We start from the raw sequence: 72,089 nt of genomic DNA, 5'->3' as shown, positions 1-72,089 counted from the left end.
AGATGTATTGTGTTGGCTAGGATGCCCCCCACCCAATAATAGGAAAGACGGTGGGCCCATTTAGATGTATTGTGTTGGGAAGGATGCTCCCCACACTATCCTGGGAAAGAAGGTGGGCCCGTGTAGATGTATTGTGTTGGGAAGGATGCTCCCCACCCAATCATGGGAAAGAAGGTGGGCCCGTGTAGATGTATTGTGTTGGGAAGGATGCTCCCCACCCAATCATGAGAAGGGGGTGGATTAATTTATATGTATTGTGTTTACTAAGATGTTCCCCAGTCTACCATGGGAAAAAACGATGGACAACTTTATATGTACTGTATCTGCTAAGATGTCCCTCCCCAACATGGGAAAGAAGGTGGATCAGCCCGGATATCTACAGTTAAAAATGTCATTTTACACCCAGCGTCGTGACCCGTACTTTCAAGATAGGAAAAAGAGTGTACCTAGTTATTTACACGTTATCCCACAAGTGCGTTCCTCCAAGAAGAGAAGTCACACTCCGAGGGCATCTTGTGGACACTTTCCGAAGACTGCTCATCTAGGTTCCTCCACCAAGTCAATATGAGCTTCTCAATGTGATTCCTGTTATTTTTAGGTAAGATATCGTGTCAAAGTTGATGTTTTCTTACACTGAAAATATATTTCCCATTGATACTTTACTCTCCTCACACTTCTGGTACTTCTTTTCTGTCAACTTTGAAGACTGTGTTCTACAGTAAATAGGAAGCCAGCTTCCAGCTTTGATAGTAGAGTATGTTTCAGTGAAGCGTTGTGCTTGTTTATTTACATGCTACAACGCAGATGAACCAAGTTGAAACGTGTGGTAGATGAGTTTCAAGGCTAGTGGGACCAAAAATATTTTCGCATATTGAAGACTACACTGAACAATAATAGCTGTTATGTGAGAACAAAAAGATATTCTATCGAAAATAGTATGAAACTAAATATTTTAGACTATGTACAGTAATCTGGTATAATCTTCTATGAGTGTATAGTTTTAAATATTTTTCAAAACGATGCCTAACAAAACATTTTGCGAATCTTATTACATTGTCCTTCCAAAATAAAGTTTGTGTCTGCCAATCAAACATTTCTAATACTCTGAATTCAACCAATTAATGTGGCAGACAAACAGAAATATCTTTTCTCCTTCGTTTCTTCTTATAGTTTCCATTAACACTTGAACCAGTAATTTCAAGTTATCTCAGATAATTATGCTGCAGTATATTTGGTAGAATTCTGTAAATCAAAACAAACCATTAACTATGAATACAACTATGTACACAAAACTCAACATTTTACATGACAAATAATGATGTAATAATATCTGAAATCAATATTTAAATATAATCAGGACTAGTAACTTTATATCGAGTACAAAATATCTGAATAAAAATATTAGTAAATAATTTGTTGAAAAATATATTGTAAAATAAACATTTTTCCAAATATATCATCAAATAAAATTAAATTATATTATGTGTGTGTTATTTCTGTAGCAAAGCCATATCTGGCTATCTGTTGTGTTAACTGAGAATAATTTTAACCTTGATTTTAATGTTGTAACTCTGTACAATAAGTGCTGTACCATATGGGGAATGAATTATATTAAAATATATAAAGCATAATACTTGTTATATAATGGTAACCAAATGCTAGGATTAAATGTGTTCAAATTATCTGTATGTAACTGGAACCTAAAGTTGGTAAACATCTCAGATAGAATACGAAACAGAATTTTTCAAACAATCCGTTTTAAAGTTCTCTTTATCTCTTTGTGTTTAGTGTTTCAACAAATGACTTTAATGTCCTTAAACATAAAATTAATTGTTCATCAGACAAAATTCTATATTGATTTATTTTGTTGTTATTAATCAAACTTTTGAACCTATATTCCTTATACCAACAACTACAAGTAGTAATGATTGAGTATTTCAGTCATGTTAAGAACCACTCAACAATAACATACCGTTACGTCACATGTTGATGTGTGAATCACAGTGTTATTAATTCATAACAAGTTGGTGTAGCTTTTCATTCTCAACATAAACAGGAGACAGATGAACGGACACCACGGTTCACAGTATGTTGTATAAAACTTAGTATATAACGTTCTCTGTCCAATCTGGATTGGATTTCCTTTTTTCTTTGTAACTTAACACTGAATGGATGTCACAAAATTATAAATTACAAAGTATTTCTGAGTAAAACTGTTCATACAGACTTAGAATTATTTCTTGCTTACAGTTTAATATTTAATATAAAGGTGTGCACTCTACATCTGAAAGTTACTCACAAGTCGTGGTCGTTGTTCAGGTGAAATTCTGTAATATCATAAAAAGGTAAGATAAAAAGATTGCAGTAAGTAAACCACTAAGAAAATTGTACGAAATACATGAGTATGCGAAGAAATGAAAATTAGTTAACAACTACAATCGTAGGATTTGGGTTCAAAAATCAATAGGTAGGTTGTCTACTGGAGAAACTCGTCAGAGTTCACATTTAAACAAACATGAAAGTCTGGATTGGTTTTAATTCTTGATGTATACTGAATGAATGATTCATAATTATAAAGTCTAAAGTATTTATGAATAAAACTGTTAGTATACATTTATAATTATGTTTTACTTAAAGATTAAAATATGATATGTGGGTGTGCACTCAACATGTGAAAGGTGCTTACAAGTTGGTGTTGGATAAAAAAAAAAACAGTTAAGTTAAAAATAGGATAAAAAATACAGATCAATATGGTGATAAGTAACCGCTTTTTATAACTCACAAATTATGTTTGAGTTCCAGATTAAGTTTAATCCCATATCATACACAAGGGAATTCTTCTGACTAAAGACATCCAAATTTATCTTTGTTCATGAGTTGTCCATATTTTCACCCAAGAAAACTGCATGGCCTGATGCACTGACAAAGCCGAACGCCATCTAGTAGTAAGAACTAATAAAATATGGGATTGTTCATGAAAACACAGAGAAATGTTCGGTGACTCATGGTTTTCGTTTACACGCCAACATAGTGAAGAAACAGGACACGAACTATAAAATATAAATATTCTTTGTAGGGATGACACTGATCTGGAATTGGTACTTAAAGAAACCATGCACATCAAACAACTTTAACCAACACCAAATATCATGTTGTCTTCATTCAAATCGTTCCATTTAAAACATGTAGATTTTTTTTATTTTTAGTGATTAACTTTCTATATATTTTAGATTTGATTAAATTATTGTTATTTCAGCAATGTATTTTAGTTATTTAGGTAGAAATAATGTATTATTTTTGTTTTGCTTTAAATAGTGAATGTGGAATATGTAAGATATTTTACGCTACATATTAACAATTGAAGCATTATATAACATTCAGGATATATATTTTAGGTAAATCCAATATAAACAATTAAGTTATATTTTCTAATCTCACAATGACATAATAATAAAGTGTGTTACTATTTATCAAATGTCTCTATAAAGAAAAAACTATACAAAATACTCACTTTAGCATTCTAAATTCGGATAATTTTAAAAGTAACTACGATACGAATAACAAGCGTTTGTTTTTCCATATTAATGAATATTAAGTACTCTTCGTATAACAAGAGCCCGACTTTCACTGGGAATAAACCTGAAGATTTGATTATATCTTTTTTTATTGATATAATTTATAAATACAGTTATAAGAAATGGAGTTTAAAGCTTATTTTTTCAATAAACGGTACCACATTTAACAGATAATAAAATATAGTGTATATTAGAACAGCCCGAAAACCTTTCCCATGCAGTACGTGTCGTAAAAAAGATTCTCTCTTTTTTTATAGAAAATGTTCAATTTTTCTAAACTTTTCAACACGACGTTATTGAAAACAGACCAGTATTTGCTAACATTAATTACTAGGCTTCTCACTGGTTGTGGAGTAAAGTTAATGTTACTTTTTAATTGTCTAACTTTTGTTTCTTATTTTAAGAATTTAATTCAGATGTATAAAATGTTTCCATGGAAATATACAATTAAAATATTTATAGAAAACTTTATACCTACAAACTGTACTGGACGGAGTACCCATGAACAGCAGTGTTAGAAACTTTCTTCCATAAGATTTTGTTTTTTCTTCGCACAGTTCGGTTCTCAATTTAATATCTTGTCTCCTTAGTTACTATACGTGGCCGCTCTTTCAGCCGTTGAGGTGTCATTATGTGACCTTCAATAAAACTATTCGTAAGTAAAGGAGTAGCCCAAGATTAGGCAGTGGTTGGTGATGACCAGTTCAGATGTTACACTGAGTTAGTTTGTCGGTAAATAATTTGACTTAAGTTTAAGTAATGATAATTTCCCACTGTTGTTCTTTTAGTTAGTTCAGGAGGCTTAAGAATTATAGCAAGATATTTGTGGTTATACATACATTGACATATTAGAGAAATGATTAATAAATATTCTGTCAGACAGTTTTCGAACTGTCCCCCACTCCGCTGGTACAGCGGTAAGTCTAGGATTTACAACGCTAAATTCAGGGATTCTATTTCCCTCAGCGGACTCAGCAGATAGCCCGATGTGGCTTTGCTATAAGAAAACACACACACAAACTTACGAACTGTGTAAGATACAGAAATAATAGTAACTGGACGGACCGTAAGGTTTAATATCCAGCACTGTCAAGGACTTGGAAGCGATGTGAAAATAACAGATTTATGGCCAGTAAAAACCACACCCACATTTTTCTGCTTTTCCCGTTCATATAAAATCAGACTTGAAATACTTACTTGGAGGACTACAACAAGGCGTTAGTTACCATGTACTCCCTCTGTAGGTGAGTATCGTCATGAGGACTGATGCAGAAGATAAGTGATTCCGAGTAAACGGAAAAGAAGCGCAGTAGCTTTGATGACTTTCCTATAAAAACAGTTATTTATTCTCTTCTGACATTTATTTTCCTTTGGAAAGCTGTTTACATTTCTTTCCAATAAAATCCCTAATACGTTTCGTGGACTTTTGTTTCTAGTGATTCTACGACTAATTTTTATTTTATAGATTTTGAAAACTCCGGTAAATCCTTTAAGCTCTATCTATTTATTTTAATATTTAATCTTGTATAACAGTCACAGCCTCATATAACTTTTACTGTTATGAGTTAATGTGTTTTTTAAGAATACACAGTTCTATAAATCACTCAACATCTGGGAAATCTGATGTTTTGAAGTACATTAAAAGGTTAAGCTATTGGTTAAAATAAAACAAAACAAACCTGAAACTGTTTACAGTTTTATTATCAATGTTCAGATGTGAAATATGTTGAGGAGTGGTAATTGAAGTAATCAATAAAACCTAAACAATGCCAAACAGGACAAACACCAGAACATTTTTGAATTTCTATGTTACTACTTTTAGAAAGATAGAATTACTTATAAAGTAAAAAATACAACAAATACTTCACTAAATATACTGATATTTTCCCATAGTTTTCTAGATACTCATATGCTTATTTTTCTTCAAATTTTAAAATAGTTTTTACCATCGCTGAGCTTGTTATTAAATCAGACAACCACTAATATCTACCTGACATGCGCAGTTTCTGAGGAATTGTCCATACGTAGCTTCGTCATCAACATTCGTACAACGTTGACTGAGAAGACAGTGTTACCCTAAAAAAATAACAATCAACATTTCTATTTAAATTCTCGTCCGTCTACATCTATGTACATACATATATATGTGTATATATAAATACAGTTATCATAGTAAATGGAGCGAGAAAGTGTATGAGAACCTACGTAAATTATTTATATATACATCAACTTGTAGTGATTTGAGTCGAGGAACCTAATGGTATATGATGAGATATACACCAGCAAATAGTACAAAATAGTAGACCAAGACTTGGCGGTTGGTAGCGATGACTACTTGACTTCCATCTGGTCTTTCTGCTACATTATGGCTGACTAGCGCAAATAGCCCTCGTGTAGCAGTGACTAAAGACAAATTGTAAGATTGTGTGATACTCTAGAGTAAGTGTGTTACATGAGTTTTGGTTTTCTATGTTTGTATAGTAAGTGTTCTGCTAAGAACAATTTAACAATAACAAACCGTTATGTCACATTCTGATACATAGTGTTATTAATTCATAACAAGTTAGTGTAGAATATCCTGTTTGTTGTTAACATTATTCATACCTGTTCTACTGTTATCTAAATAGTTAATGTTGTACTTTGACTTCATCCATAGCTTTTCACAGTCAACATGAGAAGTGAAGCCGTTATAAACAGGAGACAGATGAACTGATGGACAGACACCACTGTTCACAGTATATATAAAACAAGTAGTACATAATGTTCTCTGTCCAATCACATTCAGATATTGTCTACAGCTGCTTTCAAAGTCAGTCTTCACTGATTGGTGTTTAGATCGAATTCAGTAACATCATAAAAAGGTGAGATAAAAAGTCTGTAAAAAGTAAACCTCTTAGAAAATTGTACGAAAAACGAGGCTTGAGTATTTACTATGTCAAGAAATGAGAATTAGATAACAAATACAACAACAGAATTTGGGATTAGAAGTTAAAAAAACAATAGGTAAATTGTCTATTGTTAAAAATACGCCCATAGGCTCTGGGATTAAGGGTTAAAAGCAACAGATAAATTGTATACTGGGGAATCTTGTCAGACTTCACATATAAAGAAACATGAAAGTTTCGATTGGTTTCTCACATCTCACAAAATTATAAAGTCTATAGTATATGTGAGTAAAATTGTTCGTACAGATTCATAATTATTATTTAAAGTTGTATGTTGTACAGATGTACCAGTGAAGTAGTCAACTGGGCATGTATGATGTTCAGTTGTACAGGGTAATTTAGTGAACAAGTATCTATGTTGTTCAGTTGTACAGGGTAATTTAGTGAACCAGGTGTCTGTGTTGTTCAGTTGTACAGGGTAATTTAGTGAACCAGGTATCTATGTTGTTCAGTTGTACAGGGTAATTTAGTGAACCAGGTGTTGTTTAGTTGTACAGGGTAATTTAGTTATCTGTGTTGTTCAGTTGTACAGGGTAATTTAGTGAACCAGGTATCTATGTTGTTCAGTTGTACAGGGTAATTCAGTGAACCAGGTATCTACGTTGTTCAGTTGTACAGGGTAATTTAGTGAACAGTTTGTACAGGGTAATTTAGTGAACCAGGTATCTATGTTGTTCAGTTGTAGTGAACCAGGTATCTGTGTTGTTCAGTTGTACAGGGTAATTTAGTGAACCAGGTATCTATGTTGTTCAGTTGTACAGGGTAATTTAGTGAACAGGGTTGTTCAGTTGTACAGGGTAACCAGGTATCTATGTTGTTCAGTTGTACAGGGAAATTAGTGAACCAGACATGTATGTTGTTAAGTGGTATCAGTAAAGTAATCAACACGATATGTATATTTTACAGATGCTTAAGTACTCAATCAGACATGTATGTTGTTTAGATGTACCAGGGGGGAGACCTTCTCGTGGTTTATGACGCTTCCATACACGACACTGCAGATAGCAGTTTGCCCTTGTTTTGACAGTACAATAAGCATGTTTTGTTTCATCAATGGTTGAATAACTTTCCTTGTCTGTTTCTGTATTTAATTAATTCAAACACTAAATATTAAAAATGTGTTGGTAAAAGAGTAACATACGAGTACTTACCATGAAGAACTCGAGAGGACTGTATCGATACGACTCGTGTATCTGTATGAAATTTGGCAAACTTTCAGTACACATAATATATATTTGTGCTGACATTTAGTGAATCAATAAAGAGGTGCACTGAGTAGAACATGTTGTCTTCATTTGTTTGGTAAACATGTTACCTGCAAAGTAAAACTTACTTTGTATGTAATACTATTAAACAACATAACAAATTAACAATGACAGAATGGACAGACAAATATTACGACAGTGGTTTTGAAGCGTGTGTCGCGGACACCTGTGAACATCGATCAAGCAAGCTCCTTTCGGCTGTGATCTGTCCAGCAGTGTATTGTAAGTACAAACAATGCATTCCCGATGCTTAGTCACAGGGTTGAGTGCCCCAAGTAAAAATTTCAGTCTGCCCGCGAGGGCAGATCAGGATGTAAATTAGGCTTTTCTGCTAGCTATAGGTCAACTAAAATTGGGGGAAGACCTTATCGTGGTTTATGTTGTTTCTATACACGACACTGCAGATAGCAGTTTACCCTTGTTTTGACAGTAAAATAACCATGTTCTATTACACCAATGGTTGAATAACTTTCCGTATCTGTTTCTCCCGTATCCGTGTTTTCTCCCGTCCCTAAGACATGTGTCCGGCAACGGTCACTTGCAAACTCTCTCTTTCTTTACCTGAGGATGACCTAGGAAGGTCGAATCGTTTTTCTCTCCTCATTAAAAGTGTTAGTACGCATACCAGCCATTCTGATATACAATACATGTGTTAGTACCCGTATCAGCCATTCTGATACACAATACAAGTGTTACTACCCATACAAGCCATTATGATATCCAATACAAGTGTTAGCACCCATACCAGCCATTCTGGTACACAATACAAGTGTAAGCACCCATACCAGCCATTCTGATACACAATACAAGTGTTAGAACCCATACCAGACATTCTGATACACAATACAAGTGTTAGAACCCATACCAGACATTCTGATACACAATACAAGTGTTAGTACCCATACCAGCCATTCTGGTACACAATACAAATGTAAGCACCCATACCAGCCATTCTGATACACAATACAAGTGTTAGTACCCATACCAGACATTCTGATACACAATACAAGTGTTACTACCCATACAAGCCATTATGATATCCAATACAAGTGTTAGTACCCATACCAGCCATTCTGATACACAATACAAGTGTTAGTACCCATACCAGCCATTCTGATACACAGTACAAGTGTTAGTACCCATACCAGCCATTCTGATACACAATACAAGTGTTAGTACCCATACCAGCCATTCTAATATACATGTGTTAGTACCCATACCAGCCATTCTGATATGCAATACATGTGTTAGTACCCATACCAGCCATTCTGATATACAATACAAGTGTTAGAACCCATACCAGACATTCTGATATGCAATGCAAGTGTTAGTACCCATACCAGCCATTCTGGTACACAATACATGTGTTAGTACGAATACCAGCCATTCTGATAAACATTTTTATCTGAAGTGGGTTTCTCGTCATCAAGATTTTTTTTGCTTTAAATACTGAATCTGTAAAATATTGAAAACTTTATCTCTGTTCCCTTCTGTTGTATTATTTCTTCATCTTCAATATAGTTATACTATTAATCATCAACCTTGAAATTTGCTTTCTTGCAGAAACATTCTTCGAAACGTGAATCCAAAGTTTCTACACTTTAAAGAACCAAACCGATATGTTCAAAAGTCGTTAGATTATCAGATTTGTCTGAAGAGACTATTGCTTTGTTTTACATAGGGCTGAAGCTACACGAGAGCTATCAACGTTAGTCGTCCGAAATTTAGCAGTGAAAGAATAGAGGTACCTAGTCATCACCATCCACTAACCACTCTTTCACAAACGAATATTGAGACTGACCCTAACAATGTTCTCCCTCACCCCACACATATCATAAAGGGTGAGCATGTTTTGTGGAGTTGGAACAAGAATTTCAAACAAAGCATCAACAGAACATAAATTTTACTGAAACAGTTCAAAGTGTTCTGTACTAACCTTAGAATCGTTGATACCAGTGTTGATTACACCGATGTACTGAACAAGTGGAACTAATAGAACGAAGACAAATTGTTCAGTGTGAACATGTCCAAAATTTGAAGCTTAATTGACTGACTAACAACATTCATTCCTTGTTTCATCCTGACGACCAGGTTGTTAACCTATGTAAATAAAACATAAATAATCAGTGTAAATCAGTGCTAGCTAAAGGTCTTCAGTTCTCTCTTCCACCACGTAAACTCTATGTACCTAACATAGTTTACACTTTTAAATCACAATACAGATACCCAAAGGACCTTCTTACGAAAGATAAAATAACTCTTTATCGACTAACATTTTCATGACGAAAATAAAGAACTCTGCCTTTTCTACTTATGATTTTATCCCTAATGTTCGTCCTTACCGTTTAAGCCCTGAAGAAATATTTTAAAAGAACTGTCGTTAAATAAAAATATTTATGTTACATCGTCCGACAATAACATTGTTATTCTTAACTAAAATAATTACTTGATCAAAATGGTGGTTATTATTTACAACTCTACCACATTTAAATTCCTTATTAATACCTATTAATTCATTATCGTCGAACGTGACGAAACATTCCAAAGATACCTAAGAGATCTTAGAAAGAAAAACGTCGTAGACATTTGACTGATGATGAGACGACACCGGGTAAACCATCACAGTATATTAATTTGCTATTGTGGGTTATGTAGATATAATTATCCTAAATTTACTAAAATCACGAACTAAAAGCACAGTTAATTAATAATACAGCAACATGGTATAGGCTATCTATTAACCATTGCACCATTATCTTATACTGAAAAAATATATTTTAGTAAATCCAATATAAAGTATTAATTACGTTATATTTTCTAATTTAACTATTATCTAAAGGACATGGCGTGCATATTTGTATCTATGTAACCGAAATAACAAATACATTGTGTCACTATCTACTAAATGGCACCACACAAAAAAATCTATAAAAATTCCTACTTTGGTATTCTAAATTCAGACAATTATAAAAATAACTACGATACGTACAACAAACCTTTGTTTATCAAAGAACAGAATTTTAAAGTACTGTCCTCATAACAAGAATCCCACTTTCACTAGAACTAAATTTGAAGGTTTTATTATATCTTTATTGATGTAATATCTAAATATAGTTTTAAGGAAAGGAGTTAAAAACTGTTTTTTTAATTAAACGATAACACACTTAATAGACCAAAAATAATGTTTGCTTTGCACAATGAGAACAGTTTCCACTGCAGTAATTACTGTAAAACCCACCGCCATTTTGGGCTACTGTTTTAAAATAGTGACCCATTTTACACCCCACGGCTGGGAGGGCGAGCATGTTTAGCACGAAACCCGCGACCCTCGGATTTTCAGTACGACATTGTCTAAAACAGCCCAGTACTTGCTGACCCTAATTGCTAAGCCTCTCACAGGTTGCAGAGTAAAGTGAATGTTACTTGTCTGACTTTTGCTTCTTATTTCAAGAATTTAATTGAGATTTATAGAACCATCTTATGTAAATATACAATAAAAATATTCATACAAAACTTTAAACCAACAAATTGTACTGGTCGAAATACCCGTGGAATGTGAGGTGGGTAATTATTTGCTATAAAATTTTGTTATTTCTTCTCAAAGTCGGCTTTTATTTTAATGTCTGGTCTCCATAGTTACTATATGCAAATATTCAGTAATTTTGTGGTTCAACTTTATTGTTGTCTTTCTTCACAGTTTGTATTGGTTTCAAGTGTAACTATACTCTTGAATCAATTGTTATGAAATGACGTAAGCCAAAGAGAAGGAAATGATATAAAAATAAAATTGATAAGTGAGGGGAAGCAATGGGAAAACTCAGATATTCAAAGTTGAGTGATGAAAACGAAATGTTATCCTTTAAATTTTATAAAGAAATTGTGACTAGATTGTAAATAAAGGGTGTTTTTTTCGCGATCACGTGTGTGACGATTTGTCGGTGTGGATCTCAGAACAGCAAGTCTTAAATGTAACCAAGTTTTTTTGTCGTCTGTAGATTTATTTTGTACAAACAACTAACCTTTTATATATATTTATTCATATTCACTATATGCATGTATTATATAAAATATAAAAATAGAGAGAACCACAAATATTTTAAGATTATATTAAAGTAAACAGATTCTGCTAAGAAACAAGCATTTAATGTTTAAAGGTATACACGTTTACTAACAGTGATTAAAACAAACTGTTAGATTGTGTGATACTCGTGGTTTTTTAAACTATACTTCTTGGAGCCCTTGAAATTAACGTATTTCTCATTTACTTTCTATGTTTTAAGAAATACAACAAAAATGTAAACATTAATGAATAAATAGTAAAATGCATGTGTACATTATACAGTAACGTACGGTAGCCGAAATAGTGTAGTTTTATAGGCAAATACGAAGTTAGGCCTACTGCATTTGTGTTATTGTCTAAACCATTGGTTCTTAACCTTTTTCAGTGTTTGCACCCATTTCAAATCAGTAATCATTTCTCGCACACCCTGGAAACTTAACTAAAAATACAAAGTTGATGTAATCAAAAATTTTTTTAATCTTCATACATACAGCATTCAAAACTTCAGGGTACATAATGAAAATTAATTTCAACTTTAGGAGAAATATAAAGCATACTCTTATGTAAAAATATAGATTTGCTTTAATTATTCATGGGCATCCTCGCACCCCTTGGGAATCATCTTCGCACCCCCTAGGGGTGCGGTCACCCCTGGTCTAAACTAAGGTAAATTTAACACCGCATTCAAAACTTGACAACTTTAAAACAAGAGAACTAAGTTTTATGAGCAAGTGCACAAATAACACCTTCATACATATATGCTGCGAAATTCGACAGACATAAAAGAATGAACAGTAGCACTGAACACCTGCGATCTCAGATCCTACAATAATGGTTCCCAACCTTTTTTATGACCCGCACCTCTAAAAAATTTTAATATGTTCTCGCACCCCTCACAGTAATTATTTATTTAAGAATAAAGGTGAAGGTGGTCAAAACAAATTTTTATAATCAGTTTTAATGATATATAAACAAAAACGAAAAATTTGGAAAAGAAAAAAAATATTTCGCTGGTTCGCATCCCCGTTGCGCCAAACATGCTCACCCTTTCAGCCATGGGGGCGTTATATTATAACGATCATTCCCACTATTCGTTGGTAAAAAGGGTAGCCCAAGAGTTGGCGGTGAGTGATGACGACTAGCTGCCTTCCCTCTAGTCTTACACTACAAAATTAGGGACGGCTAGCACAGATAGCCCTCGGGTAGCTTTGTGCGAAATTCTAAAACAAACAAAGAAACATCATTACAATTTATGATAATGGTTGTCACAAATAAATGATTTATTTATATAAATTTTACAAACTCACAAATAATTTAGTCTCTCTTTGGTTCAGAATTGAATATTGTATCGATGATCCAGGTCCACAATTAGCGAATTAATTCTGACTTGATGTTGTTATACCTTGCTCAAGTTAACTTGCCCTTTATTCTTAGCTGTTTTTGCACCACTTACAAGGTAACTTTTACCGACGAAGATATTTAATGTCCTCTAAGAAATACTAACGTCATAAGTTAATTCACTTATGTTAAATGGATTGTAATGTTCGAAATCTATAAATATTCCTGGTACAATTCTGTGGTTTTACGACGTTGATCACATTACAGCTTACGAAGCTTATAGTGTACTGACTCTAGCGACCAAACAACATACTATTTTTTCCCGCGCTTTTGCGATAGCTTTTATAGCTCATAGTTTCTAGAAAGTTCGGTAGACAACAATTGTTGATTTATGCTCCACCAATCAACATACTATTTTTTCCCGCGTTTTTGCGATAGCTTTTATAGCTCATAGTTTCTAGAAAGTTCGGTAGACAACAATACTGTCAATCACTGATTATTACACACGTCATACATTGTTGATTTATGCTCGACCAAACAACATACTATTTTTTCCCGCGTCTTGTGATAGCTTTTATAGCTCGTTAGGCGAGCTTCTAGAAAAGTTCAGTAGGCAACAATACTGTCAATCACTGATTATTACACACGTCATACATTGTTGATTCTTATGCTCGAAAATCTTCTAAATATTTAGAAACAGTTGGGACATGCGCAATACACATTTACAAATGTACGTTACGTTTATTAAACTTAAATAAATGTATAATAGTAAATCCGTAACGCGATGGATAAATTTTAATGTCAGAGAAAAGGAGAGCTGGTGAGTAAAAGTGGCTCACAGAACTGTTATTGCAGTGGTTCTCAACCTTTTTGTATGTTTCAAGAAATCATTCTCTTCTTTAAGGTCGATTCTTGACAGTGTTTCGAACTCTTTGGCTGACATGTTGTAGATAACTAGTTTTTCTTCGTGGTCAATGTGGAGCCCAAGACGTTACCAAAGATGTGGGAAATGGCTTGTGTCCATAAAAACTTTAAACACAATACAATAATACTACGAAATACTTAACAACTATAGTTACCTAATAAACGGTAAGATTAATCTTTCACTGAATATCAAAATCAATACTCATGAATAAACTAACTTTCATTTAAACAAAACTATTTCTTAAATAAATTTGTCCCGACGAAAGTTTCGAAATTATTCAACTGAAACTTAGGTTTAACGTTGAAAATATGCCTCTTTTTAGAGTAAATTGGTAGACATCACGAAAAACCATGAGGTTTTAAAAGTCTCGTTGTAAAAAAGGGTTTCATATGCTCAATAATTACAGTGGTCAACACATTCAACAAACATTGATATTTTTTGTCACAGAATTCATTTGACTAACGTACAATAACGTTCTCCATTTTTAAACTGTTTTGACCACTTTTGTATTTACATGTTTTAACTCTCTGGTGTAGTATTTATCTATTATATACAAATGAAAATGTTGTTCTAAATGTCTGTTCATAGATCCTACACAGTCTCCTGTGTATATATGTTTCTACTTAACAACAAACAAATCAACTAACTACTCACAGGACCAATGGTTAACAATTTTGTTGGAAGAAAGTCTTCTTTATGAGCTAGAAACATCAAACAAGACCAGCACCAATGAAAATAGGTATAACAGATGAAAGATAAAGACCACTATCGACACATAGTTGTGCTGCGTATTGACACTGCTAGAACCCTGGTTTTGATACCTGTGGTGAGCAGAGCACACATATAGATCTTTATGCTTAAATATAAAACAAAAGATAAAAGTGAAACGCAATTGAATCCATTCTTGGAAATTTTGCTTCAGTTCATATTAAACAGTCAACGTACCAACAAAGTTTTGAATTCCTCAAAATCTATTATAAATAGGTAACCAGGAACAGGGCTCATAAACCGTGGAAGATAACGATATTTACTTTCTGATCTTATATTTCTCAGACAGCTCATAATCTAGAACTCTCAACTATTTTACATCAACATAGAATGAGGAATAGCAGGATAACATTTACGTAACTTTCAAAATAATGTAATTACATTTTTTTAAAGTAAATGTTTCTGTGAATATAAACCTAAAATTTGTGTCAGAAAGAATTTACCTAAAATAGTTATTGTTTATTTAAATACAAGGGTTTTATTTCCATAGTGTGCTTCGACTTTGGAAGCAGTATTTTTAACATAAGAAAACAGAGTACCTGCTAACATTTCATGGCTTTAACGTTTCACTTAACTAAAACTAGAATCTCCAATCATCTCTTAAATAACACTTTGACTTTATATTTGTATTTGATATGGCTGTTTAGTAGGCATTTAAATGTGCTATGCTGATAAAAAGAAAATAATGTGTACATTCGATACGACAGAAAAGTAATTTCTAACGCCAAGAATAACTAAGAAATAATTTAAATAAACGTACCCACTAAACTGTGGTGTTTCCATGTAAGATCGTTACTATTACTATTTGTAAAGCGATACTGTAGATCAAATGAAAAGAAATAATCTGTGTAAGTTTCAATGTGTATTATTGTACTTATTATAAATCATACTTTCACAATCTAAAACTGAATCATCTATTAAAACATACCTTTTCAGTACGTCACTATATTACTGAAAAAGACAAGGGTTCGATTCCCCTGGGTGGGCTCAGCAGATAGCCGATGTGGCTTTACTATAAGAAACACACACACACACGTGTGTTTTTTCAAAAGAATCTTTATTTGAGCTACAGATACAAAAAAAGACATTACACCAACATAGAATGAGGAATAGCAGAATTACGTAACTGTTTCTTTATTTAAATTTTACATAATTTTGTTTTAAACGTTTATTCAATTAGTGATTTTAACATCAAAATAAATTTTCCACACAAAGCTATGAACTTCAAGGAAGTAGTCATGGAAATTGTACTGTTCTCAAATAACATGAGCAAAAACTATTAATTTGGTTAATATTAGTACACATAAAGTTGAAAGTAGTAACTACTAAGTCTAATTCAAATTAAAAATATACTTCTTATGTTTTCCAAAATTTCAATCTCTTTATGATACGATGAACTGCATTTTTAATTGTAGTCATGTTTGGCCTTGGTTGTTCTTCCCGGATGATGCGTTCGTTGTCTATGAAGTGACCATTGGGTAGTGAGATTTTCAGTTGATTTATTGCGCCACTCAGAAGAACACGTGATGGTGTATCCTAGTTTTGACACAGATTGAAACAGAAGGCAATTATATATTGTCTTTACAAACTTATACTTTTTAAAACACGTGGACACCTTCCATCCAAGATGTTTAAATTGTTTGTCAGCCTTTGGTTTCACTTTTGGTAAAGTTTCCATCAAACTTTTCTTTGAGCTGTGAATCGTCATTAAATATCCACGATCAGTAAATTCCGTCTGAAACACTAATGTTTTATCAATGCAGCTGATGAAATCATCCTCACGCTCTTTTTGATCTTGAAGAAGCTTTGGTGATAAAAGAACTTCTGCTGGTTCAGTTTCATAACATGTAATTCCTTGTATGAATGTATTAATACTCTGATCGTCTTCAGGAATAATGAAATGTCTTTATATAATGAATAAAGAAAGGGAATATGGTCCCACATCCTTGAAACTGATATTTCTTATCTTCAGGAAGATACCAATGTTGTTCACGTGCTGGAGTGGTAAGTGAACTGCCTAGTTTACATTTGGAGAGCGTTTCAACTGGAATCCTGTGTCTGATTCCACCAATACTCAAACGTATAGTCTTTATTCCTTCAGGAAACATGGAAAAATATCAAGCTCTACTTATTTTACCTGAGATTTTTATTTCTCAAAATCTCATTATTTTACTTGCTATCGTTCATTAACTTGTCATGTAGTAACTATATTTCATAAATGTGTACATATTTTCATATCTAAGCATTACTTTTTAATTATTGCTACGTAATACATTGTTTTATCAATAAACGACAATAACTATCATTGAATAACTTTTCTTTCCACGTGTCCTCATTTCGTAACCAATCAACAAAATACTTGACAGAGTGACGTACGATGGCTTGAGGGGTGAGTTGGAACCTTCATCTTCTATTTAAATAAACGTCACTATACGTGTGCATCTGTTCATTAAACGTTTCCACATTTATTGATAAAAGAGCACCAAACTTGACATAGTGATTCAGTAAGACATGGGCTTCTCTTTTACCAACGAACAGTGAGATTGACCGTACCTTATAACGCCCCCACGGCTAAATGGGCGAGCATGTTTGGTGCGACGGGGATTCGATACCGCGACCCTCAGATTACGAGTCGAAATGCCTAAACCGACCTGGCCATGCAAGGTCACCAAGACTTAAGATAATTTGAATTAGGTTGGTGAAGAATCCCAGTGGTGGTGATACTATATTAACAATAATATGAGTAAATGAATAACGTTAATACGTAATATTAATAGTAATTCAGTGGCATGGTGATTTGACGAGCTGTGAAGTGTGATAGATACAAATACAATGAATTTGATACTTTATCATGATAGTAGTTTCATACTTTTGACTCAGAAGTTCCAAACTTATAAAAGGTAATTGTGCAAAGTCAAGTAACAAAATCTTTCATTATAACACCCATTTAATGTTGTGGAATTGTTTGGTATCCTAATAACTTTAAGTTTCAAGCAAAGTAGTTTAACTGTATAGTACTGATAATAGTGTCTCACAAATAATCAGTTAATATTAGATTCACACAAAACAATTTATGGAATAAATATACCCTCCAAGACCAACATATATTGTCTATAATATTTACAGAGCCATTTTTCTATAGTTTTATAATTTGAATTTTGTTAGTTTAGTACTTGTAATTAAACCATGAATTATGATGTTCTTGCTTCATGCCTGAGGTCTAACAAATAGCTTAATATTTAGTATTAAATATTTATACTGTTGATGTTCATCATTTTAATATTTTTGTATCATTGTGCATAAAACTTAATTATTGTATTAGTTTTAGTAGTATTAGTTGGAAGAGTTCCAGAAGTGAATAAAAATTTAATTTGTAAGAAGAGTATGGTATAAAGTATACATTATTTGATTAGAATAACCATTATAATTTAAGTTTATCAGTGTCTTATTTTGAGACCTATGATATTTATATGTATCAAAAGCTTGTTTATATACTTCAGGGGAACTGTATGGGTTTAAATGGGGAAACCTTGATAGTTATGCAAGTTATACCATTTTCTTTCACTAACGATACATAAGTAAAAACAGAAATGGAATATCAGTAATCATAGAAATGATGCATGTGTTAGTTTGTTATAACTTGAAAACAAATTAAATAAAAAATGCTGCATTGACTGAAAATGTGGGATGTGTTTTCCTTCCTCAGTGGGCCATACTTTTTCAGAGCACATGATCTGCCATTGCTCCTTTTGGTCTTCGCATCCAGGCGCAATTGGATGAATTGAGTCTGTCCTTGGATAACATTACAGAATCCATTGGTCAGCCCATCCCACCGTGGCTCATTACAGTCCCCAAATGTGACCTTTCTTCAAGTCATCTGAAAAAGGCAGATACTCCCAATTGGAAGTACCGTCTTTTGTTTACTGAACATCTTTAGAACAATCTTTCCATTCCAATGTATACAGATGTCTTTTAACACTTTTATAACTTTACCTTTTGGTACTGGCCATAATGACACATAACCCGGAACCAGGACTGGAAAGACCAACTTCAGGTAACTGGTGGTGGTTCTTGTACTTACCTGTTGGGTGGTGGTTCTTGTATTTACCTGTTGGTCTTCCTTGTGGGTTATGATCATCAGCATTATGCTATAGAAAGTCCTTTACAACTTTGTAGACTGGATGTCAACATTGGTTTTATGCCATTTTATGTTTTTAATTGCTGTTTTGGTTTTACCTTCATTTCCTTTTATGTATTTTACTTCATTTACTTTACGTTTACCTTTTTACTAGACATTTGGCTAATTATTATTACGATTTTGCTACGTGTCTTTTAAAACTTTTATTTTACTTTATCTTTTGATAATGGCTCTTATGACACATAACCCGGAACCAGGACTGGAAAGGCCAACTGCAGGTGACTGATCGTGGTTCTTGTACTTACCAGTTAGTCTTCCTGGTGGGTTATGATCATTACTATTATGCTAAAGAAAGTCCTTTACAACTTCTTTTACTCTGCTTTCTCTCTTAACATTGTAAACTAGGTGTCAACACTGGTTTTATGTTTTTTTCTATTTTTCAATGCTGTTTTGTTTTACCTTCATTTCCTTTTATGCATTTTACTACATTTAATTTATTTTTACCTTTTTACCGGACATTTGGCGCAGATAGCCTAGCTGCTTTGTGCCATAAAACATGAAATCAACCAACGAACCAACCAACCATCTTGGACCACCTGATTGGACTTGAAACACTGACGATCACAGAAGACTTCAACAATGAGAGAACACCTTGTTTCTGTCTTCTTTGATCTTGAGCTCCCTTGGTGATGTTGTCCTTCCCATGGTCCTTAAGGCGAAATTCTTGGGGTTTATTTTTCACTGTAAGCTTTCTTTCATTCATCACATCAAACAGCTATGTGTCAAGTGTACAAGGGCACTAAATATCTTTTGTGTCTTCTCTACCACCTCTAAGCGAGTGGATCAATGTTCTGTGCTCAAGGTGCTTGCATTTGATCCAAATTGGACAATGAGTTTATGATTCTGCCAGGACCTCACCTTTGAAGATGCTGTACCCCATTCACCATCTGGGGCTTTGGCTCTGCATGGGGGTTTTCTCACTTATTCAGTCCAAAGCTTGTACACCAAATCCTACGAACCTGTTCTTAACCTCCACCATTTGCTCTTTCTGAATAGATGGTCTGTCATTTTTCCTTTAGGCTTTTGTATGCAGGGACAGTTGGTTGAATTGGGCATGTCATTGGATGATATTGCTATCTCCACTGATCAGCATTATCCCACCATGGCTTATTATCATCCACACCTGTGACCTTTCTTTGAGCCATCTGAGGATGGTAGATACTCCTGATTAGAAGGTACTGTCTTCTATTTGCTGACCATGTTTTGAACCTTTCTTCTATTTCGATTTACACAAATGGTTAAAAAATTAAGCAACTCTGTGGACTGTGCCAGAGTTTGTTGTGACTCGGTGTTTGCTTTGTTATTTGCTGCCAAGTTGCATGCCATTTACCTTGCCCTGGATGACATAGTACAATAGTACAATGATTGTACTATTTGCAGTGATTCTAGCTCTGGAATCACATTAAATTCCATCCTGTTCTTGTCAATATTAAACAGCAACAACTGGCCCATCTTCTTCATCTTCCACTAACATACAGTTTTGTTTGGATAACTGGCCATGACAGTACTTGTGGGAATGAGCTCATTGACACCTCAGCCAAGTCCACGTGCTTTGGTGCTGTCACAGCTGTGCCTGTTCCATATATGGACTAAAAAGGTCTTGTATTCAAGACTTGGCTTCCTACCAGTTGTCTTAGAATAAACCTTCTTTGGCCATCTTGTTTCCATAAGGATTGGAAGGAGGAAGTTGCATGCAAATCTCACAGACAGACTTACAAACAACATAGTGTGTGTAGATATGAGTATCTTTGTGGAATACATTTTGAGAAAATATTAACTTGTTTATTGTATCTGAACACCAGATAATTAATACTTACATTAACATACATCTAACATCTTTACACGTTCACACTTGTTATGTTAAAATAAGCTTTGAGATTTGAAGCTGGGTTCCAACTGTTATTAGAGCTTTATATTAAATCATTTAACAACCATCACAATAGATGTTCAGCTTGAAAACAACCTCAAAGTGACATTTTTAGTGTTAAACAACTTACATTATTGATACATTTACATTATTCTGAAATTTAGGTCTGTTTTAAGCAGATGAATTTTTCAGCACATTTTTGTATAAAACTGAGTTAAAATACAAAGATCTGATACTTAAGATTAAAAATATGTTTTTTTGATATCTTATTGAACAAATAGTTAGTAGCAACATAGCTTCTCCTGATCAATAGATTTTATTGTTTTATAACTCATGTATACCTACATAAAGTTCAGCCAGATATGGCAACTTTAGTTTGCTATTTTAACATTAATTTCTTCATACATTAACTTTATTACTTGCCTCCAATAGACTTTTGCGATATTAATTTTTAATTTTTGACCAAATTATATTGAATAGAAGTCCATAATTGAGTTGATATACATTTTGATACCTTTCATCCCTTAAATTCTAGGCTAATTTAGAATTTCTAGTTATTACTATAACTACTTGAAAACGCTACAAGCAGGTGTGAAGTTTTTGTTTATTTTGAATTTCGCGCAAAGCTACACGAAGGTTATGTGTCCCTAATTTAATAGTGTAAGCCTAAACGGAAGACAGATAGTAATCACCACCTTGGGCTACTCTTTTACCAGCGAATAATGGGATTGACAGCCGCATTATAATGGCTGAAAGGGTGAGCATGTTTGTTGTGATGGGGATTTGAGCCCAAGACCCATTGGATTACGAGTCGAGTGCCTTAACCACGTGGCCATGCCTGAGCATTGTAAAAAGTTGGATTTATACTAGTGAACATATGCAAAGATATCCAAAGGTACTATCATATTCATGATGATAAGAGGTAAGATGCAGTGGTAAGTTTGAGGTAACTAGATATAGTTCAAATACACGATAACTTATTGCGGAGGACTCCAGAAACTGGATTTAACTAGTCTGTATAAAAATGGATCTTTAAAACTTTAAAATTGATTTTGAGATTAGGAATCTCACAGTATTATTGAAAAAAAATGTTATAGGAGGAAATACAAAGTGTAACAAGCAAAACAAATGTTGGGCGTATCGCTTTTCATTTTTTTATGATAATTTATGGTAATTTTTTTCACTAATTCATCACCTAGCAATCAATATTAGAGACATGACAGAGGTTTGGTAAAGCACAACATGAAACTGTTTGGAAAGTCTTTCGATGACCTAAGTATTTTACTATCAGTTAAAGTAATTAATTGAGTGTTTTAACGTAAAAGGTAACAGTAGTAAAACTGTATTAAGTTTACTAACAGTAGAGTTAGTACTGTATTTACTTGGGAGTGCTAATGCCAAATTATATCTCATCAGACGAAACATGACTTACTACATGTTTGACTGAACATTAATAAACTATGAATCTTGAAAACATCAAAATCACTTTTCAAAAAAAAAACTACAGCACAGTTCTTAAGTCTCAGAATGAGCCAACTGTCATAGAAAATGTTCTTACATGAAATTATTACAATAAATATCTATTTTAACTAAAAAACTTACGGAACACCCATTTCCATCACGGTGTTAACGAACTGCTTCCCTTCCACAATTATAGCTAACTGTAAAGAGAGTTCAAACAAACACCCTCCTGTTCTACACTAGAAGGAAATGTAGAAAAACAGTTTCAAAATTACTGTTATATCACTTTATAAAATATCTCAGAAAGGGCACAAGACTGAAAAGTACAATCAGGTATAAGTTAGTGAGCGAGAGCACTAATAACTTGTCCAGAACCAAATGGTCCAAAAAAATAATGTTTCAAACCTAAAACGTTAAAGAATGTGTGTGACTGACATGAAAAACTTTGATTCTTCATCGTTTAACTTTCTCACGACAGGCTAAATCCCAGGAACTGACCTAATAATTATTCTGTGCTTGTTATAGTATTACAATGTATTCATAATTATTCTGTGCTTATTATAGTGTTACAATGTATTCATAATTATTCTGTGCTTGTAATAGTATTACAATGTATTCATAATTATTCTGTGCTTGTTATAGTGTTACAATGTATTCATAATCATTCTGTGCTTGTTATAGTATTACAATGTATTCATAATTATTCTATGCTTGTTATAGTATTACAATGTATTTATAATTATTCTGTGCTTGTTATAGTGTTACAATGTATTCATAATTATTCTGTGCTTGTTATAGTATTACAATGCATTCATATCATTTTGACAGGCTTTAAGTAAACACAAGTTTTTTGCACACCAAAGATAATATTCTTTAATGGAGTATTTTTACTAAAAAATGTATCTATGAATACTTACATATGTATAAATATATAAATAGAGAATTTCTGTATACTAGTCTGAGTGTTCATTTCCATGTTTAGATTAAAAATACTTTTTTTTAGTCTAAAGAATTACAAAGTTTTTTTTGTGTAATATCTAAACCTGAAGCCTTGTTACTGGTGTAACCCCTGAAACAGTAAAGAAACAGGACTTCAAATTATGATATTAAACTACTAATGTTTATACTAAATAGTTTTATGATCATAATAGTGTGTGTATGTATACACATTGTTAAATTTTATTGTTTTATTGCCTTTATAACCCCTGACTAATTACTATTCATGCCTTAATAAGTGATAAATCATGTGACAAATATGCAGCTCTTGTTATGCTTTTGAATTCCATTATGCACAAGCTACTCATGAACATTTTTTAAAATATTATTATTAGTTTTTTGTTTGTTTGTGCGCTTTTGGTATTTTTTTAAAATTTTGTTTACACTATTATTTCAGTTCTTTGCATCACAATACTACCTTTTATTATGTTTATTTTTGTTTAGAATTTCGCGCAAAGCTACACAAGGGGTATCTGCACAAGTGTCCGTAATTTAGCAGTGCAAGACAAGAGGGAAGGAAGCTAGTCATCACCATCCAGTGCCAACTCTTGGGCTACTCTTTTACCAATGAATAGTGGGATTGACTGTCACATTATAATGTCCCAACAGCTGAAAGGGTGAGCATGTTTGGTGTGACAGGGATTCAAACTTGCAACCCTCAGATTACGAGTCGAATGCCTTAACCCACCTGGCCATGCCAGGCCTATTATCATTAGTAGTAACAGTAGTACTTATTTTACTTAATCTAACTTAACTAAACTAAACTATTTTACACATTGCATTTCCCATGGCAATCAAGGTTCAATTGAAAGCAAAATATGGAATTATATTTACAGGAAACATTGCAATACTATAAATCATCTGACAGATGAAAACCATGGATTTCTATTGGTTTTTAAGTAACACCTTATTGAGTGGCTCAAACACTTATTGGTAATTTCTAATAAAGAGTACGTCACAGGTGGGTGTGGCAAGATGGATTTGATTTCATGTCTCTGGAACCAAGTAATATCAAAGGCTATGAAAAATTATAGTATGCCTAAGTGACATTATATCATAATAAGTGATTTACTTTAAATTTCATTTTTTACTTCTTGGTGGGGTGATAAATAAATTAAAGAAAAAAAGGCTTAGAGAGAAAATGTTGCAATTCTTACACTAGAAAATTCTAGTTTTTCTATTTTAAATATTTCCTTCTGAAAGTAAAATCTTTAAACTTGTGTGCTATTAAAATATGGATTATGAGCTATGTATATTTATTAGTATATCATAAAAATAAAATAGTTTAATCAACTTTTAAATGTAACTCACTAAAACCTTGAGTTACAGGCACAGAAAAAGATGTCTATGGAGAAAAGATTATTAATGCTATTTTTTTCCAAGAGGAAGTGTACTTTGAATAAAAATCAAGATTTCATGTTTTTTACCATGACTACAGGTCCAAAATACCAGTGTAAATACAGGACTTCTTATAGTTATTTGGTTGATTGCTATTATGTTATTGAGCAAAACATTGTTTAACCAGATTTCAGATTGAGCATATACATATTGATAAAGTAGGTCATTGATCAATGTTGTCTGTGTCAAGTAGATTACCTCAAACAGTGCAGGTCAGTAAGGTCATGTGGGAGCTTATATACATGTATTAAAATGTAGCTTATTAGAACAAGTAACTTAGGTATGTTACTTTCTAATCTAATCTAAATTTGTGTGTGTATAAATAATTATTACTGACCTTGGATCTTATCTAAGCCTAGGTCTCTACTACTGTTAGTAGCAATAAAACAATGCAGGTGTCCTAATGATACTCAGGCCTAAACACAAGTATTAGCAACACTGTTTTAGATGTGCAAATTGGAGATAGTTTTACAATGCTTTATGTTTAGTGTCATTTCTAAAACATAGTGACAATGTTGAATACTTATAATTTCCTGGGAGAAAATTTCAAAAACCAAAAATTCTTATGAATATGTTTGAGAGACAACTTAAAAAAGAACATTGGAAAAGAAAATCACTAAAGTGCTTAATTATAGAACATATTTAGTTTTATAGATACAGTATAAAATCAAATCCTATTTGCAAATTTAAACTTAAACTAAGAACAAACAACACAATTATTAGTAAAATATTCCCTTCAATGTTTCAGTTACTTTTTAACTTATTTAAATTCTTAAATCATAATATCCTTACGTATTTAGAAGTTAATTAAGTTAATGGCCATTTTGGCCAACTGACACCATTTTTGCATACATTCTTCACATGACTATATCAACTTTAAAGATACTTTACAACATTCATGTTTCAATATTACCAGGAAATATAAATGAAAGTCTGAAAATGACAAATTGTCTTAATTATTTTGGTAGTGCAAAAGTAAATAAAAAAGTAGGATTTTATAAAAAATAAAAGTGCAAACAAAGAAAACAGCAACATGTTATTTATTATGACTTAAAGAACAGAAAAGTGGTAATTACATTCCAGATTTAGTTTCTTACAAATTACAAGATTACTGGGAAATTAGAAGTCTCTAGAATCCTTATTTTATAAAGTTATCTAAAGTTAACATTTTTCTTAAAATGAAAATGGTTTCCAATAATACTTACCATCCATCAACACTATAGCTAGAATCTCACATTGATAAAAGTGTAGGGGGCAGTGCAGACATGATCCACACACAAAGCATTTGTACAGAACAGGAATGTACTAAGAGAAAAATGGTACAAGAGTGTGGAAATTACACCCTACCTCCCGAACAGATATGCTTTTCACTTGGAGCTCAGTTCCTCTATCAAAGGCAGAACAGAATATGAGTAATCATCAGGTAGGCCACCCTGACCAGACAGCCGAGATTCTATGACTCAGGGTTTGAATTAAGGGGTTGTAGTACCTGTATCCTATGTTGCTGGCTATGGCTATTAGACCACAATATTATATGTGTGTGTGTGTGTGTGTGTATATATATATATATATATATACTGTGACCACAAAATGTTGCATTTGGCACCATCAGAATAACAAGAAAGTAAGCAACACTTAAGTGGACAGATTCTCTTCTCCACCTGAATGAGTCCAAAAGGTAACACCTGAGGCTCGGAATGATGGGATCCCATATGCCATACTCAACAAAGGAACAGAATTCATCTGGTTTGGAATTATGAACATTCATTCTCAGTCCCTAACCATGTAGGTAAGGTGTATTCTACTTAACCCTGGAATTATGTGGAACCTGCACTCAACCAAGGACTTAGGATGGAACTGCTTTGGTTTCAGAATTACGATATATTGAACCAACTTCCATGAATGATAACTGAAATTGGCACTGATCAAAGAGAAGGGTTTTGCACTCCCCAACGAGATAACTGTATGCAAAATATGAACCAAAATTATGAGTAGGCTCCCAGGAAGGCTGGAGCCACTCTTACTGAAATATAAAAAAAACATCCAAGAACCCTAGAAGAAGGACCCCTCACTTTGCCCTCTTCTCCAAGAGTGGTTGAACACACTCAAAAACTTTGGTTGAAAAGCCTCTTGTCTACCACAGATTCTCAAGCTCTACTCATACAGCCTGGGGTGCTAAAATGTCTTGGGAAAACAGAGCTCTGGAAACTGTGCAGTAGGTGAATCAAGTTCCCTACATTTTATTCAAATCAATCACAGTTTGTTCAACATGAAGAACAGCAAGATTAGCTGTATTCACTAATGTTCACGAGTGCCAATCCATAATATCATCTGGTAGGTGTCTAAATGATCTTACAGGACACCTCATTTTGACAGTACCTGTTGCATACTGGTGGTAATTATAGTAAAAGTAGTTGCTAGTATGAAGTTGAAAAAAGAAAGCATTCCTGCCTCAGAAGCACTCACCCCAGAATGGTATACCATGAAAAATAAAAGGACCCTGGAAATAAAAGAGTATATGACTGAGGAAAATACTCATTTCTGGTAAAAGCCTAGGAGATGTGGTAAACAAATCTACAGGAAGTAGTGAGACACCATCAGAAGAGAAACTGGCCAGATCATGTAAGCAACAAGATAGGAGAGTAACAGAAGTATTCCATATACTGACACAATGTCTTCAAAGAACCACTGAACCAGGCAGCTAATGACACTGGAGATTGAGAAATAGCTACAGTGTCAACAGATGTTAAGTATGTTATGGAATTATTATACAGTACTATGAATAAACTGTGTACAAAAAAAACATTTTAAAGAACATTTTAACAGCTGAACTTTTATATAACAAAAAAAATGACAATGTTATACATACTTCCTCTTGTTGATATCCAAACAATGAATTGTAATGTCCTGGATACCCAACAAACCTATTGCATCAAAAAATAAATTTTAACATAAAGAGCAGTCTTCACATGTAACTTAAAGATAAAAATGAAATATAAAAAAGTCAATTCTGTATTGATGAACTATTGACAATTACTTGATTGTCCTTTTTCATTTTTATGTCTCTCAAAATTTCAAAAGTAAAATCACGAGTTTGTGGGAAATTAAGCACAAAGCTACACATTGAGTTATCTGTGCTTTGCCCACCACCAGTATCAAAATACACAATGGGTTATCTGTGCTCTGCCCACCACCAGTATCAAAATACACAATGGGTTATATGTGCTCTGCCCACCACAAGTATCAAAATACACATTGGGTTATCTGTGTTCTGCCCACCACCAGTATCAAAAGACACAATGGGTTATCTGTGCTCTGCCCACCACCAGTATCAAAACCTAGTTTCTAGCAATGTAAGTTTGTAGACATACTGCTGTGTCATTGGGGGAAGAAGTACAAGTTTAGGACATTTTGAAAAATAAAGAATTCTATGGCATTTCAATAAGTTATTATTAAATTTTCCATGATCATTTAATTAACTGTAAACACAATCAATGGAAAAAAACATTTTAGTTTTGTCAAAATAACATGTAACTTTGTTTTTTTCTCATCTAGTTATTACGTGCTAACCAATACATTGTTTAGAGATTAAGGTATCATCTGAAAATTCATTTCCAGCATCTTCTGTTATGCTGCACTAGACCTTAAGTGCCAATCAGCAAAGTTCACCAAGTAAATATGTGCCATTTAGGAAAATGTTTCATCAAAACAACTGATTACCATCTAAGGGCTGGGACTAACTTCGACCAAAACTGTAAAGTGGCTGGATAATTATAATTTGTAAAATAAGCCTTGTTACACAATATGTCAACTATATAAAAGTAGCCTGTTTTGATCAGTTGATTGAATAACTTGGAAAACAACACAAAATCATTTCACATTATATTTTACAATCACAATTAAAAGAATAACAACAACAAATAAACATCTATAAGAAACTAATTTCCACACTACAACAGTCTCAACTACCCACTGCTACATAACTACAAAACACTGAGTGTTAAGTATAACACTCAGACTTCAGGAAATATCACATGATCGTATGCTATAATTATACAACATGCACTTTCTGAAAGAAGCTTGTCCACTATTTGAAATTCATAAAAATTCTCTAATTTTTCAAGTTCTATAAAACATTTTTTCTTGACTTTCAACAAATTTCATGACACATACAGAACGTGTACAGACTTTATTTTTTTTTATTTAAAATGAAAACTTTTAATATTTGGACTGGTACATCAATAAATTATATTATTCAGCTTATACATTAATATTATGTGCAATATTTATAAATAAAGAGCCTCTCATAATGCTAAGTTTATTTATAAAATGAACAAAGAATAATGTGCTTCAATATTTGATTACTTACCTGGAATCAGAATTTGAAAGAGAACACTCTTTTTTATGGTGTTACAAGTTTGTTTTTATTATTGCTTAAGACATATTTTTCTTGCATATGAATTGTAATGATATCTTTGTATTAGAAACTAAAAACCAACAAAAGTAACACAACAAATATAAACATATAAAGGTAAATACAAGTTTAGCACATTGCTCGAATAATTTAAACATCTACTTCAACCTACACATACAGATATTAAAATGTTTTGAAAACCATGTTACGCGTGAGTTTTAAGCACTTCTATCAACAGTGATAAGTTAGTCTACAAAACAATTTAAAAGATTAAGTTTTTATAACTATGTATTATTAGCTGTCTTTTAGTATCATTTATTTTGAGTACTTTTTCACTGTGGATCTTGTTATACTTTGTAAACTACTATATTTCATATTTTAACAGAAGTTAACAAATTACTCACCTTCCTTTGAAGAATGTAATATAAAAAACTGATGAATAACATTTCACAACCTTCAACATGTACATCTTCAAAGTCAAACTATTTTCATGTTCAGTCTGAGTGTGATGTATTTCTATATCCAATATTTCAGAACAGTATTAACTATTTTACAAAAGGTACATCTTCAAAGTCAAACTATTTTCATGTTCAGTCTGAGTGTGATGTATTTCTATATACAATATTTCAGAACAGTATTAACTATTTTACAAAAGGTACATCTTCAAAGTCAAACTATTTTCATGTTCAGTCTGAGTGTGATGTATTTCTATATACAATATTTCAGAACAGTATTAACTATTTTACAAAAGGTACATCTTCAAAGTCAAACTATTTTCATGTTCAGTCTGAGTGTGATGTATTTCTATATACAATATTTCAGAACAGTATTAACTATTTTACAAAAGGTACATCTTCAAAGTCAAACTATTTTTATGTTCAGTCTGAGTGTGATGTATTTCTATATACAATATTTCAGAACAGTATTAACTATTTTATAAAGGTACATCTTCAAAGTCAAACTATTTTCATGTTCAGTCTGAGTGTGATGTATTTCGATATACAATATTTCAGAACAGTATTTACTATTTTACAAAAGAATATTAACATACAGAAAAGGTTGACATAAATAAAAACTGTTTGATAAACTACCTTAACACTAATGACAACCAATTGATAATACTATTAAACTTGTCATTTAACATCCATCATGTCAGAGGTTTTTAGAACTCTTAGGTGAAACATTAAGTTCTATTCTTCATAATCAAATCTTTTATGTATACATATCGTGCTGTCTGAAAGTGTATTATTTCTTATTTACAAAATTCATTATCTTCCTCAGTTATAAATATCAAACTTTCTAAGTCTGGTTCAGGTCCAGCTTTCAAGTTACTCTGCTGCTGTCACACAGAGCAGAGAGATTTCTGCAATGTAGGTTTGCACAATTAGAAATACTATGACCAAATATTTTTTGTATTGAGGGAGAGGAAGTCATAATAAAATACAACTCATAGGAACTGAAGACGAATTTTCCATATTCTTCTTAATTTGTCCACGATCTAAATAAATGTTAAGCCTTATCTTAGCTTCCACCATTTTTTGTTGTTGTTGTCAGAAGTAGGGTACCAATGACTGTTGATCAAGACACTTGTGGTCTAGATACACTAGTTTCCATAAAATTAGCAAACACTATTTCTCAAATCATTAGGAAACACATGTTAATCTTTAAATCAAAACAATCAACTTCATTCCATATTGTAACAGAAAAAAAAAGCTTTAAATTCTAGTTTTACAATGGAAATATCTTTTTATGGTAGTTTTTGTACACATTTTTAGTACTCTTTGACAATTTTAAAATATATAACATGCAGTAGTGAAGCCAATTTATGTAAAATCTCTACAAAAACTGGCTGCATTAATAAGAGATGTTTTATTATTAATTTTAACATGATTTTATCTCATATTTTTATTTCAAAATGGAATTCCATATTTTAAAATTTGTTTTATTAGTAGCCTTCATACACAAGTGTTGAAGTTATAAAAAATTATGTTGAAACACACATATATCCTTAACATAAAATGCATGGGGTCGGTTTATTGGACGAATGCCATATTACAGATGGAATGTTCACTATATTTCTGAATTTATTATGTATATCTACACAAGATGTTGCAAGTTGTTAGTAAAATGTACAAGTCTGTTGTATGCTAAATATCAAATACACTGCAAAAGTATTTCTAATCAAGAAAAGATGGTAAAATTGAAGATGGCAATCTGAGTTACATATTAACATGTTAATGTTTATGTAAAAACAAAAAATACTATATCCATGGCACTGTTTGCATATTGTGCTTGCATTGCCTTTAGAGCATCTGAAATACATATTTACAAGTTTTCCTTTTCAGTATCCCTGTACACTGTATATGATATTTTATCCCTGTACACTGTATATGATATTTACTCTTCTTCACCATGAACTGTCACTAAATCAAATACACAATACCAAATTAAAAAGTTACAAATAACCATCCAACTATCATAAGTGTATTTATATACTAAACAATTTTTCATGTATTTCTGTATATATGTGTTAGCAGTGTGAACAGTTTTCACTACTTTGATCACAACACTATATGGTATTACAACTAAATATACTTTACTGTGTTTCACACTGATCCACAAGTTTATTTAACAAAACACTCAGATTTGAACAATAATAAAACTAAGACTGGTAAAGTGATAAAGTGTGCTGTTAGTGATGTTCAATATACTTATACATAATTACTTTCTTATGTTATTTTAATACATTTTGTACAAACAAAAAAGTTAATTAAAAATTTAGATAACATGCATAATGTGGCATAAATTAATTTTTTAAAGAAATAAGTTCTGTTTCGAAAAATGTGCATAATTTGTATTCATTCACCAATAAAATGTATATGTTTTTTCAAGATGTATAAATTATTCTGATAAACTTTGGATGACTATAATGGTATTTATCTGGCACTAAAATAAATAGGGATAAAAACTTTTGCAGACAGATTCTGGTTAAATTTTGTTATTCTATATGATGAACAAAATATCCTATGTTCATTTGGAATTGCCAAAATTAGAAACAGGTAAAACTTACCCAATTCAGTAAGGAAGGTGGCTATTCTTCTATAAATCTAGAAAAGGTTAATAGTTAGTCAGTTGTTTCAGAAAGAACATCTACACTAGCCATCCCTAACTTTAAACTGATAAGACTATGAAATGGCACCTATTGCCAATTCTTGGCTTACTTTAATCAAATAACAGGATTTGACAATCACTTTTACAACATTTCCATAATCCCAAGGTTGAAGGGCATTTTTGCTGCAACAGAATTAGAACCACAAACATCCAGATTCAGAGTTCAGCACACTGACCACTAGGCCTAACATACAAATAATGAAATAATACCAAAATGTGTCAGATATCAGTGTGTTATGAATATGGTAATTTTATCCATGGTTCAGTGTTCATTCTCTTTTGATTTTTTTTACTCTGGCTTGTAATATTTGGTGTTTAAATCAAGTTTTTCTAATCCAAATTTACATACATGCCCAGCCCAAAGGTAAAAGAACAAATACATAATTAACATACACTAATTCCTGTGCCTGGTTTTTGACCATTCAAAGATGAGGGGTGTGATTATAAAAAAGAAATTGAAAGGTTATTTGGTTTGCTTTGTTCTGAAGTTTGCACAAAGCTACACAAAGGCTATCTGGACTAGAAGTCCTTAATTTAGCAGTGTAAGACTAGAGGGAAGGCAGTTAGTCATCACCACCCACAGCCACACCTGAGGCTACTCTTTTACCAATGAATAGTGGGGATTGACTGTCATATAATAATGCTTCCATGGCTGAAGTGGCCAAAACTGAAAAGTATTACTGAAAATCTTACAAAACAAATATATAGTAGTGTTACTTACATCTGAACTTAAATACTGAGGTTTCGTCATTATTTTAATAATTTCTCTGGCACGCAAAGTATAAAGATTTTCTTATGATTATTTTGGTGCATTCATAAAAAAAATTCCAAGCTATATTAATTTCATTCTTGAAAATACAAACATGAAAAAAACCCTTACATTATTTACAGCTGAACAGAAAACAAGAAACAACCTTAAAAATTACACGAAAAAACACATAACATTTCCTTTTAGTCATTAAGAAATCAAAGTAAAAAATAAACAATAAAACTAATATGCTTACATTCCACTATAAACAGGTACTTGTTACATATGTATTTATATATATACATTGTCCATATATATATACACACATACCACTATAAACAGGTACTTGATACATCCATATGAACACACACTTATATATACATGCCACTATAAGCAGGTATTTGATCCATATCGTCTTGAATAAAGCCATAAAAAGTACATTTTTACACAACTAGAAATAGGTGAATTTCATATCCCTAATTTTTCTTATTTAAGTGATCTATCAGGTTAAAGGTCATGATGCACACAAGGTTCAACAGTGCAGCTGTGACTGAGGTAGTGAGAGATACCATGCTGGTAAGTGTCTGATTGTCACTCAATGTGAAGTACAGAACAGTTTGAATGGATATTCTGTAAAAAATTGCAGCAACAAGAGCTACTGTAACATAAAGAACAAAACATAATTTGTTAAACCAGTAAAGAAAGAGCTACTGTAACCTAAAGAACAAAACATAATTTGTTAAGCCAGTAAAGAAATAGCTACTGTAACCTGAAGAATAAAAAGTCAGTTAAATCTATACAGAAAGAGCTACTGTAATCTAAAGAATAAAAACATATGTTAGGTCTGTAAAGAAAGAGCTACTGTAACCTGAAGAATAAAAACATATGTTAGGTCTGTAAAGAAAGAGCTACTGTAACCTGAAGAATAAAAACATATGTTAGGTCTGTGAAGAAAGAGCTACTGTAACCTGAAGAATAAAAACATATGTTAGGTCTGTAAAGAAAGAGCTACTGTAACCTGAAGAATAAAACATACGTTAGGTCTGTGAAGAAAGAGCTACTGTAACCTGAAGAATAAAAAACATATGTTAGGTCTGTAAAGAAAGAGCTACTGTAACCTGAAGAATAAAAAACATATGTTAGGTCTGTAAAGAAAGAGCTACTGTAACCTGAAGAATAAAAACATATGTTAGGTCTGTAAAGAAAGAGCTACTGTAACCTGAAGAATAAAAACATATGTTAGGTCTGTGAAGAAAGAGCTACTGTAACCTGAAGAATAAAACATATGTTAGGTCTGTGAAGAAAGAGCTACTGTAACCTGAAGAATAAAAACATATGTTAGGTCTGTAAAGAAAGAGCTACTGTAACCTGAAGAATAAAAACATATGTTAGGTCTGTAAAGAAAGAGCTACTGTAACCTGAAGAATAAAACATATGTTAGGTCTGTGAAGAAAGAGCTACTGTAGCCTGAAGAATAAAAACATATGTTAGGTCTGTGAAGAAAGAGCTACTGTAGCCTGAAGAATAAAAACATATGTTAGGTCTGTAAAGAAAGAGCTACTGTAACCTGAAGAATAAAAACATATGTTAGGTCTGTGAAGAAAGAGCTACTGTAGCCTGAAGAATAAAAACATATGTTTGGTCTGTAAAGAAAGAGCTACTGTAACTTGAACAATAAAAACATAATCCTGATAAGTCTATAAAGAATCACTGCATCAAGACCTACTATAACACAGAATATATACTTAAATTTAAAATAGTTTTAAGGAACTTAAAAAAAACACTTTGCTGTAGCAAACTATAACTGGAGTCTGGCAGTTAAAGCCCAAATTTCTTTACACATATGGAGGTTGGTTGTCCTTTTACAGAGTGGTTCACTAAGTCTTTACCTAGATTTTCTAGGCAGCAAATTGTTCTGTGGGATATGATAAAACAAAACCCATGAAACCTGCAACTGATCAAACAACTCTAAAGTTATGCTTTCTTGTGGCATCTTAACCCATTTTATAATTACTAAAAATGGACAATTTCACAATTTTTTGTTTGTCAATGTTTGAAATCTGTAGAAAAATATCTTTGTACCAGATACCATGTAAGTTGGTCAAAATATGGCTGAGTAAATGATCAACAAATATCTCTAAATTATGCTGTTTTGGATCTCTTCCCCCAAAAAAAAAAGATTCGAAATGGGCAATAGCTATTTTTGTTTGTCATTGTATTAATTAAGCTCATGAATACTTACATTTGTGCCAGTTGTCTTCTACACTGCTGTAAATATAACCACACAAGAGTCCAAAATATATATTTTTGGATTGTTTGACATCTGACCCCTTAAAAAGCCTAAATAAATGAGATGAAAATACTGCCTGGTCATATTGGACCTTGGTAATGACCCTACCAAGTTTCAAGATAATCTGCCAAGATATGTAGGTATGGCAGTCGACTGAAAATGGTTTGGAAGATAATGAAACAACAGAAAAACTATATCTCTCTCATGATGATGAGGAACCCACGTGAAGTAAAAATGTATCTTAAGATGGCTAGTATGGGTATTAAAACTCTTTTTGTTATCCTGAAGGTTAAAGAGACCTAAGAAGGTTGAAACATTGTTCTCTAATTTATTGTAATGAAAGTTTTAATACTCATACCAGCTATCTTCAAATACAGTACACCTCTCTGTGAAGACATAATTATGAGAAATAACTGTCTAGAATGCTATATTGCAGAAAATTGGAAACTGGATTCAGTGAAAATAATAAAAATTCCTCCCAAGTTTACAAAGTGCATCTTTTAAAAAAAATTTACTTTAAACATAGAACCAAAAATCAATGAAGTTATAAAAATCATCTTAATTTAAGAATGCAGCCTCACTCTAAAACAGTACCACCTATGGTACTAGGATATCTCTATTAAGCCTTTTAGTGATCTCTAATCATTTGGGAAAAAAATAAAAAAAACCTTTAAAAGTAGACTCATTCTTGAAACACCACTGAAAACCTTTCTTGTAAATAGATTGGACCACCAAAAGATTGATAATAAGCAAAATACATGATTTCATGATTGTTGAGACAAAATTAAAATTTGCCTACTTAATTGTATTATTTTTTATTCATGTTATTGTTACACAAAACTACAACAAAATCGACTGAGCATTTTGAACCACAATATGCTATATGGAATACTGTGAATGTCCATGACTTACCTAAATATTAATTATTTTTCAGTGTTTTGTTTTTTTTTGTTTGTTTGTTTTTGAATTTCGCACAAAGCTACTCGAGGGCTATCTGTGCTAGCCGTCCCTAATTTAGCAGTGTAAGACTAAAGCTTTAAATATTCATTTTTATACAGACTAGTCATCACCACCCACCGCCAATTCTTGGGCTACTCTTTTACCAACGAATAGTGGGATTGACCGTCACATTATACACCCCCACGGCTGGGAGGGCGAGCATGTTTTAGCGCGACGCGGGCACGAACCCGCGATCCTCGGATTACGAGTGGCACGCCTTACGCGCTAGGCCATGCCGGGCCCCAAACCTCTGTCACGTCTCTAATTTTGGTTGCTAAGTGACGAATTAGTGAAAAAAAAATACCAGAAATTATTTTTAAAAATAAAAACATGAAAAGCGATAAGTCCAACGTTTGTTTTGCTTGTTACACTTTATGTTCACTTCTACAACATTTTTTCAATAATATTGTGAGATTCCTAATCTCAGAATCAATTTTAAAGCTTTAAATATTCATTTTTATACAGACTAGTTAAATCCAGTTTCTGGAGTCCTCCGCAATAAGTTATTGAACAATATCTAGTTACCTCAAACTTAACACTGCATCTTACCTCTTATCATAGTGGATATGGTAGTACTTTTGAATATCTTTGCATATGTTCACTAGTATAAATCCAACTTGTTACAATGCTCGAGCATATTAACTGGATATTACCCTGACACTTGGAAAAAAGCCATTATAACCACGATCCCAAAGAAACAAACCAACAGAACTAATCCAGATAATTTCCGTCCCATCAGTCTGTTAAGCTGCCTTGGCAAACTGATGGAGAGAGTTATCTCCAACCGTCTTCTCCATTTTTGTGAATCAAATAACATCCTTCCAGAATCCCAAAATGCCTCCAGGAAAAACAGGCAAACAACAGATCACCTCACGCGACTAACCGAATCAATCTATAAAGCTTTCAACAACAACCAAGTAACCATTGGGGTATTCCTAGATGTCAAAAAAGCATTCGACAGCGTATGGCACAATGCCATCAAATACAAACTAAAACACCTGAAAATAAATCCCACTATAGTTAAATGGATTTCAAATTTCTTAACAGATAGAACAGCACAAGTAAAAGTCAATAAAACTATATCTAAATCATTTAATATAACCGCAGGAGTGCCCCAAGGATCAGTCCTCTCTCCACTTTTATATATTATTTTCGTCAGTGACATACCTTTCCCAAATCTAACATACACGCATAATTCACAATACGCAGACGATCGCTATCTGGAGCACCTCCAGAAACCCAGTGATGGCCATGTCTCGCGTACAAGAATCACTGAACAACGTCTCAACATGGAGTAACAAGTGGAGAGTAGTGTTAAATCCAACCAAAACACAAGCAATCACCTTCTACAGGAAATTAAAAAAACAAAGAAAAAATCTAGAAAAAATAAAATTATCAAAAACATCATATTCCTTGGCATCACTTTCGACGCAAAACTAACATGGAAAAAACATGTTAACAATACACACTCATCAATTAGAAGACGGATTTCACACCTAATGACTCTAACCAGTAGACAATCGAAATGTTCACCAAACACCATTATCCAAATATACAAGACTTACATCCGTCCACTAATAGAGTATGGATGTCAAGTAACATACAATATGTCAAACAACACACTCTAGAAAATCCAAGATCTGCATTCAGTCTACCGTCATTCACGCCAGTAAATTATATACATCAAATCAGTAACTTACCAACACTAAGAAATAGACTAACGGAAATATCACACAAATATTATCTAAAAGCAGAAAACAGTTTGTTTGTTTGGAAATTTCGCACAAAGCTACTCGAGGGCTATCTGTGCTAGCCGTCCCTAATTTAGCAGTGTAAGACTAGAGAGAAGGCAGCTAGTCATCACCACCCACCTACTCTTTTACCAACGAATAGTGGGATTGACCGTCACATTATACACCCCCACGGCTGGGAGGGCGAGCATGTTTAGCGCGACGCGGGCGCGAACCCGCGACCCTCAGATTACGAGTCGCACGCCTTACGCGCTAGGCCATGCCGGGCCAGCAGAAAATAGAAACAAACTAACGGCATCATTATACAAATTAACTAGTGCACCAACAAAATACATTTCACCTTACAACATATTTCAAGAATCACAAATTACACAACAAAGTATCTAAAGAACTAAACTCATGTTAACAATATATATTATCTTTTTCAGATATCGAGCACAGGACAGGCAAAACTTTCGGCGCCTGTCCTGTGAAAGTGGGTTTTCTCGGGGCACTCCCGTTTCCCCCCACAGCAAAAACTTAGGCTTTGGATTTTTAGATCCCAGCACAGGCAACTTTATTGCCAGACCCTGAGTCGGGTCGTTTGAGTTCATGTTCATATTTACTTTGACTTCTGCCTTTCGGGACGGGACCTGGCCGTTCTCTCCGGTGCTGCCTTTGCCTCGGTCTAGGATAACATTAAGAATGACCTCCTTCACCCAAAAAAAGAGTCAAAAATTATTTACTAAATAAATAAATAAAACTAAACCTAATAACCTTTCACGAAAGGGGACGAAGAGGAACCACAACGTTCCTGAACACCCCAGTTGGAGAGAGAATTCTTACGATTTCTCTCTCTCTAAACTAAACCCCTGTCACGTTAGTTTGGGTTTGCGTTTGCTCGAGCATAGCCATGTGGATAAGGCACTCGACTCATAATCCGAGGGTCGCGGGTTCAAATCCCCGTCACCTTTCAGCCGTTATAATGCGGCGGTCAATCCCATTATTCGCTGGTAAAAGAATATCCCACGAGTTAACGGTAGGTGGTGATTACTATCTGTCTTCCGTCTAGTCTTACACTACTAAATTAGGGACAGACAGCCCTCGTGTAGCTTTACGCGAAATTCAAAATAAACAAACAAACTTGACACATGTTGTAGCGTTTTCAAGTAGTTACAGTAACAACTAGAAATCCTAAATTAGCCGAGAATTTAAGGGATGAAAGGTATCAAAAACTGTATCAATACAATTATGGACTTCTGTTAAGTATAACTTGGTCAAAAATTACAAAACAATATCGCAAAAGTCTACTGGAATCTAGAGCAGTAGTACTTAGTATATTCGCAATGAAGTACTTGAAAAGTCGAGTGATAGTTTAGACTTCTTCAGAATGTGAAAATATCCTCTATTTTGTTTTCAACCCATCACGTACAGAATTTTATAAAATGCACTTTTAAATAAATGAATCGTTTTAATTGAAATTTGGTTACATTTTATCATGCTTAAAATGTTGACAACCACTGGCTGTAGATGTCCCTAAACCAATCGTGACGTGAGAATGTTATCAATTGTTCTAAATTTAGTTTGATTTGAATTTCGCGCAAAGCTACACGAGGGCTATCTGTGCTATCCGTGCCGAATTTAGCAGTGTAAGACTAGAGGGAAGGCAACAAGTCATCACCACCCACCGCCAACTTTTGGGCTACCCCTTTTACTAACAAATAGTGGGATTGATCGTAACATTATAACGCCCCTATGGCTGAAAGGGTAAGCATGTTTGTGTGACGGGGATTTCAACCCGCTACCCTCAAATTACAAGTCGAGCTCCCTAACCACCTGGCCATGCTGGGCCAGTTATTTATAAATGTTAAGCAAGTTAAGCTGAAAGTTAATATAAACTTACTTCGAAAAATGTTAGAATTTGTATTTTGATGAAATTAACTATCTATAAACCAATTTCTCGAGAACCTGGATATCATAAACTAATCACATACAATCAATTTAAAATTGTAAACACCAGATATTTGATTTCGGTGTGTCTCTGTACGAGGAATTTATCATTGTTATGGTGCTTCAAGGAAACGATTTTGTTTGTTTGTTTTGGAATTTCGCACAAAGCTACTCGAGGGCTATCTGTGCTAGCCGTCCCTATTTTAGCAGTGTAAGACTAGAGAGAAGGCAGCTAGTCATCACCACCCACCGCCAACTCTTGGGCTACTCTTTTACCAAAAGTGGTAATAGTGGGATTGACCGTCACATTATAACGCCCCCACGGCTGAGAGGGCGAACATGTTTGGCGCGACTCGGGCGCGAACCCGCCACCCTCAGATTACGAGTCGCCTTAACGCGCTAGGCCATGCCAGGCCACTCAAGGAAACGAAAGGTTTCCATGAACAATACATTATACTGACACCAGTCTTACAAAATGTTGAAGAAAACTCAAAAAAAAGAGAAAATAGTTTTTTAGTTGTCGATTCTTTAAATGTTATAATGATTGGAATCGATTCAATTTCGAAATTTCGAAAACCCACCTGTAGAGAAATATATATGCAAAAACGACGATGACGATGACCGAAGAAGGTCGAAACGTTGTTCGTTCTTCTACGTACAATATTTTCTCAACCCAAACGAGCCGTTTTTGCATATATAAACAGAGACACAGTTCTCCAATACACAAAATCTACACGGCTCCACACACACGATAACTATTCAAATTTGCGATACTACAGACAGGTGTTCGATTCCCCTCGCACCCAGATATGACTTTGCTCTACCAAAACACACACACAAATGTAAAAGGTATATAAAAATTAACATTTTAAAATATTCTTTAGGTTCCTAGACATCTTCAGTGAATGTTTTTAACGTAATAAAACAATATACAACACTGAATTAAGATGACTAACGTTTCTGTGTCTACACTTAATAAAAAAAACTATACAACACTGAATTAAGATGACTAACGTTTCTGCGTCTACACTTAATATAAAAAACACTATACAACACTGAATTAAGATGACTAACGTTTCTGTGTCTGCACTTAATATAAAAAACAATATACAACACTGAATTAAGATGACTAACGTTTCTGTGTCTGCACTTAATATAAAAAACAATATACAACACTGAATTAAGATGACTAACGTTTCTGTGTCTGCACTTAATATAAAAAACAATATACAACACTGAATTAAGATGACTAACGTTTCTGAGTCTACACTTAATATAAAAAACAATATACAACACTGAATTAAGATGACTAACGTTTCTGTGTTTACACTTAATTCTCTACAAGAGCTTAGAAATATTTTAAAAATATGATACTTAACGGATTCTCTTTTTTTATCATTAGAGTAAAATTTTTAATTACAATAATTTAAAATAATAATTGTTTCATACCAGTAATTTTTATATCTGTTAAAGATTTGTTAGATAGATGGTTTTTGTTTTTTGTACACTAACAAGTTCAGCACAGTTTAATGTTTTGTTTGGTAGATCTAAGAAGGTGTTGTATCAATAAATCTGACATACTTACAGGCATTTTGGGGAAGCAGTTTGTTTATATTTAGGTGCGTATCATATGTATACATTTGTCAGAATGATATTGCCCCTGACCTTTTGAATCTTCTCCCATATGACTTTGGAACTGATAGTAAATGATATGCTGGTTGTGAACTTAATCCAAGATTCCTTCTGGTTTGACGTCTTACCCACTTAGCATGTGCACAGGCCTGCTGGAAAGCGATGCGGTTCGACGATGTGAGATATCTACAGAAAGTATCTCAGATCCGATTTTGAGCTTTCTGTGCTATGTGGCAGGCAGGATTCCACCACGGATGAGGATATCGTGGTGGATGTGTCAAGGTTTTAGGAATTCATTGAGCATTTGCCTGTATAATACAGTCAGTTACTGTTGCTACACAGTTGCCTATTGATGGCTTACAGATGATGACAGGATCAAGTTCTGTGAGAGCAGTGAAAGAGGACCAGTTTGTGTAATCCAGCTTTCACAGTGGCATGTGGGTCGGGTGGCATCGATCACAGCCAGTTTCTCTCAAAATTATAGGAAAATGGTCACTGCTTCAGGGTTATTGTCAACCATCCATGTAAAATGGGAGAATATTAATGGGGAGCAAATTGAGAGATCAATAGCAATAAATGACTGACTAGGTACATGGAAATAAGTATATGAACCAGTGTTGAAAAGAGAAAGGTTGTGATCAGAGAGCGTACACTCTACAGAGCAACCCCTCCTATCAATATCAGCACTTCCCCAGAAGGGATGATGTCCATTAAAGTTCCCCAGGATTACAAAGGGAGACAGCAACTGTTCAATGAGGAGCATCAAGGTCTGATTGATCATATGTCTCTCCTGGTGACAAGTAGAGAAAACAAACAGTGATGGTATGACCCAAGGAAACATGGATGGCAAAGACAGGGTGGGCACATGCTGATCACCCCTCCATGCTCTCATCCATCACACAGCCTGTCATTTCTGTACAAAGAAAATTGCCAAAAGATGACTGTATCAGCAGGTTTCAGAAATGTTTTCTGTAAAGAAAGACATACAGGATGATAGGAAGCAATCAGTGTTTTGATGTCATCGAAATTAGAACGTAAACCTCAACAGTTCTATGATATCAAGGTGGCCATTTTTATTTACTCATAGATGAATTGGGTGGAGAACCCTTCTGTTTACGACCATGTCTTTTTTCTTTACTGTCTTTATTCAAGGGAGATCTATTGACCTCCATGTATTCTGCCCTGGGTCGAATGGGCAGGTCTTTGCTGTTGAAAGAGGATTCCAGTGACTGAGGACGTGAACAAATGATCGTTTTGCATCTTGGGGGTGGAGAAGATGTATCCCAGGAAATGCCTGTACCTGGAACCAAAGTCAGTGGACCAATTTATGGCCGTACCCTGCAATTAAGATAACCTGCCTTGTTGGTGGCAGGTGGACGTGGTGATGTAAATGTCAGAATGAGGATATTGGTCAGCATTGTAATTCAATCTTTGTGAGTGGAGATTCACCTCACTGCAGTAGCTCCTTGATTGGAGAAACCAGCGAGAATCTTTGACTGCGAGATGTTATTCAAATCCCTCTCAACAATAACTCCTTGTTATAAATTCAAAGTATATATAACATGTAACCTAAATAGGTATATCCCTAATCACCAGAGGAGTTCATTGTGTTGATGATGAGATGTGCATGTTTCCATCAATATGTTACCAGATTGATGCTTCTTTACTGACTTTGAAGAGACAGCAAGTCTCGCTAGTCTCTTCTGAATGAAAAAGGGAGATATCTCCCCTAAAGGTTTGTTTGAAAAAGAATGTAGTATAAGAAAATGGGATACAATAGGTGTAACAGATGTTGAAGATTGCTGCTCAGAATCTTCAAGACGTGGCCATTTACCTATGGAATGTTTTTTTACTATTTTATTTATGTTTTTATTTGGAGGATCCATAATAAAAAATGGAATATTTCGGTGCCCACTGACCTCATCCACCATGGAGCCCTACAAACAAAGACACTGCAGCAATGCCAGGGTTTCATGAGCACTATTATATCCAAACACCAGGATCAAACACATTGTCTACAACACTTGTTGAGACATCCAACACTGGAACTTGGTTGACCCAAACCCAAGGGGGCCACCCCAAGACTGCCTGTCTACAGGAATTCAAGGCCAGAGGGGTGTGTGTTAGGGTTGGACCCCTCAACCACCAGGATCCTCTCCTCCCCTTCACATGTCGCCAAGCACAGCAAACACGTGGATGAATGTTTAGATCTCAGAGGAGGTAAACTGAAAGAACAGAACCTTCCCTGGGAGGTCCACCCACCACATACAGGAATCAACCTCGATTGGTTTTAAGTTGAAATTCACCAATAGCTTAACTGTCAAAAGATATTCATAAAATTAAAATTCAACATGGTATGCAGAATTTTCTACCATTCTCTTATCCTAATTATAATTCAAAGCAAAGATAAGTTAAATAAATGAAACAAGTTTGGACAAGCATAAGATGATTTAACTTTTTCCAATATTCAGAAATGGCTTTTTTTCTAATTTATTCATTTCAAACTTTACTTACTTTGTATTTATTACATTTGTTGGTTTTTTATTAAACTTCAGGTGAAATATGTTGCCATTCTGTGTCCAAATGAAATTTGAGATATTAAAGTTATGAAGAATTAATCTCTTGATACTTAATAAAAAAAAATAATTGTTATACTTACAAATACAATGATAAAATGTAACAACTTAATATTAAACTTAATCCAGAAAAATGTCTCTTTCTCTTTTATTTATCATCTATTTAATTTGTGTTAATACCTTTGTTTAACCATCTGAATTATTCTAGACTTTACTGTCATGTGTCCCAAAGTAAAACTAAGAAAAAAACACAGAATATCAAAATGAAATGTAAAAGAAGATATTCCTTAATGTTAAAAGTAATAAACTGATAAAATTATCATAAAGAAGTAACCCTTATTATTTAAATAAAAAATACAGTGACAAGATTACCATAAATTTATCTCTAACATTATTTTCAGTTTAGAAACACTGCTTTATCTCTTATTCATTTCAAACTTCATTTGTTTTGCATTTTATTTAGATGTTGTTACCAGTATGTAAATAAAAAACGTAGAAGAAAAAAGAAAGGATGAAACTGTTAATATTTAAAATAAAGATATATACGAATATTATATGGTAGCAAATTCTATACTGTATACAGTGATGTGAATCAACCAATAAAATATCCATTTTGTGGAACAAGCAAAACTGCTTTATCATAGTAGAGATTATGGCCAATTAAAGAATGCATTAGGCCTGTATGTCACAACTGTTTCTTTCAATTTCACTTCTGGTGAAAAAAAGGAATGTTTAACACATATATACAAATAAAATATCTATCACTACAATTTAAGTCAAATAATAAAGAAATTTATAGCAAAAAACAATCACTGCATTGTCCTAACCCTTTAGAAAGCTATAATTTATTTAAACATAAATATGTATTTTAACTTTGTTCGTAAGTCTCCGTTCATAAGCTCAGTTTGATTCTAAATGAAATCAGCTATAACAATATGAAGAAATGATATAACAAATTAGTGTTAAAAATGAAAATATGTTTCATGTAAAAAAATGTACAGTGTCCAGATATAGCTCTGAAAAAAATGTATACAAAATTGTTGTATTTATTTATATTTTTTGCCTAAAACGTTTTCTGCTAAATGATTTAACACAGAGATAAATTCCACCATACCAAATGTGAAGAAAATGAATAACATGTTTTCTATGTTCACTGGAAAAATATTTTTGAATAATTTCAAAAACTAAAAATTATTTTAATCAAGAAAGGTTGAATGTTATTATAATTATAGTAATTATTGATTAATATTGGCATTATTTGGAAGTTATATTCTGTGGATTATTTTTATTATAGAAAACTAGTAATGAAACTGGAACATCTATTATGAAATCGTTATCTACGATTTAAGAGTTGTTTATCATAATTTTTACTTTTGACAAGAGATGGAAATTCTATGTTCTTCTTATTACTTATGGTGAAAATGTGAAAAAACTGTGTTTCAAGGATATTTATTAATTACAACTATAGTGCCATTAAAAACTAGTTTACTTTACCTTTACAGATTTCGTTGAAGAAAGATGATTTTCAAACCTCGCCAATTAAATGAATGTGTTTTGTTAACCTTCTTCATCCTTATTATTGAAAAATTGTATTTCTTTTATACGTTTTAAGTATGATATTCTTTATGTAAATTAATTCTTAGATGAAATTTATACTTGTTGTATGCAATACTCGTTGTGTTAAACTTAAGAATGTTAAATTTGTTGTCTGAAATGTTTCTGAGAAGGAAAAATACATTTTTTTTTGTAATTACCTACCATCCAGTGACTGTAATAGTGTTTTGCAATTGATAATATGGTACAGAGTGATGATTGGTAATTTTCACTGTGAATATCTGTTATGTTAAATTAAGTTCGTTAAATTTGGAAACCTGTAGCATGTAAATACGTGTAGTTGGAAGAAGATAATAAGTCTACTAGCAGATTTAGAGAGCCAGAAATATGGATAGCTAAGATTGCAATGTGGTGATCTTGAGCTCAAAAAAAGAAGATCCAGGATATGAAAGCACAGAGATATAGAATCAGTACCACTGGCTCTGTGATATAAAATGACCAATTTGAAGATATTATAATGTACCAGACCACCACCAATCCAACAAAGGTAAAGGGAAGTGGGACAGAGCCTAACAACCTGCCAAAGGGGCTCAGTAAAGGTGCTGTGTAGTGAACACTTCTTGATCAACCATAAATCAGAAGCCCACATTCACAAAATAATTGAATAACTTCAGCTGTAAGAAAAGGTGAGGGATATGTGAATTCTTCAATCCAAACACAAATATCAAGGAGGAAACTAAGCTTTACTGAGGTTGAAAAAAAGAACTGTCTTCATTGAATGAGGTATTAAGAATGGAAAGAACAGACTTCTCACCGTCATCAGGAACCATATGCAAGGTGCATCCTCTTAGAGCAGAGTAGTGTGGTCTCTGTACTTCAAATAGATGGAAGCAAGCATGAGCCAGTAATCCACAGAAGGAAGTGTGTAAAGAGTCATAGAGTCAGACAAAAGTTTGTACATCCAGGCAACTTTAAGAGCCAAGGTTAGTCTGAAAGGTAGGGTCTTCAATTTGAAAACTCGACTTAAAGTTACAGATAGGTATCAGTAAAGTGGGCACTGTGGGAACAATGAAGTGCAGATTACTAGGATTAAATTAGGTTCATAGTATTACAAACATAGAAGTAGCTGAAGTCAAGTTTCGCCATACAAATAAGAAACAAATGAATACATAAGTCAAAATATTTTAAATCTCACTGATGAAAGTTAGGATGATAAGGTATATAGTTAACAATGATGAAAAACAATTAGACAGAAAAAATGAGTGAAATATTACCAGAAGTGTGTAATTTATAAATGGTTGAAGCATACCCAATAAACAAAATGCTGATAAATAACTCATGGACAAACCATTTAAAATTTTAAATGTATGCAGTCCACAAAGTATGGAATAATAAAGAATGTGCAAACTGACCAGAATAACCTAGAAAACACACTAATAATCCAAATCTAACTTACCAGACATCTAAATTAACCAAGACAACAAAGGACACATAATTAAGTACTACACTTACAAAAATTACGATCATAAGCCACATAGTTAAAGGTGGCAAAACAAATTACTCTAAACAATGAATTGTATATTACTAGTAGTAATGGTATGTAAAGTACACACCATCTGAAGTTGCCAAGTTAAAATACTTATTAATAACAAACCTGCAAAACTTGCCAAGTCTTCAAAGTACATAATATTAATGAACATACAACACAATTACATTCAGCCAGAAAAAACAAGGTAATAATCAATAACTAACTTACAATTCATCTGTAGTAACTCAGAAGGGAAAGGACACATAAATATTAAACTTACCAAAATCTGAGCACTGATGACCAGAAATATGTAGATCTCTCATGTTTCAATAAAGACAAAGCCAGGGCATCTGAACTGGGCCTATTATGGGTATATCAACTTAGCGTGTAAGTTGAAAAACTTACTGCAGATCCTCTGGGAAAACTGGTAGCAACAGGAAGAAAAGAGGGAAAGAGCAATTCTACACAAAAATGAATCCCCTCAGTGTGGATTCCTGTACGTGGTGAGGGGACCTCCCAGGGAAAGTTCTGTTCTTTCAGTTTACTTCCTTTTGGATCTAAACATCCACCCATGTATTTGCTGTGCGTGGCAACCCATGAAGGGGAGGAGAGGATCCTGGTGGATAAAGACTCCAACACTAACACACCACTTTGGCCTTGAATTCCTGTAGACGGGCAGCCTTGGGGTGGTCCCCCCCTTGGGTCATTTGGCTGGTCCACTCAGGCTAGGGCCAGCCAAGTTCCAGTGTTGGATGTTATCAATAAGTGTTGTGGACATTATATCTGAAGCTGATGTTTGGGTATGGTGCTCACGAAACACTGGCATTGCTGCAATGTCCTTGTTTGACATTGTAGTGCATCCCTTCGTAGGGCTCCATGGTGGATGAGGTCAGTGGGCACCGAAATATTCCATTTTTTATTATGGATCCTCCAAATAAAAACATAAATAAAATAGTGAAAAAACATTCCATAGGTAAATGGCCATGCCTTGAAGATTCTGAGCAGCAATCCTCACCATCTGTACTGCCTATTGTATCCCATTTTCTTATGGGGCAAATGTCTCCCTTTTCATTCAGAAGGGACTTGCTGGCTCTCCAAAGTCAGTAAAAAAGTTTCGATCTGGTGACATATTGGTGGAAACATCCACATCTTGATACAGTGAACTTCTCTTGCATTCAAAGACAATTGGGAATATACCTATTTAGGTTATACCTCATGCTACTTTGAATTCATCATAAGGAGTTATTGTTGTTGGGAGGAATTTGAAGATTATTCCCGAGTTGGAAATTCTTGCTAGTTTCTCTACTCAAGGAGTTTCTGCAGTGAGGCATATATCCACTCCGAAAGATGGAATTATGGTACTGACCAATGTCCTCACTCACGTCAAGGCAGGTTATCTTAATTGCAGAATACAGCCATACATTCCAAACCCTCTCAAATATTTCCAGTGTCAATGGTTTGGTCACTTGAAGATGTCATGTCATGGTCCTTGCCACTGCAATGAGCACACATCAATGAGTGTGAATTGGACCCTCATTGCATCAATTGCAATGACTCTCACCCATCCTACTTTCGTTCTTGTCCTAACTGGTTGGAAGAAAAAGAGGTGCAGTGTTTAAAAACGATTCGTAACCACACCTATCTTGAGACTCGAAAATTGCTGTCCATCACCTCATCTCGGACATATGCTGTTGCACTTCATTTCACAACTACAGTGGGAGTGCCAACAGATCTCTCTGTGTCTCCTAAAGAATCGTTCTCCAAACAAATGAAAAGTCTTTTGACCTCTACGGTTAAAAAAGTTGATAAATCAACTATAACACTTATCTCTGTCCCTCACATACATTTCACAAACCCCAAGATCCACATCCTTTGGTTCCTAGTACAGGCATTTCTTTGGATCCATCTTTTTCTCCCAACCCAAATTGCAAAACAATCATTCGTTCACGTCCTCAGTCTCTGGAATCCCCTTCCAACAGCAAAGACCTACTCAATCAAATAAAGACAGGAAAAAAAGACATAGTCGTAAAGTAAACAGAAGGGTTCTCCACCCAATTCACCTAAACGTAAATAATAATGGCCACCCTGATACAATGGAACTGTCTAATTTTACATTCTGATCTGTATGACATCAAAACACTGATTGTTTCCTACCATCCTTACGAGAACCATTTCTGAAACCTGCTGATAGTCACCTTTTGGCAGTTTTCTTTATACAGAAATGACAGGGTATGTGATGGATAAGTGCATGGAGGGGTGGCACTTTTGGGTGATCAGCATGTGTCCACTCTGTCTTTACCACTCGACACACCCTTGAAGCCCGTAGCCATCCGTGTTTCCTTGGGTCATACCATCACTGTTTGTTCTCTCCGTCTGACACCTGGAGAGACATATGATCAGTCAGACCTTAATGCTATCATTGAACAGTTGCTGTCTCCCTTTTTAATCCTGGGGGGCTTTAATGGACATCATCATCCCTCTGGGGTAGTGCTGATATTGATAGTAGGGGTTGCTCTGTAGAGTGTGTGCTCTCTGATCACAACCTTTCTCTTTTCAAAACTGGTTCTTGTACTTATTTCAATGCACCTAGTCAGTTGATCTCTCAATTTGCTCCCCTTCACTATTTTCCCATTTTACATGGAAGGTTGACAATAATCCATGAGGTAGTGATCATTTTCCTACAATCTTGAAAGAGACTGGCCGTAGTCGATGCCACCCAGCACGCGTGCTTCGGAGGGAACTGGATCAGACAAACTGACCCTCATTCAGTGATCTTGCAGAACTTGATCCTGCCATCGTCTCTAAGCCATCAATAGATGACTGTGCGAGAAGAGTAACTGACTGTATTATACAAGCAGCTGCTCAAGGTATTCCTTAAACCTCGATATGTTTTGCACCATATCCTCCTCCATGGTGGAACCTTACCTGCTACATGGCAATGGTAGGCTCAACAACGAGACTGGAATACTTTCCGTAGATATCCCACACTCTGGAACCGCATCGCTTTCCAGTGGGCCCGTGCACATGCTTGTTCAGTAAGATGTCAAAGCCAGAAGGAATCTTGGATTAAGTTCACAACCAGCATTTCTTCTACCTCCAGTTCCAAAGTCAAATGGGACGAGATTCGAAAGGTCAATGGGGAACCTAACCTAACTCAACCCAATCCAACCTACACTAAACCTAACCTAACAAAACCTAAACCTAACCTTATCTAATCTAACCTCACCTCACCAAACCTACTCTAACTTAAACCCAAACTAACTCTAACTCTAATCTCACCTGACCAAACCTAAACCTTAACCTAACCTAACCTACCCTACCCTTAACCTAACCTCACCTAAACGCTAGCCTAACCTTATCCCTAACCTAACTTTACTTACCTCACTTAACCCGACCTGATCTAACCTAAACCTAATATAACCCAACATTTTTATACCTAACCTAACCCTAATCGTTTTTATAACTCACCTAACCCAACCTAAACATAACCTCACCTGACCTAACCTACACCTTAACCCAAACCAAACCTACCCTAACCCAACCTAATCTTGACCTGACCTAACCTAACATGACTCAACCCAACTCAGCCTAACCTAACCTAAACCAAACCTCACCTGACCTTAACCTATACCTAACCTAAACCTGATCCAACTTAACCTAATCTAATCTAACGTAAACCTAACCTAACCTACTCAAACCCCAACCTAGTCTCATCTAACCTAACCTAAACTAATCTATCCTAATCCAACCCACCCTTCCCGACCTAACTAATCTTACTTAATTTAACCTAACCTAACTTTAACCTTTACCTAACCTAACCTAATATAACGTAAACCTAACCTATCCCTAACCCCAACCTAATCTATCCTAACCTAAACCTAACTCTAACTTAACCTAACCAAAACCAACCCAACCTAATATAACGTTAACCTTAATCAAACTGAACCTAAACTTAATCTAAGTATATCTAACCTTAACCTCACCCAACATTTACCTAATAAAATCTGACCTAACCTAACTACACTTGTATAATTGATGCAGAAAAAGCTGACAGTAAATCTGGTAGCTACACTTATATGATTATGCAGTAAAATCTGATTGTGAAACTGGTTGCTACACTTATATTATTGATGCAGTGAAATCTCACAGTCAAACTGGTAACTACACTTATATAATTGATGCAGTAAAATCTGACAGTCAAACTGGTAACTACACATAACATGCAGTCAAATCTGAAAGTGGGTGATGCACTTCTTATATCACTGATAATAATTTTACAGCAAATATTTGTTCATTAGTTAAGCTGAATTTTTGTTTATGAAAAGAAGGAAAAGACTAGCCTTGTACAAAGACCATCACCAAAAGGGATAGGAGAACACTTCCATCCTGCGTGAAACAATTCCAGAACATTGATAAAAGATGTTGGAGAAAGCCTGCTGTCACCAGGCTAGACTGCCCAAACATTGTTAGAACACAGGAAGAAACAATTAAAGACAACAGTTCAATAGGTTTTGTTTGTTTAAAATTAAGTACAAAGCTATACAAGTTGCTGTCTTTGTTCTGCCCACTCACCACAGGTATTGAAATCCAGTTTATAGCAATGCGTGTCTGCAGACTTACCATTGGGTGGCTTCAATAGGGAGATTATGATCCATACTCACAGGAAGACACACAGATAAACTAGATTTAATATATTTGTGCAACATTTTCAGTCACAAAGTAAGACTGAAGAGGAAGTACGAATCCATCAAAACTAGTTTCTCAAATATCAGACGTCTGACAGTTTGTTCTGTTTATTGTGGTGTTTTCACTACCTGATGTATAAAATATTGTGGTCTTTTATTACTGATACTGGAGGATATTTTGGAGAACAAGAGTAAGAAACAAATATTTTTATTAGTAAGGACAGGAGAAACAGAATTCATAGATGTGATGATATCACAGAGAAGCAAGTGGATAGGAAGACAAGAATAGCAGTAGTCAGCAATGTTCAGAAATAGAGGTAGAAACACCAGTGGCACATGTAGGATGTACAGAAGTAGTAAGAGAAACATCCCCCAACAAAGCAGCATGATGAAAACTCACTAAAAACAACAAACAAGGTGAAGAACTCAATAACAGATAAAGAGATTTAAGTTGGACTATATCAGAGCAAAGAGTATCAAACATATTGGTGTTAACATTCTTTATAATCACTATAATAGAAACTTATACCCTAGAGCTTGACATTTTTCAGTGATTTTTTTCCAATGCCCCCTAAAAACTTTTAAATTAACACATTATTTCTTCTAATCCTTTCTGACTTGAGGGCATTTTGAATTCGAATTTAAAAAATATGTAAACCTAAATAAGGTGATTGTTAAGTAAATAATTTAGTATTAGCATTTTTTTCTCAAGGCATATTTATTTAAAAACCTGTAAGCAGTAAGATACTGACAATATTTAAGGAAAATGTAAAAGTTCTTGAAATTTTTTGTGATATATAATTGTTTTTTGTTGTTTCTTATACATCTTGACAAAGTTCATCTTCCTTGTGATTATAATATTTATCCAAAAATCCTTTGGCATTCTTTGTAAAACTATTAATTTGCAATATCCATAAGTCAAAGTGACCAGAGGAAAGCTTACAAATTGTTGTTCTTTTAAAAACACCATAGTGTATAAGAAAGCAGACCATAATTAATACCAAACTAAACATTTTCTTAAAAAAGAAACCCTTCAATACCCAAGAAATAAACACAGCTTTAGCCATATTGATTTGTTAAGAGTTCAAACTTTATTAAACATAAAACAATTACAACAGGTCACAACATACAGAGGTTGGAAACATTTACATGATATGAAAAAAATGTCTTCAAAACATCTGCACACCCATGGAAAAAGTACTGTTGAAAATCTATCAGAAGTTATATTATTATTTAATGTTAAACATGTTAAATAGAAATTAGATAACTTTCACAGCCCAGAAGAAGGCAAGATGAAAATTTCTTCCATAATTAATGAGGGCAGATTTCAATATTACATTCCTCATAAGAAAAAAAAAAGTAAAACATGAATATACTACACAAAAAGGATAAACATGCTAAACCACTTACAATAAAATAAATGCACATCTATAATATATGAATAGAGGTGTGAATAATTTACATACATATATATATGTAAATATACATGATTCATGTTTGGTATTTAAAAAAAAGGCAAAAAGACATGGCACACACAAGTTTAGTTTTTATATACACATATGTATTTATAATTTGAAAAGCTTCAGCACAGAAGAAAAGTTGAAATATTATAAACTGCTACTGGAAGCATAGTTTCAATTACGTTAGTTTCTCTACTGAGAAGACTGGAAGTCTCACCATACCTCTAGGCTACAAATTTCTATCAACACACTAAAATAAATGTTTTAGCTTTTTTTGTTCTAAAGAATGCTGCTACAGTGGACAAGTTGTACACCATCACTAGGCCCATTTACAACATTACATCAATATAACAGTTATATATAAAGCATAAACCAAGAGTCCCTCAAAGGAGGTGAACTGGAACAAGTTTTATAATACTGTAAGTATGGAAAAGCTTGGAAATAAGTATATATAGATACTTACAAAGACAAGAAAAACTTGCATGCAGTTGAGTTTTAACTATACAAACTGGACAATTTTGTCTCAAATCAACACATGAAGAACTTTATTATCATACCAAAAAAAAAAGATTATCCTCATAACTGGGTTTATTGTCCATTTTTGATGGTCAATTAATTCTCTTCAATGTACACCTAAACAAGGTATTGTAAATATTAAACATGTACATTACCTAGTAAAACATTACAGACTTTCTAGGATGCTCAATACATATATACAAATATTTTATCTAGAATTAAATTCAGTCACTTTCTCGAAAACTGTTTCTATTATACAAATACTTTTTGTTTTTTATACCAAACATACAGTTCAAGATTTAATTAAGATGTTTAGTTCCATAATTATGTACACATAAATGCTTATTTATATAACGTTCAAACTTTCCATTATAATTCCAATTCAAAATAGAACATTTTTTAATGACAACACCTCATTTCTATAAAGCCAATTTTTCAAATACAGAACTTGTGCTCATTAGATAATGCCACAAAACCTTACAAGGCTAGCATAGTTAACTATAATTGCTTTATCATTAACAGCCAGTAAACTTCTTGAAGAGACATCTTATCATAAGTCTTTCTACATTTCTTCATAGTGCCATATTAGCTCTTTTTAACTGTCAGTGTTTTACCAGAATTTTAAAGTATGCTATAAAAAGTATTACCCAACTTGAAGACAAGTCATTAGTTTTCTAGATTCTGGCTATTTTCCAGGTTTTTACAATTATCACTGTAAAATTAGAAAACAACCCACATACTACAACTTTATACACTGATTATATATATAGAACCTTTCATAATGTTATAATTTATAACATCAGTTTACATTGCACTATTTATTTTATGACTATTGTCAAATTCTGAACATTAAAAGTTACAGTTTAAAACTAGAGTAGCTGATACACTTTGGTATAATTAATTTTTTCATTTTGTTTCATAACTCTTATTGTACATGTATTGATACAGCTCAAGCTTGAATAAAAGTAATACGGATACGTAAAAATGCACTTACAATTTTGTTGAAACTGTTACCTGAACTCATAATTATTAACTGAATACTAAAAATTATATAATTTCTTTATAAAAATAAAAAAATACAATTTTACTTTTAGATTTGTTAGGCAGATTGTTATGTAGGATTAACCTTTGTAATTATATGTTGAAATGAAAAATTCTTTTTACAATAATCAAATCCACAAATATAGAAAGCAACAGTCTTACTTCCCCCAAGGAGATAAAGAATTTCACTGCAAAAAACTTAAAAGATAACCTGTAAAAAAAAAACCTTGGAAGAAATCAACTGTACTCTTTCAGCTGTATTTAATATTGCTAGAAAACACAAAATTAAATCTCAAAACAGAAGAGACTGTTCAAACCAGAGTGTACTTAAAGTTATGACATGCATTAAGTCCTTGTGTTTCATATCATTCCAGACAAACTGTCAAAGTCTTCCCACAGAGAAACTGTCAAAGCTCATTGAAATTCTCTTGAAAAGCTTACAAAATTTTACTTTAAAAATATTTTGAAGAACTAATATACATTTATCACATAACAATAATTGCTTATTAACTACTATTGAAGTTAAAATCTTGTTGATAAATATCAATAAAAAAGATTTTCATTAAATTATGTAAATTTTCTACACAAGCAGTAATTACATAAAAGTTGGATTTGTTTCTCAGAAATCCCAGACCATTAAAACTGTTTCTGAACACCAATTTTGTAGCAATGTTTTATACAGGATCCCCAGTTTCACAAAGGAATAACAAAATGTAAATAGCTTTGGCAATTCTTGAGAAAACAATAATTGTCCAAGATCATGTCCCAGCTTCAAATTAAGGCAATTAACCAATGCTATGGTTCCAGAAAAACTTAGAAACATGCAATTTTTCTGCACATCAAACACCATTAAAGAATCTTGCAACAATTAATATTTCAATAAATCTGTGGTCAGTCCAAGCTTAAATGAACTTAAATCCATTTTAAAAATTAAACTTATGGACTATTATCATCCATTTAATAGGTATATTCATATAAAAACAATGATCTCTATTGTAACAATTATTAATTAGAAAAGAACAAAATACACACATATCTATACACACACACAAAAAAAATTGTAGTCATTGAAATCTATTAAACTCAACAAATAATGTACAAAACACTAGTATTAGAAATCCAAAGAACTTAATCACATATTTAGAAAACAAAATATATATGTCTAATCAAATTATATATCCATTTGATATTTAAACCAAAGCATTTGTACTGTTTCCAAAAGCTAACACTTCTTAGTAAAATATTTTTAATAATTTATTTCTCTAAACTTATAATTTATGTTTCCTTCACAGTCTTCATTTGACTGTTGTTAGTTTTATATTGGCAATTACTACAGTCTCAAGAAAACTAATGTCCTCATCATTAAGTTCTAACTAATACTGTGTAATTAAAGTAAAAAATACAATGATTTTTTAATTAAAAAGTGTCAGAAACTACTACTACATGTTATCAATAATATCTTAATGTTTCTTAGTTAGTACAAAACTACAACTCAAACAACACATATACTAAAACTTCTTAGTCTTTACAAGGAATAAGTTTCAACCATTAATATAAAACACAAGTACATTAACTTGGAATTAATAATTATGGTTTTGATAGTTAATCATAAAAATTTACAAATAATAACCACCAAATGATCTCTTATCTTAAAATGTCACATGTATAGAATATTTCTTCATAGTAATAAGTACACCTTTTTTATGGCATAAACTGAAAAAAAAATTCAGGTTTCATGATTCAAAACTTTTCAAACAATTCCCCACTTTCCTATGACTACCATAAATCTTGGAGTTTAGTTATAGCAAAAACATGAAAAACAGTAGTTAACATCAATTCACTGTATTACTGTGAAACTGTCATACCACTGAAGGAACACAAACAATTCTCAATACATGATACAACATTTAATAACATTAATGGGAAAATCACAGCAAGAATAAATGTTAGTATACAGAGTTAACACACAATGACAGGTCCTTCATTTTTCAATACAATGATTGTCTTAAATGCTTGAAACCCAGATATTGATGGGTACCTGAAGCTCCCATACCTTAACTCTCATATTTTAGCAGTCTCAGTAACCATAACCTTAAAAATTATAAGAATAACAAATTATATGTAAATATAAGAAAAGCAGTAGCAGACACACAGTGCCTGCTTTACATATAGATTCAACAGAACGCAAACTGAAACCCATCCTTCTATGGCTGGAATATAGGGTGTGCTGCACAGCTGACAGAGAGAAGAACTTATCTACTCTCTGTCAGCTTTCCTAGATCTGGATATTTTGTATCAGATCCTGCATTTCTTTCACAATCTCAAGAATTATTGGGAATTGCATTATCATGAGGGCGATTCATCTCTTCAACTGACCCTGACGTTCCTTGTTCTGGTGGTGACATCAGTGAAGGGCATCCTTCCTTGGTGGCATCCTTTCATTTATCTTATCTAAGCCTTTAGCTTCCTCAAAAGAAGAAATTTCATGTTGTGGTGAGATCCTTCCTGAAGCAAGGACTGAAGAAAATCATTAAGTTAGATATCTACCTCTAATTTTATAAAACTCTTTACTAAATTAACCAATTATGATTTCTATTAAACCATGCCTTCTTTGTGATAAAAACTACACACCTGCAGTGACTCGCACACAAATACTAAAACAGTATTTGTTACACAATCTCATGTCACAACCTTACCATTAAGTAAACATATGGAAAGACAAACACCATGGTTTATAATGTACATAAATTTAGAGTAAATTGTTTCCCTATCATAATGCAATGTTTTAAGCACCCATACATCAATAGAAATTGCTTGTTGAACAATTACAACATAATGTATACCTTCATGTTGTGAGACAGTTTTATGTATCTTCTTATTATTTGACTTATTGCATTAAGGAAAAATAAACATGTATTTTCTTACCATTCCTTACACCTGTTTTTCCAGCAGAAAGGACGCCCAGCGGTAGATTTCCACTAGGTGTTAAGCCCTTTAGCTGGAGAACACTTTCATTCTCTTCTCTGCAAAATTTAACAAACAATTAATCTAAAGCAGTGTTTCACAACCTTTTTCTAAGCATACCTAAAACAAGCAATGAGCACTCATCTTCCCTTTTAATAAATGTTTATACAAGTACTAAAAGTGGCACCAAAAGATATACTTAAAGAATGGATTAGAAGTGTGGCTGTGATCATTGCTTGCCACTAACATCCACATATGATGATTACTGATGAAACAACAACACTATTTCTTATGATTTAATTTTAACCACCATACACCCCAAAACTTACCTGTTTTCTCAAAGTTTACTGCCACTAGAGGATAGTGTCAGCAAGGTTATAGAACACTAGTCTAAAGTGAAATGTATACACTGAAGAGTTTAATATATATTTACCTTTATGACAAATACCTTCAAAAGTATGTATTTTCAAGAGTTTCAAGGAAAAATAATTCACTTTCTGAGCTTACACTAGTTCATCAAAACTGTTGTAATGGCTTGTTTCAGTCAGATTTACCCAACAAATTTAACTGTTACATCAAAAAAACACCAAAAGTCAAGAAAATATTGATAACACATTAGTTACAATTATTTTACTGAATAAACTTCTATAAATTCTAATTCCACAAGTTACCTCAATACAGTATATTCCACAAGTTACCTCAATAGAGTATATTCCACAAGTTACCTCAATAGAGTATATTCCACAAGTTACATCAATACAGTATATTCCACAAGTTACCTCAATAGAGTATATTCCACAAGTTACCCCAATAGAGTATATTCCACAAGTTACATCAATACAGAAAACACACAAGCCATTTTTCCGATTGCTCTGATTTTATTACGAATGACTTCTTTTCTTGCCCCTGCTGCGCCACCTACATAAAATTGAAAATATTTTAAAATAGTTCAACATAAGCTATAGTTTTCCTGCATACTAACAGCACAAAGCAATTATTAAACCTTCATATGAATCAAAATAAGTTTGTCATTCAGCTAGATTGTTAGAAGAAAATGAGCAACTGCTTCCATAAAGTATTTTGTAATCCGACCAAAGGGATCAAGATCTAAAAAAGTTTCATCTCCAAAATACACAAACACTATAAATAAATTAAGATTTCTCTACTATTCAAAATGATCATAATGCCAAAGAAACTTGCTTTCCAATATATTTGTGTTAAGCAACATGAAGTTTACATAAATTTAAAATGTCATACTTTAGTACTAAGCCAAAAAGTAGTTGAATACTAAAAACAGTAACTTTAATTCATATAATGAATAAATGAAAGTGAAGTTTCTTAACAAACATTTTTGTAGGTAAAAAAGTCGAGAAGTGAAAAGAAATCCCAGGATCTGCAACCGGCAGAGCCAATGCTCTAAAATAGCTTTCCAACAATACAAACCATTCCTGCTTTGTTTAACCATTAAGGCTTTTAAGCATGAGTATGAACCTCATACGTACTATATTCTGTTGTTGTTGCTAGACAATTAAAGGGTCGAGTGCATTAGACCTGTTAGCCAAAGGTTCTGGGTTCCTGGCTGAGTCCCAGAGTTTCTTTACGGTTATTAGTTTTTTTACATAAAATAAAATTTCTCAGAAAGTTTACTTTCATTAAATTATGATATGAATTAAATAATAATAATAAAAAGTAAATATATGTGAGTTGAGTTGAGTGGTGGGAAAAACAATTCATCAACTTCCGACCAAAACAACACAATGCAGTATGAGATTCACACCTATGGATAAAAGTCCTTAATGGAGGAATGTGTTGTGGCTGGCTTGTACTCTTTGCTACCTTAGTTAATAATGCATCAGTCTTGTCAGCCAAAGGCCATGGGTTAATATTCACTCTTGGAGTTTTCCACTTATTAACTTTTTTCATCTAATTTATAACTACTTTCTAAGATATTTTGACAAGAAATAACACTCAAGTTTCAGTTCATGTATATTTACACAAAAACCTTTTTGTGAAATAAGCGATGATAAAATTTATCCTCCAATTCCAGAAAACTACTAGCTTTGTCAGTTTACCTTAACCACAATGCCACACCGACCAGTCAACATTGCTATACATTAATTAAGATAATAAACACAAGGTTATTTCAAACAAATACACATTTTAAAATTTGTCTCTGTGATATTTCATCACCTCTAGTAAAATATCTGCATGGTTAAACATTTAATTATTCACACTATTAACCACAATTACTGGTATGTGTTAGGTAGTTAAAAGCTTGGGTTTTTGTAAAATTATTGTTTTCATAGAATGCCTTAAAACTGAATAACTTGATTCATTGCTGTTATTTTTTGAAAGCTATTATGACTGACCTATGATATGCCATATAGTATATACTTTGTACAAGTGTGCTTTCTTAGCATGTACTTTGGCAAGCTTGACACAAGATACAAAAAAGCAATACCTCTTATACAATAAAAACAAGTTACAAATAGACATGATGATCCTTCAAGCGAGGACCAAACAATGATACTTGTCCACCTCAACATTGTTCCCAAACACTTGTAATGTTATTATTATAGAATTTCATATGAAGAACATTTATCTTTTATATTAGTAAAGAAAAAGTAATTTCATATTTGTAAATGAGCAATATAAAATGTTTACACTATCTGCATCACCAAAACATACATATTATTGAATAAGTTACACCAATCTTAAAGTGATCTCAAATTACAAAATTTTTGCTAAAAATTTTTAAAAAATATCATCACAACTGAAACAACATCTCAAACAGTTTTTTACACTATTCTACGTATTTATGTGGTAAATACAACTAACACTAAACAATAATAAAAATGTAACTTACGTGTCAAAAGATGAAGACCAAAAAGGAAATGTTTGGAAAGAAAGTTTGAATATATTTATTAGTCACTATATTGATCTCAACTACCAATGTTTGAATATATTTATTAGTTACTATATTGACCTCAACTACCAAAGTTTGAATATATTTATTAGTCACTATATTGACCTCAACTACCAATGTTTGAATATATTTATTAGTCACCATATTGACCTCAACTACCAAAGTTTGACTATATTTATTAGTCACTATATTGACCTCAACTACCAATGTTTGAATATATTTATTAGTCACTATATTGACCTCAACTACCAATGTTTGAATATATTTATTAGTCACTATATTGACCTCAACTACCAATGTTTGAATATATTTATTAGTCACCATATTGACCTCAACTACCAAAGTTTGAATATATTTATTAGTCACTATATTGACCTCTACTACCAATGTTTGAATATATTTATTAGTCACCATATTGACCTCAACTACCAATGTTTGAATATATTTATTAATCACTATATTCACCTCAACTACCAATGTACTTTGAGCTGAAAGCTATTTAAAAAAAAGGTCTATTTTATAGTAGCACCATAACCAACTGAACGTTTACTATGTTAAATTGTTGTTTAATACAATAGTTCACCTGCTGACTCATCAGCAAGTTTTAAACATGAGTTGTAATTTTAGAATTAATACAAATTTCATTCATTTCAGAAACACAGACATAGTAAAAAGTAAGAATCATAACTTTATCAAAAGAACTGAATACTTTTTGTTTTAAATGCACAAGCAAAACTAACAGATCTATTACAATTAAACTTTACTGTGTTGCATACATTGCACATAACAACCAATATTATCTTTGTGTGTTACTCAAGGAAAAACAAACATGAGATTAAGTAACACACTTTGAATAGGAGAATTCTGTAAATCAAAATAATTGCTTTTTAAGACACTTTTATAGACATTTCATTTACTACATTTGAAATACTTCTCAGTGAATGACAAAAGCCATACTTAATTCATGCTAGAAGTAAAATAATAAACTATAAAACTAGAAACATGTACTAGAGTTTGATAAACATGGGTTTCACCACAAAACAAAGATTTCTCAAAAATACTTTCTTTCCACCTTGAAGCTGAAACCAAAACTTTAGTACTGACCTAGGAATAAAACAAGGCATAATTTATATAGTTGTTACTTTCAATGTAACAGTGATAAAAACCAAGTTCCAGTGATGTGGATACAATAGAAATTATGTTTTAAACACTGCATAGAATAGTTATTATAGTTAGAATAGCTAAATTATTATCTTCAAATTTGCACAAAAAGTTCTTGACCAAAGGACAAATCAACCTTTTCTAGCCTGGATACAGTATAGTCATTTCTGAAGTTACATTGTTACAAATGCCTAATTAATAAAAAAAAAAAAATCACCATATCTGAAACACAAAACACTTAAAACAGAAAAATTATCCAATGTTTTTCAGCCCAAATTAGATATCACTAAAGACTATATTTATGAATAATAACACAATAAAAACTACCATGTGAACAGTTACACATTGTGCAATTATGCTTACAAACACTGACCTAAAAGCCAGATTTAATGCTCTACAGACCATACAAGATTCATCAGCATTCCTTTTCTTATTCTTTTCACTAAATAAGTAACTGTCCCATAAAGGGAAGTATGCCTTCATTACAAAAGTTGTAATGTAAGTTTACATTAGATGGTTGGCCAGAAGAAATTAATTTTCCAACCTGAGCCACTCAAAATCACATTATTAGGATCAAAACATTTTTCTTATATTTTTTCACAGAACAGTTACTTATTTATCAGGAATTTTTTATACGTTTTTATTTACCTTCAAAAATAAAACTCTGAACAAAAAGAGTTCTTCATTGTGGATTCAAAGTGGTTGAAAAAATATAGGTTTCATAGAGAATTTCTCACACAAAAAAGACCATTTTTAAGATATAGGTGTTATAGGAATACTAAAAGGCCCTCAACTTTAAAGTTATACACAGCATTGTTGTTTGTGCTATATGTATCTCATTTCCAACAAACATACATGTTTTTAATAGTAACAAGTAGAGGCTAATTACACTATATGCTAACCAACCCTGTCAAAAGTTTTTAATATCATATATACCATTCAAACTACTGTAAATAGTTAGCATTTAATAAATCTTATCACAAAAGAAATGTCCATTTATAAAAGATAGAATCCTTGCTAATCTATGACCTCATACCAAGGAGTGTTGTGTCTACCTTAACACTCTTTATCTTTAACCTCATACAAAGGAGTGTCATGTCTACCTTAACACTTTATCTTTCACCTCATACCAATGAATGTTGTGTCTACCTTAACACTCTTTATCTTTCACCTCATGCCGAGGAGTGTTGTGTCTACCTTAACACTCTTTATCTTTCATCTCATACCAAGGAGTGTTGTGTCTACCTTAACACTTTATCTTTCACCTCATACCAATGAATGTTGTGTCTACCTTAACACTCTTTATCTTTCACCTCATGCCGAGGAGTGTTGTGTCTTCCTTAACACTTTATCTTTAACCTCATACCAAGGAGTGTTGTGTCTACCTTAACAGTCTTTATCTTTCACCTCATACCAAGGAGTGTTGTGTCTACCTTAACAGTCTTTATCTTTAACCTCATACCAAGGAGTGTTGTGTCTACTTTAATACTCTTTTCAAATAAAGAGTGTGAGTTTTTCAAGATAAAGCAAATATGACAGCAATTACTTTAACAAAACAGAGAAATATGTAATAAATAATTAAATAATTGGTTTATTTTCTTTTTACAAACAAGAAATGACACAACCTCAAAATTTCATTATTTTCAAACCTATTGAACTAAAATCAAAGTGAAAACATCTTTTAAAGCTTAAACAGAAACTTTTTAAAGCTTAAAGCAGAAATGTATTGATGCTAATACATTTTTATCTACACGTACAAAAAATTAAAATATAACAGCTGAAGAACATAAGATCAACATTACTTTAAACAGTTACGATATTCATTTTCACTACTTTATCTGCAAAATACGTCACTCTTAGAATTATTTTGAGACAGGAGAATAAACAGACTTCTTTGAAAATTAAAGATGTTATATACTTTTATAAATAACACAATATTAAACTAGCCATCAGGTCTTCAACCTGATAAAAGTCATAAATTGGATGGTCTGGTTAACATCCACTGCTGATACCAACAACCTTGTATGTTGGTCTGCTCCTCTGGCCTGGTCAAAAAAGCCTGGGCAGTGTAAAGGAGAAGTCCTGAAGTATGGGTTATAGCCTCTGGTCTGCTGGCCAGATCCAAAGTCTCTGAGCTGTTGTGAAATGTGTGTATGATGGGGTCTGGACTACTGGCCAGGTTTGAAGTCTATGTGATGAGCCTGGTCTACCTGTGAGGAAGCACAATGCTTCATCTCCAAAGTTAAATTTCAAGTGGACACAGAGATCACACTGGGCAGTTTTTCAGTAACATATGGTTGTAGTCTTCCCTCTATCCAAAATTTGAGTGAATATTAGTGTGGGTTGTAGTTTTTGGCTATAGCATCAACCATATTGCATCATTGTTTCAATGTGGGTTTTAGCTTCTCTGATGGATGTCAATTAGCCAATATTTCAGATTCAAATCTTTGGCCAGTTAGTCTGCTGTCTCATTCCTCAATGAAACAGAATCCAATATAAGATAGTTCTGGAGGCTATCTTGCAGATCTCTTATGGCTGCATCAGTGTTCTTGGATCTCAAGGTTTGTTAAGTGGACAAAGTCTGTCAGAATAACAATTCTTTCAAATTCTTGGATGCTCTGAGGTTGAAAACTGTGGCAGTAGTAGCTGCACTTTAGCTTTACAGCTGGTGCATGAATTGACCTGTAAGTGATATCACTGTCTGCATACCTAATATTGTCTCCAATTTCTCTGTTTCACATGAAATCAATGGCAGACCCATCTTTATACTTATGAGTACAGCTTACATTAAGATATGGTTGATAAATTTCAGTGAGAAAGGAATTATTTCATTTTACTTTAGGACCTGGTATGGTTAAACAAATTGCAATACAATACTCTTCCTTTGACCATTTCTCTGGTGCCAGAATATGCAAAAGATGTGAACAAAACGGCCGAGTCTCTGACACCATAACCTATCTATTGCTCTTTCTTCTTCTACCTTCAAATTAAGTCTCTTATATGACATACATAATATCTTTTCATCCTGAATCATGATCTCAAGTTTTCTTCTGCAATCCTCCAGAGGCTCAATACCTGCAGTATTTTCTATGTCATCAATGGATATTTCCTTCATTCCTTCCAAAAGCACACAATGTCTGAAGTTCTAAACTCTATCAAGTTTTATCTTGTTAATATTTGATGATGTTGACCAAATCGTTGAAGAATACTCCATAACTGGCCTGACAGGTCCAGTGTAAACTTGCTTCAAGATTCTAGAGCAAATATGTCAACTGGTTCTGGCAAGCTTCATCAAGACTTGCTGTTTGATGGTTCTGCCCCTTTGTTGTTAGCAAAGAGTTAAACTTTGTCTGATACCAGTTTTCACTTCTGATAATATCAGGTCATCCTTTAAGTAATATACTAGAGACAAATTATCATCTCATACTAACCCATCAACTTGAGTGTCTTGCACCACATGTACTGATAATATCTGTCATCCTTTAAGTAATATAATAGAGGCAAATTATCAGCTCATACTAACCCATCAACTAGAGTGTCTTGCATTACATGTATTGATAATATCAGGTCATCCTTTAAGTAATATACTAGAGACAAATTATCAGCTCATACTAACCCATCAACTTGAGTGTCTTGCATTACATGTACTGATAATATCAGGTCATCCTTTAAGTAATATACTAGAGACAAATTATCAGCTCATACTAACCCCTAAACTTGGTCATCCTTTAAGTAATATACTAGAAACAAATTATCAGCTCATACTAACCCCTAAACTTGAGTGTCTTGTACCACATGTACTGATAATATTAGGTCATCCTTTAAGTAATATACTGGAGACAAATTATCAGCTCATAGTAACCTATCAACTTGAGTGTCTTGTACTACATGTCCTGAAATATCACTCATCCTTTAAGTAATATACTAGAGACAAATTATCAGCTCATACCCATCAACCCCTCAACTGATAATATCAGGTCATCCTTTAAGTAATATACTAGAGACAAATTCTCAGCTCATGGTAACCCCTAAACTTGAGTGTCTTGCACCACATGTACTGATAATATCAGGTCATCCTTTAAGTAATATACTAGAGACAAATTATCAGCTCATACTAACCCCTAAACTTGAGTGTCTTGCACTACATGTACTGATAGTATCAGGTCATCCTTTAAGTAATATACTAGACAAATTATCAGCTCATACTAACCCATCAACTTGAGTGTCTTGCATTACATGTACTGATAATATCAGGTCATCCTTTAAGTAATATACTAGAGACAAATTATCAGCTCAGAGTGTCTCATGTACTGATAATATCCCCTAAACTTGAGACAAATTATCAGCTCTACTAACACCACTTGCATGTACTGATAATATCAGGTCATCCTTTAAGTAATATACTAGAGACAAATTATCAGCTCATACTAACCCCTAAACTGTGTGATAATATCAGGTCATCCTTTAAGTAATATACTACAAATTATCAGCTCATACTAACCCATCAACTGAGTGTCTTGCACTGTACTGATAATATCAGGTCATCCTTTAAGTAATATACTAGAGACAAATTATCAGCTCATACTAACCCATCAACTTGAGTGTCTTGTACTACATGTACTGATAATATCAGGTCATCCTTTAAGTAATATACTAGAGAAAAATTATCAGCTCATACTAACCCCTCAACTTGAGTGTCTTGTACTACATGTAATGATATCAGGTCATCCTTTAAGTAATATACTAGAAACAAATTCTCAGCTCATACTAACCCCTCAACTTGTGTGTACTTGTACTACATGTACTCATAATATCAGGTCATCCTTTAAGTAATATACTAGAAACAAATTCTCAGCTCATACTAACCCCTCAACTTGAGTGTCTTGTACTACATGTACTGATGATATTTGGTCATCCTTTAAGTAATATACTAGAGACAAATTCTCAGCTCATACCAACCCCTCAACTTGAGTGTCTTGTACTCCATGTACTAATAATATCAGGTCATCCTTTAAGTAATATACTAGAGACAAATTATCAGCTCATACTAACCCCTAAACTTGAGTGTCTTGCACCACATGTACTGATAATATCAGGTCATCCTTTAAGTAATATACTAGAGACAAATTCTCAGCTCATACTAACCCCTCAACTTGAGTGTCTTTTTCTACATGTACTGATAATATCAGGTCATCCTTTAAGTAATATACTAAGGGACAAATTATGAGCTCATACTAACCCCTCAACTTGAGTGTCTTGTACTCCATGTACTAATAATATCAGGTCATCCTTTATGTAATATACTAGAGACAAATTATCAGCTCATACTAACCCCTCAACTTGAGTGTCTTGCACTACATGTGCTGATAATATCAGGTCATCCTTTAAGTAATATACTAGAGACAAATTCTCAGCTCATAGTAACCCCTAAACTTGAGTGTCTTGCACCACATGTACTGATAATATCAGGTCATCCTTTAAGTAATATACTAGAGACAAATTCTCAGCTCATACTAAGCCCTCAACTTGAGTGTCTTGTACTACATGTACTGATGATATTTGGTCATCCTTTAAGTAATATACTAGAGACAAATTCTCAGCTCATACCAACCCCTCAACTTGAGTGTCTTGCACTACATGTACTGATAATATCAGGTCATCATTTAAGTAACATCTGATTTTATGTTCAGAAAAAGAGAAAGAATTTTAAATGCTTTTAACATTACTTAATGTATGTTCCATTATTATTAATTATTTCCTCCCAACGATTCACAAGCTTCTGAATGTCACGTCTATAAAATTCTTGGGGTTTGGAGGAAAAGGTTATAGAGAGGGTAATTTTAACATTTTCATGTGTTCCAAACTCTTTTCCATCAAGATAGTTCTGCAAACTTCAAAACAGATGATGATCAGATGGAACAAGATCTGGTGAATAAGGAGGATGTGGAAGTTTCTCTCAGTCTGCCTATTCAATTTATACAGATGTGATCCTTGCTGTATGGGGCCATGCATTATTCTATTGTAACACTTTACCTATGACCAAAACAGGCCGTGCATTATTCTATTGTAACACTATACCTATGACCAAACCAGGCCGTACATTATTTTATTGTAACACTATACCCATGACCAAAACAGGCTGTGCATTATTCTATTGTAACACTATACCTATGACCAAAACAGGCCGTGCATTATTCTATTGTAACACTATACCTATGACCAAAACAGGCCGTGCATTATTCTATTGTAACACTATATCTATGACCAAAGCAGGCCTCTTTTTTTTTCAGTGCAACATTCAAATGCTCTAACTGTTGACAATACAAGTCTGATGTAATCTATACATTGAGTGGCAACAACTCAAAGTGGATCACTCCAACAACATCCCACCAAATGCTTAACAAGGCTTTCCTGAGGTGAAGGTCCATTATAGGCTGTGCTTTAGCCAGTTTACCTGCACTCAGCCATTGTCTGCTGCACTTAACATTTTTATAATATATCCATTTATCCATATATCCAAAAAAAAAGCAAGTTATGTTCATGGAGAGAAGTGCAAATGTCCACTCTTGCTCTAAGGTTGGCTACTGTCAAATAATGGGGAACCCATTTTCCATATATTGACATCTTTCCAAGATGTTGCAGATGATGAACTATCAAATGGTTTGAATTAAACTTCTGTTCTAGTTCTTCAACTGTTACAGCACAATCTTCATCAGTTGCTGCCAGCAGTAAGTCATCATTAAACTCAACAGGATGACTTGAACGTGGAGCATCACTTAATTCACCTGATCTGATCTTCTAAAACCACCTTCGACATTTTATTTCATTGGGAGACTCCACACCATAAACACCTTGAATGTTTTGTGAAGTTTCTACTGCACCATTGCCTTTTTCAAACTCATAAAACATTATATGCTTAATGTGCTCGTCAGACACATCCATCTTCATAAAGGTTTATTTGATTAATGCTCTGAAAAAGTGTAGCTGAGTTACCGTATTTTCCGGTTAATAAGCCGAGGCCAATTTTCAGCTCTGAAAATGAGGGTTTTTGCTTATTACCGCCCAATAAACTGAGGCCATTTTTAAGAAGTGACAAGTTTCTTCAAAATGACTTCTTAGTCTCGTTTCAGCGTCAGCATGCATGTTGTGTGTGATCATTGGCGTTCTGTAGTAAAGCAGAACGTGTCGTATTGAGACAGAGATGGAATCAATATGTCATTCGTTATTGGCTTCACTCACTGTAATTAGGTAACCAATGAAATTCCAGAATTTTTACTCAGTAATTAAAACCACTAACCCAGGGTATAAATACCAGGGGTAAAGTTTATCATTGTACAAAACCAAAGATGTCTACACCTGCAAAAAAAAAGAATGCGTTATGATGCTGCTTTTAAACTGAAAGTTGTAGAGCTAGCCTTAAAAACCTCAAATATGAATGCCGCTCGCCATTATTATTTCTATGAATACATGTCATTCGTAATGTATAGACCTTTTGGTCTATTAATAAATAAAGGTCCAAAATTTATTCAACTGAAAGGAGAATTTAAATGAATATTGTGAAATCTGTTGTTATCAGGTCAAACTACATTTCTATTATTTTCATCTTGCTATTATCCAGGATCCCTTATAGAGATAAGATATATATATGTATACATATATAACAGAGAATTTTAATTACAAAAATTTAAATGTTTATCATTGACTGTATTTTTATATAAATCACCTTACTATTAATAAGGACAGTCTTTGAAATCACTTGATCATAACTCATATGAACTACTCAAAATAATTCTCTAGCCTATTTAATTCATTTTCTTACAAAAGTTACTAGCAGTGTAATTACAGGTAAATTAAACAATGAAAATAATATAATACAAGATGTTAAGTAGTTTAACTGATTATAAGTTTCCAACTAAGTTAAACATCCAATGTATAATAATACAAAGTGTTGAGTAGTTTAACGTATTATAAGTTTACAACTAACTTAATGGGGTCAATCTCTATACAGATGATCCGCACTTAAACACAAATTACACACTTTCATTTGATGGTCATGTTTTACCTTAATCATTACAACCTTTCCCAGGGGATCAATAACCTTCACGACATAAGATGTACATGTGGCACTAAACGAAACACGAACATGGCGAACACCTAAATAAATACCTTGGTCCCGTTTCCATACAAGAGGACTTTTAACCTCACATTCAAAGTCCTTCAACTTCTGTAAAAGTAAAGCATCGTCGATATACTCAGGTACATCCATGAAAGAAACAGTAACTGTACGTTTGGTAACCCCATTCGTGAAGTAATGCACTCCATTAACCAATAAACCAGAATCAATCACCATATCGACATCAGCAGATAAAACGAAAGCAACCTCATAGCCACCGGGTCGTGGAACAACTGAAGTTACTGAAGCCGCTCCAAAAGTTGAACAAACTGCATGGATAACTTCACCATGGCTGGCATTAGGACATTCAACAAAAACAGTACGTCGCATAACATCAAGCACATCAACGTCATTAAAAAATATCGCTACTACACAGCGAAAAAACAGCAAAAACGACTAGTAACACAAAAAACAATTAATATTCAGAAAACGATGCCTAGCGAAATATAAGAAGTGGCAAATAACGGAGTTCAAAAACACTCGTCTGCACTAGATTACGAGAACCGGCGCTTTCAACGTGGTATGAACGATGACAATTTAATTCTTTTTCTCATTTGGTGTTTTAAGTATTACCCTAAAAGAAAATCGTTGTCGCAGCCTAAAATTTCCTTGTTGTGAAATATAAGAGATGCTTTAGAAATTCACTGTTACTGGAGAAAGCTGGAAAGCCCACGCTCTACCAACTGAGCAATTGTCGGATGTTGTAGAATAAGCAAACGGATTTTAACTGAAAAGCGCACTTGACGTCACTAAGCTCCACCCAGACCTGACCGAACTTTCAAAAACTGAGCATCGGGCTCTGTATAGTCCCTTCAGCTCTCGTCTGATGGAAATTTATAGAAGAGATAATCGCGAACTGGCTCTTATTTGATATAGAAACTAATAATATTATTAATGACATTTAAAATGCATATTCGCTGTATCTCAAGTTTTCTCGCCAACTTGCAGGCCTGAGCACGACTCAATCAAACACATTCCCGCTTATTCAGGCTGGTGGCAGGCGTACCGCAAGGGTCTGCTATCAGCTCACTCTTGTACATAATATACTTCAACAACGTTCCGTTCCTCAAACTCGGGTATACTCAGGCGTCACAATATGCCTAAAACGCTGCTGTTTGGAGTACATCAAAAGACTCATTGGTCGCAGCTAGAAGAGTTCAAACGTCGCTCAATCACATAACAAAATTGTGTGATCGCTGGCGTATAGCTTTAAATCCTAACTAAATACAAGCAATTATATTTCACCCATGTTGTAAAAAGAAAAATAATAAATTAACCCAAACAAAACTTACTCTATTAGACACCGATATAAAATTAACTAAATCTATAAATTCCTGGGAGTCACCTTCAATCGGTTTATATAATAGACGGGTCACTTTAGCAAAATTTGTAAATCTGTCAATCAACATAATGCTTTTCTCAGACGTATTGGAGGTACCCACAAAGGACGCTTGGCCAGTACCACTACAACTATTTACAAAGCTTATATTAGACCACTTACTGAATATGGATACATAGTAGCGTGCGGCATGCCCAATGACCTCATGCAAAAGTTAGAAACACTACGATATCGAGTTCCCCGTGTAGCACATCGTTTACCAAGGTATACGCCCCAAGACTACTTAGATTCACTCCGGATATTACCTAAACTTGACACAAGATCTATAGAACCCACGTCATTCTGAAGGATCCTAAGTCCCATACCGGTCGTTTATCTTTGTGATACTGGTCAGTGCCTGTCGTCGGTTTTTCCGCCGCTGCTTGCTTACCTACTA

General features: G+C 33.4%; 1 protein-coding gene and 1 long non-coding RNA gene across 7 annotated transcripts; both read right to left on the bottom strand.

Annotated features, from left to right (window-relative positions):
- Positions 1 to 15,914: 15,914 nt before the first annotated feature.
- On the bottom strand, positions 15,915 to 41,689 carry LOC143237072 (uncharacterized). Its single transcript, XR_013019861.1, has 6 exons — positions 41,684 to 41,689; positions 35,372 to 35,389; positions 32,281 to 32,317; positions 27,666 to 27,720; positions 22,544 to 22,636; positions 15,915 to 16,971 (listed from the first exon to the last, which is right to left on the bottom strand). It is a non-coding gene; the product is annotated as an uncharacterized LOC143237072 (long non-coding RNA).
- Positions 41,690 to 53,141: 11,452 nt separating this feature from the next.
- Positions 53,142 to 71,122, bottom strand: LOC143237221 (serine/threonine-protein phosphatase 2B catalytic subunit 3-like). 6 transcript variants are annotated; one of them, XM_076476241.1, is made up of 4 exons: positions 70,204 to 71,118; positions 58,753 to 58,972; positions 58,016 to 58,113; positions 53,142 to 57,607 (listed from the first exon to the last, which is right to left on the bottom strand). In XM_076476241.1, exons 1-2 carry the CDS (start codon positions 70,642 to 70,644, stop codon positions 58,889 to 58,891), a joined length of 525 nt encoding a protein of 174 aa, XP_076332356.1. In that variant the 5' UTR covers positions 70,645 to 71,118; the 3' UTR covers positions 53,142 to 57,607; positions 58,016 to 58,113; positions 58,753 to 58,888. The 6 variants fall into 6 exon arrangements, with proteins under 6 accessions (XP_076332356.1, XP_076332384.1, XP_076332347.1 ...); XM_076476269.1 differs by having other exon boundaries at positions 70,308 to 71,117; XM_076476232.1 differs by having other exon boundaries at positions 58,834 to 58,972; positions 70,204 to 71,116.
- Positions 71,123 to 72,089: the final 967 nt, after the last annotated feature.

The sequence above is a fragment of the Tachypleus tridentatus genome, chromosome 2 (assembly GCF_004210375.1).
Source record: "Tachypleus tridentatus isolate NWPU-2018 chromosome 2, ASM421037v1, whole genome shotgun sequence".
Classification (NCBI taxonomy): Eukaryota; Metazoa; Arthropoda; class Merostomata; order Xiphosura; family Limulidae; genus Tachypleus; species Tachypleus tridentatus.
This window is presented reverse-complemented; position numbering and strand designations above follow the sequence as displayed.

Bases quoted from the DNA above. Each gene is read 5' to 3' on its own strand.
- LOC143237221 (XM_076476241.1), bottom strand. From the start codon at position 70,644: ATGCGACGTACTGTTTTTGTTGAATGTCCTAATGCCAGCCATGGTGAA. The intron at 58,973-70,203 runs GTAAAACATGAC...AATTTTATGTAG, and splicing joins GAAAGGTTGTAATGATTAAG to GTGGCGCAGCAGGGGCAAGA.